The 71,545-nt window shown below is 47.0% G+C and overlaps 4 protein-coding genes across 5 annotated transcripts in view; 2 read left to right on the top strand and 2 right to left on the bottom strand.

The window, feature by feature from the left end:
- Nucleotides 1–821, bottom strand: part of LOC144110408 (uncharacterized) — a 26,979-nt gene extending 26,158 nt beyond the window's left edge. Inside the window, exon 1 of the mRNA XM_077643265.1 lies at nt 708–821. The gene's annotated coding sequence lies outside the window, so the exon portion shown is untranslated. The remainder of the gene's footprint in view (nt 1–707) is intronic.
- Nucleotides 822–12,161: 11,340 nt separating this feature from the next.
- Nucleotides 12,162–25,545, top strand: LOC144109614 (uncharacterized). Its single transcript, XM_077642433.1, has 8 exons — nt 12,162–12,294; nt 13,752–13,855; nt 15,227–15,247; nt 15,355–15,381; nt 16,412–16,432; nt 18,001–18,141; nt 21,732–21,934; nt 25,513–25,545. The coding sequence occupies exons 1-8, from the start codon at nt 12,209–12,211 to the stop codon at nt 25,543–25,545; spliced, it is 636 nt and encodes a 211-aa protein (XP_077498559.1). The 5' UTR covers nt 12,162–12,208.
- A 625-nt stretch (nt 25,546–26,170) lies between these two features.
- Nucleotides 26,171–33,393, top strand: LOC144110333 (uncharacterized). 2 transcript variants are annotated; one of them, XM_077643184.1, is made up of 5 exons: nt 26,171–26,245; nt 28,711–28,798; nt 29,642–29,797; nt 32,083–32,193; nt 33,123–33,393. In XM_077643184.1, the coding sequence occupies exons 1-5, from the start codon at nt 26,241–26,243 to the stop codon at nt 33,264–33,266; spliced, it is 504 nt and encodes a 167-aa protein (XP_077499310.1). In that variant the 5' UTR covers nt 26,171–26,240; the 3' UTR covers nt 33,267–33,393. The 2 variants fall into 2 exon arrangements, with proteins under 2 accessions (XP_077499310.1, XP_077499309.1); XM_077643183.1 differs by having other exon boundaries at nt 29,639–29,797.
- An 18,009-nt stretch (nt 33,394–51,402) lies between these two features.
- LOC144109613 (uncharacterized) lies at nt 51,403–57,382 on the bottom strand. The gene is made up of 4 exons (XM_077642432.1): nt 57,377–57,382; nt 56,860–57,000; nt 52,101–52,310; nt 51,403–51,435 (listed from the first exon to the last, which is right to left on the bottom strand). The coding sequence occupies exons 1-4, from the start codon at nt 57,380–57,382 to the stop codon at nt 51,403–51,405; spliced, it is 390 nt and encodes a 129-aa protein (XP_077498558.1).
- Nucleotides 57,383–71,545: the final 14,163 nt, after the last annotated feature.

Raw genomic sequence — 71,545 nt, 5'->3', positions numbered from 1 at the left:
GAAGACCGCGCCAGTGACACGGATCACGTGGCTGTCTAGTCAACGGATTTGAAAGCAGCTCTCCGATAGATGTCACACTCATTCGAGAGTCTGCCATGCGACTATGGCACAGGCACTGAGGAAATAAATCCAACACTAGCGGTCTGTCTGAGTGCTTGATATTCGTCGCAAAATCGCACCAAGTTGCTCCAAACCTCAAAACTGCCTGGCTTCATCCCTACAGGTATCACGGCTTCGGCGATCACTGCCTGCGAAGAAATCACAGGGAGTGGTTCTACGATGAGTGTGAGGAGAGGAGGGCCAGATGGCATCATCATTGCAGGTACAGTCTGTCCAGGAGGACTGCTGACAGTTTGTGTTTTAACATCGCCGACAGCCAGGGAACAGCCCTGTATGTCTAATGACCTACATATGATACCACGACGGTTCCACAGAACAGGATGGTAACAACGCTGTATTTATTCACCGTGTATTTTCCAAGCTTCCTCACTCGTTGTCTCAGCAGGAGTTGACTTTCAAAAGGGCGTTCAGGAACTACATTGCGCACCAACTCCTCAAGTTCCCGGATGTCCGTAGCGCAGAGATGGTTTGCAAGAAGATTTGAAAAAGTTCGAAGGGCGAAAGTGCCATCGAGTGCCATCCCACTCAAAAAGGCCTTTGAGAGTCCCTGGTATATATGCCGATTAAGGACGGTAATTAACCCTTACCGTCTCGCTCTCCAGGTCCCTCGTATGCACGCTGAGCGGTGTGTCGTAGGGATGCTCGCAGGAGGACAGGGAGCCGCTGTGCTGCTGGCCACGCGCCTCTTGAGCCGCCTGCCGCTTTCTCTCTGCCTGCGAGTCGCAGACCTGTCAGTTGATTTCAACGTAGAAGGGCGCGCCTGTGTCACTTTTGACTTTAAGGGGTGAGTGGAAACGGAGGAGGGTTGGAGCTCGGCGGTGCACGTGTATAGATTCATGAAAAGCTAAATAAGTCGATACAAGTCGATAGGTGTTCAAGTGTAGGAAGCAGCGCAAAAGACAACGGCATGACACGACAGCACAGGTGGTTAACTAACAACTGAGGTTTATTGTCGGACAATAATGGTCTAAGGTCACAAAAAAAAGAAACAAAACTACCAGTCGGGCTACTACCAGCTGATAAAGAGCATGAAGGGCAACTTTAACGTGTCAGATGGCGTATGAAAACGAAGTTCGAAACTGTGAGTGAATAGGGAACTGACATTCACAGTTAAAAAGAGAGAGAGAAACACGAAACAATGGTACATCATGTTGTACATTAAGGGTGACGGAAGGGAATGAAAGACCGAAGAGTCAACATGGATGAAAGTGATCATCCATGTAAGCAAGTTCCTCCTTGCGCAGTGGGATCGACGGGGTGCTGACAACAAGCCCGCCAAAAAGCCCTATTGTATTCAACAGTGATACCTGATCTCGCGTGGTAGACGGGCTGCACAATTTTTTTGTAGCGATAGCTACATTACGGTAGCATTTCGAACCTTCATCGTGGCGGCGCCGCCACCCCATGGCTGCGCCGCCATGCTGCCACGTGGTTGGTCACGTGGTGCGGAGCAGCTGCCGGCGGCGCGGCTGATCACGTGGTTAGTCACCTGGTTGGTTACGTGACCAGCCACGTGGTGCGGAGCAGCTGCTGCTGCCGGCGGTGCGAAATCGAGCTGCCACAGCTGTGCGCATCCGCCGTGACAAGTGGGACGGAGATGAAGGAGGAACATCCAGCGAAACGGAGCGGCGAAAGGATGACTTTGCAATTCAACTGAGCAAGTTCCATTCGGCCAGCTGTAGCTATCGCGTCACTCCAGGTTTAACCAGAGCTAAACCACCGGCAATTTTTTTTCTTTCCCCCTCTACAGCATGTGGCACCCTGAAGTCTTCAGATCGCAGGGCAAATTTTGCGACGAGGAAGCAGCTTTGGTCCACATAGTGTGGATATGCCCGACTATGTACGATAGCTGGCGCACTTTATAATTCTGGGAGGCTTTGCTCTGCAGCCCAGACCCTAACGTCCAGCAGGACATCATCAGTCAAGCCCTTGCTGCTGCTGTGTCCCAAGGGATTCCGGCCGACGCCTAGGGGCGACGGGGGAGATGGACTTCTCTCCTGGTGTTCATTGACAGGTGTTTCATTAAAATTGTATCTCTCTCTCTCTCTCTCGCCGTGAGGTCGCTCTTGGCGGGGCTACTGGAGGACGTAGGTTTCTGGCCACTCACCTTGGAGCCAGTATGGTTGCCAGCATCTCCGCCTTCTCCGCCTGGGTGCTCTTCAGGGGGAGCGCTGGGTGCACCGCGCTGCAAATGTATTATGGGAGAAGTGTTTCATCCTGGACTTCGAGAGGATTGCAGCTGCGGTGCATTCGGGATCTTTCCACTCTGTCAGAAGTACACACGCAAACCCCGCTCGCGAAATTTACGATAGGATTAAATCACTCTCCAAGATGGCAGTCTGCGAGGATGCGCAAAGTTTTTGGATATCTGGCCTTAATCTAAGGGAATGTGAACTCAGAAAAAAGTTTCTTAGTCAGCCTAATAGTTTGTGGAGCAACAAAGTGATGGTTCTCAGTGATGATAAATATGTAAAAAAATCAATAAGCTATAGTGATACGTAGCAGTGTGTCCAATTGTAGGAGTACTGTAATAATTATGAGAAAGTTGCAGATGACGCGGCAGATCAATATCCAGTACTTACAATGGGCTTGATATTTTCTGCCGCACCGAGTAAGCGTCCATTTGTGTGCATAAAACGCCTGAACTACTATGCTGCTACTCTCCCCACGTCCTACGGTACAGCTGACGCCTGGTTCAGCCGAGGGCAAAGCAGCAATGGAGGCAGGCGTTTTCGTCTCACAAGTAGACATTATTAAATGCAGATAGGAATGAGTGCTCGGCACATACCAGAATGTTCAGCCATCCACCAATGAGCTGCGGCTGTTGGTTCTCGCCCGCTTCGTCTTCGTCTCTCTCGACCTCGGGTGTGGCAGGGGACGACCTCTTCGATTTCTTCGGTGGCGATTCTGAAGGGCTGCCTTTCTTTGTCGAGTCAAGTCCAGTAGGTTTAGATTTGCCGAGTGAAGGACCCTTCTTGAGGGCCGGCTCTTTTTTGGCACCGTCCGTGACTTTGCCGGCGGATTTCGCTGGGCTGCCTGACACAGAGGCTTTCTTGTCTTCTTGTCGGGGGTCTGGTGTTCCGTCGGCAGCCGGTGAAGCAGCACCCCGCGCGTCATGGTATGAGTTAATGCTCTTCTGGCGGTCGCCTCCTTTTTCAAGCTGCCGTTTCATTTTGGGGCTCAGAGGGGTCTTGTCGGTCTTTTTCGATCCTGGCTTAGCCGGGCTCTGTCGATCACCCCGTTCTTCATCCGCGCCTTCACCTGAGGTCTTCCTCCAGTTGTTCGATCGATCCACGCGGCGCGGGGAAGTGGTCTCGTCGTTATCGCGTCGCGAGTGGTCGGCGCTTCCTGCCTCGCTGCCCGACCGAGACTGTTCCCGTTCTCTCTTACGGTCGTAGACCCGCGGCTTGGGAGAACGCTCCGGCGTTAGGACTAGGCGACTTGTGCTGGCGCCGGGATCTTCTTCCCAGCCACGCCTCTCCCTCTTCGTCATGGCACCAGATGTTCCTCCTCAAGGCCTTGCGTCGAGTGGCCGTTAACGTCTGAGTAGAGAAAGGCTTCGGAAGAAATGTAGCACGAGATCGGACAGTGCGGCCAGCCTATCGAGAAAACAACTTCTTCTGAATCTTCCTCGAGCTAGGTTTTGTGCTTCATCTTCCTATCCCTTCGTGCTCAAATAGCTTGCGTGCTTATGATGCGCCAGTAAATACATTATTTTATACCAGAAGACGACAAAGCGGGCAGTGGCGCTTAGCGCATAATTCCCGCTTTTACATTCCATTAATGTTAAATAATTTATATGGCATTCATAACCAAAGCTAGGCCAATCCACGATTGTAGGTACGTGTCATGTCTCAAAAGGCGAACGACGACTGGGACGGAGTCCTCGCGCTAGGCACGCTGGCCACCGAACCATGCGTCATCGTATGACGCATCCCGTTGCCAAGAGTAACCGAGCATCAGGTTTTTGCTTCTCAAGCGTAAAATGTAACCTTTACCGCACCCTTAAAGACCTAAATGTGTCAGAACGCGGGACAAGGGCTCGCCTTACTTTACACAGATTCGAAACTTAAGAGCTGCAATAAGTGCTTCGTGACGCGACTAAGAAACCACCGTTTCCCGGTTACTTTTGGCAAAGACATTACGTTTGTTCTAAGGCGTGCCACTACGCTATCTTTTGGTGAAGGCGCTGCCGTTCATTTTCATGCCAACTCTTTAGCTTGGCTACCTTCCGTCCGCTTTTGACGTAAGCCAAGAGTTCCTGGATCTCGCCACTCGGTTTCACCGCAGATCGACCTGAGCCGGCCAGAGCCGGCGATCCGCCCCAACCCTAACGCTCGACACGGCGAGGCAAAGACCCCGCCCCTACGAAGCACACTTCCGCGCTTGCCGTTTTTTGCGTGCATATTCCTTAGCCTTCGGTTCGTGACAAATGCTAAGGAGAGGCTGAGGCTGGTGGGGTTAGCCTTCCGGATTCTGCCGGCAATTAGTCCACCGTATAGCGACACTTAAATGCTGAATGTAGACCACGAAGCAGCCACATACCTTACATCTGGCTGATCTGCATGGCTGAAAGCACAATCACTTAAAACAGTCAATACTAAGCTCCTGCTGTCACCATATGGAGTCCAAAACCGAATGCTAATCAAACTCCAGGGTCGAGAATTAACCAGATCATCTCATTCATTGTGATGGCCGGGTTGTTCTGTTCTATCCTTTTTTTTCGACATGCGCTAAACGCATCACTCAGGTCATCAGCCTTTTATCGGGAGTATCACGATATCCTCGAGTAATATTATGGATCAGAAGACAATGAAGCAGGTAGAGGCTCACAACAGAGCGGTCACTTAGGCCAGCTGGACATTAAGTCATTTGTCGTGTCGGTCGATTCTATGGCTTGCCTGCGTGCGAGAATACCCTTTGATAAACTCAATAAAGCGAGACTCAAGGCAGGGAGGAAAGCGGCCGCTGCGCTGGGGAGTCATTCCTCGCGTCGCTTGCTTGTGCGGCGAATGAGCACAGCGGGCTCTGCGTGCCCTTCGCAGTAGTTGAAAACCAGTTCTCTTTGGTGAGAGAACACTACTTAACGATACGTAACCGGATTACCAAGTTTGTGTAAAGGTTGAGCTCATTTGTTATATTTATCTTGTTCCTTAGTTTCAAGCAACCGCCGTCGGCGACCGCAGCGCCACCTGACACCTACCTAGGATGGCAGGTGTCAAAGTGGAGAAAGGAACTCCTCCTCTCCTCTTTTAGTGGAGAAATGGGAGAGGGAAAGTGCGAGACGGCAGAGGAAGAGAGCGCGGGAGGCGACAGGTTGGGCTATTGGCTTCAGCGTCCGCCTAGGCTTTGGAAGGGCCCTTAGAAAAATTTCTTTAGGCAGTCTATACACTGTCCGTAGACTTCTGTCGATAAACTCTATAGATTCTCTATATACAAACCCTAGAAAGCTGTCTATAGGCAATACAAATTCTATAGACAGCCTACAGACAATCTATAGATTTATGCCCATACACTTTTAGTAGTCTTTCGTTATAGACAGTCTATAGAATATGAATAGAAAAAAATAAATATCTATAGGGAGGCAACAGAGTGTATAATGAGTCTATAGACTCTCTACAGACCATTTTTGTAAGGGGGGGGGGGGGTTCCATACTAGAGCCGGAGAAGAATAGGTGCGAACGTCCCCCATGCAATAAGTGCATATATTCGCGTTGCGTCATTTTTCTTTGTCGCCATATTAACGCGATAGCGTTAGAGGCCCCGTTACGAAGAAAATCCGGCGTCGGCATTGTGGGCAATGAACAGGTTGCCCCTGGCACCTACCCCCGGGAGGAGCAAACTAGGAGGGCAACCTAGGTCACGTGACCTTGTCAGGTCACCAGAAACAACTGCCCAGTTGACTGTGAGAAAACTAAACACACTGGTAGGTGTCAGCTAAATTAATGATTGATCGCAAGAGGTTGCTTGCGAAGAAAAACTTGGACGAACAAGACCCACCGGGGGCGCAGGGCACCATTGCGCAATTCCCCATATAGGGGCATTAACTCACTAACGCTATCGCGCCATATCCTTAAAGGCGGGACTTAAGTGTCCACTCCATTTTTTTCTTTTTGATTTTTCATGCGACCCCATTCAGCGGACACATTGTCGGTAGCGTTGATGCTCTTTCGTGCACAAATTGTTTTTTCTTCTTCCCGATAAACGCTTAGTTGTGAGTAAGCGCTGGTGTTTTTTTTTTTTGTTTTTGCTCAGTTGTGCTCTTCAACTAACACTGTTATCAAATCTCAGTACTCCTGCACTAAAGGGAAAATGTAGATGTTGCGACAAAGGCAAGGAAGAAGGGAATTGTGGGCACATGACTTCGATGACGAGTTAGGAGCGCACCAAGAAGACGACGAGGTCCGAAGCCCGGCGGCCAGATTCAGCTCGAGAGCCGAATACGACTCTCAATGCGCCAGAGAGAAGTTTCGGCCTTGGTGACGCTTGACGTTGCGAAGGCCTATGACAGCGTGGAGCACACAGTCCTCATTAACAAGCTTGCTCAACTACAACCACCGCATTACCTCTACGCCTGGATTTGTGAATTTCTAAAAGATAGATTATCTTCTGTACAGACGGATCTTTTTGTTCTAATACCTATGGTCAATCAAGAGGTGTGCCGCAAGGCTTTGTTCTTTCTCCGCTGCTTTTCAACATATTAGTTCGGGACATCCCCATTCATCCTAACGTTACAGTTTATGTATACGCAGATGATATCGCTTTTTTCGCATCAGCAAATGATATTCATGTGCTCTACGGGTATTTGCAGGCATATCTGAATGCTCTTGAAGTCTGGTTGGACCAAATCAATTTATCACTTAATGTCAGCAAATGCGGCGTGCTGGTATTTCCACCCGACGCTCCTATGTACATCTCGCTAGCCTACCGCTCCACTCCAATTCCGCAGGTGGAGTCGGTTAAATACCTAGGTGTTACTTATGACCAAAATTTGGACTGGCGACACCATATTAAGAATAATGTTATTAAAGGGGAACGTGCACTGGGCCGTTTGACCCGAGTTGGCAATAAAAAGTTTGGCATGCGTCGTGACACGCTACTGTTGCTCTATAAGGCTTATATGAGACCGATTCTGGAATTTGGTTGCCCCTTGTTCTCTGGTAGCGCGAACTACAAGCTGCAGCCATTAGCCTTACTGGAAAGACGTGCCCTACGGCTATGCCTCGGGCTCCCAAAATCAGCTTCCAACGCTGTCCTTTATCTGGAAGCGCGTATCCCCAACCTCTATTCCCGCTTCCAACTTCTAACAGTGCGTACTTTCCTCAAGTCTTTTGACCCGGCCCCAGGCGTGTAGTATTCCAATTTTTGTATCCCAACCACACCTTTTTTTGACTAATCACTGGCCACGTTATCAGCTTCCGCAAGTTAGGTTCACGCAGAATCTGTTAGCTCCGCTTCAGGTTGATCTGATCTCCTTGCAACGAGTTGCTGACACGCAGGCTGATCCCGTCTTCTATTACGACTTTATTTTCCCGTCCCATGCGAAGCATATGCCCGCACATACCCTAAATGGTCTTCTTTCTGAACACCTACAGAATTTTCCACATCATACTGTTCTCTCCACTGATGCCTCCGGCAGCTGTGAGAAGGCGGCGATTGGCATATATTCGCAGGATCTAGATTGGAGCTACTCCGTTCGTATCCCTGATTATACTCCTATATTCTTCGCAGAGTTTTTGGCCATTGGTTTGGCTCTTCTCAAAATTCCCAGACATGTAGCACGGGTTCTTATTCTCACAGACTGCCTTTCAGTTATTGTCTCTCTCCAAAATTCGGAAAAATCTTTCTTGACTCGTTCACTTAGGTTTTTTGTTCCGAGCACAGTGCGCGAGATCCGTTTGGTCTGGGTACCTGGGCATTCAGGCGTCTATTTTAACGAGGTGGCTGATTTATTGGCAAGGTCAGCTCTCAGCGCACCTGTAATATATCCCGTCCCTCACCTCATTCTGTTAGCAGCTTCACGTTTCCAGCGGTTCCAACATATTTCAGCCACTTTGAGTGATCCGTTGCTGAATACCGTGGACTTTCAACACCTAAAGTACCCATGGAATATCCGGTGGTGTAAGTCAAGGCTTTGTGAAGTGTCCATGACGCTCCTGCGATGTAGAATTCCTCACTTAAACTTGTACTTATGCAGGTGCGGGTTCGCTGCGACAAACCTTTGTGTATCATGTGGGCAAGTTGAATCAATCGATCATTTTCTCCTCTCTTGCCGGCGGTTCGCGGTTCAGAGAAAGCAATATCTGGAGGTTCCTCTTTCGAGACTAGGACTGCCTCTGTCTCTTACAGTTCTTCTATCGTTCGGTGCGAGTGCCAAGGGATTCCCGTTAAGCAGTGTATGCGGCTACCTTCACGATTACATAAGTGCAACTAATCGATTATCTTGTTAGCTATACACAAAATTCTTTCGCATGTCCAAAAAAGGCTAGATTGATTCTATTCCGGATGACTCACACCTCTTGAATTCATTTTATTTTTCCCAATTTTTTTTATCTTGATTCAGTCTTCTGACGTTTCCTTCCCCGCGCAAATGCTTCATTGGCATTCTACCCTATACCTTGGCCAATCCCCCCCACGTGGGTATGTGCCATATTACTTGAGGAGAAGAAGAAGAAGAAGAAGAAGAAGAAGATTCATCTTCAAGGGCGTCGCCAACGCTGTCCCAGCTCAAACATCAGAGCCACCTCCGTGGTAAGAGCCAGTTCTGTAGTTTTCCGACGCCGCTCACTAGCTGGTTTGAAAAAGCGGCACTCGGGTTGTGAGCGGCGCATGTGCTGATTTAAACTGAAACCTGCTCATTTAATCGTTCCACCTGTGAGTTAAGCTAGTTGCAGTGGCCAGTGCATCGCCCCTGCAGGCTCCATTCAATTCCTCCTATAGCTGCAGTCGCACAAAAAAGGGACAGAGCGGTTTTCTGGGCTTTCCCATCAGCGCGCTTTAAATCTGACGTTTGTGCTCTTGTGTCCTGACCATTTATACGTTGACAGCACCTGTAAAGGTTTGCTATAGCGGTCACGCATTCGGTGTTAGCGGGCTAGCGATGCTCAGTGGGTGCGGCAAGGAAAGAGTTAACATTGTGGACGCAAACTGAACATTGCAACATTCCTCGCATGCAATGCGCAGTGGCCGAGGAATATGAACGAAACATAATGCGCTGGGATCTAAAAATTCATACGTAGAAACACGCGACACACGCGATGGGCTGCTCATAAAAACACAAAAGCCTGTTTTCAAATAGATAACAAAGTTTCTTCCCGGTAACTATGGTATGGGTAGAGTTAGCGTGTCTTCTTATTTACTTGTTTTGCAAGCATGCGTGTAGCTACAATGTGTGGTGGGGCCCGAAGTGAGGTTACAGAGGCGAGGCTCCGGGTTGAATGGTAGACGCGAGACCAAAGAGCCTTTATTAGACGAGGATGCGGGATTCGCTATGCATATATATATATATATATATATATATATATATATATATATATATATATATATATATATATATATATATATATATATATATATATATATATATATATATATATATATATACACTTCAGTCACGTGACACTATTAATCCAATTACATAGTACACATCGGCACAGACAGGTCACAAGAGAATCCACTAAAACGGAAACCAAAACGAAATGGCACATAGGACTCAATGCCCTGATGTGCTTACATAACTACTTCATAACAAACAAATGACTCGCAAACTTACAACACTGATCCTGAAAGTATTAGTAGGTTAAAATGCGGACGCATAAGCAGCAAGTAGAAATTTCACAAGTAAAGTAGAGACTCGCCATTTTTACAGTCAATTTTTAGGATGCTTTTCAGACAAATTTGAAAGATAAAAAAAATTCTCCGCCGCTGGATAATTATGTGCCCCGCATGCAGTTCAAAGTCACAAGAATTAAACTGCAAGTGAATTGACTTCGTGAAGTAGTTGCGCAGTTGTAAAAGGCACCGTTCACCCCCCCCCCCCTCCCCCCAGGTCCTAGAGCCTAACGTTCGCGCTAGCGCCGAAAGAGCCCTCTACTCTGCTTGCTTTTGCGCGATGTCTAAAAGCGTACAATAAGCACCGTACTGAAGAAACGCTTCGTTATATGGAGTTGTCGTTGTAGACCTCTATAAATTTGCATGCAGAACACGTTTATTCAGGTTAGTGCTTCAAAATAAGCAGAGCTCTGGGTGAAGTTCGCGTTTACGCAGCTAGGGAACGATTGTCGAGACGCCTGGTAAATGTGCTCAATGTGTACAAGAAGAGCTCATGAACATTAACACTATGCATGAGACCCTGGAACAGAGCCTGCAAAATATTATCAATTTTTAAAGACCTTGAGTTTTAAACTCCCAGGTCAATTGGTCTCCGGGTAGTGGCGGTTTTTGGAAGTAGTTTTTTAAGGTGTTAACGTCACAAGCACCGGTGACGCCATGGCAAGCGACAGATGGCGCAGCCCTGCCATTCCCTGCAAGCATGACGTCACGGCTATATTTCTGGTTGGGGAACAGTCGTCCTGGGGCCGTCGGGCGCTGCCGGATGGCCACAGCCGGAACCAAAGGCGAAAGGGGCGGCCAGCGTGCGCTGCCCATGCGTCAGCCCATGCTTCGGACGAGTCCTGTGATCCCGCTGTCGAATCACTGCTACCATGGCCGGCATTAAGCAGAGGGCTTCTGCACAGGGAATACTGGTAGGGTTCGAAACCCATCACAGGGGTCACTTGGAAAAATGGTTCCTTGAGATCCAGGTCCATGATCCACGTGGATCGAGAGTTCTGAAAAGTACACATGTCCTTGAGCCGACGGGCGGGTAAGGGGTGCGGCCACCAGATATAAACAAACCGGGTGTCGATGCATAACGAGCTCACGGGCATGGCGCAGTCTCAAAACCTCTCATTTTTTAATTTCTTTTGTAGCGATAGCTACATTACGGTAGCATTTAGAGCCTTCAGCGCGGCGGCGCAGCCACCCCGTGGCTGCGCCACCACGCTGTCACGTGGTTGGTCACGTGGTGCGGAGCAGCTGCCGACGCCGTGGCTGATCACGTGGTTCATCCCGTGGTTGGTCACGTGACCAAGTTCCACTCAGCCATCTGTAGCTATCGCGTCACACCAGGTTTAACCAGAGGTAAACCATGGCCAATCTTTTTTTTTGGGGGGGGGGAGGCAGCTTAATGTATGAAATAAGGGGCGGGAAGAAGAGGACCGTCATCGCCAGTATTTCGCTGTTCAAGAATCTAGCTTAAGAGATCTGGTGGGATTATAAGTGAAGGATTACCTATCGGTCATCTGGTTTAATTTTCCCGGTGAATACCGTTTCATAGCCCCTTTTATTGGCAGAAGCAGGAGTATGCCATCTATATCGCATCGTGCACCTGTACGGGTGAAAAAAGAATCTGTAACAAGCTTGTGTCAGCTCTTCGGCACAGCTTAAACCTCACGTAGAAAGATCCCTGCGGAAATGGCCCAAGATGCTGAAGCAAGCCTTCTGTGACGAGCCTTGGTCTTTTAAAAGAAGAGATCTTGCCTGGACAGCTTTCTTCAGCGAGCAGTGGCGCATATTGTTTTGATGCGAACCGCTGCTCCAAATCGCAAGGCAACTACAGTCACCGCACTGCTTCCAATGGTAGGGATGTCCAGTAAACTCGTTGACATGCTTTACGGGGGTCTTTGGCAGCCGTTTGAGCACTTCATCACATAGCAGTTGTTCTTTGACCTTGTTTGGAACTCAGGTTAGGCAGGAGTCTCGATTGGTAGCGATTATCATTCACCGCGCCCAACTGTTCGTAAACACCAGATAGTGGGCGTCGAAAACCACATAGAATTTCGCGTCACGGATGACAGGTAGCGAAACCTTCATAATGATCGGGGCGAATGGGCCTCAAGCAGGCAGCGCCAGTCATCACTCCAAACGCTCTCAAAGACTATTTAGTGGACCTAACGACGACACTGTGCCTTCTTTTCTTTTCTTTGCGTCTCTGCAGCGTCATTAGTCCTGTGTCTGCCTGGTTGAAGAAATCCTCAGAGGCACCAAGATGGCGGAGTTGTCAATGATGCGCTCCAGCATGATGCGGTCCGGCATGCGGTCAGGGATATCCAGGATCGCCATCCAGCAGCCACGGTGTGTGATCCCAATTTCTATCGTGCTCTTGATGTCGTGGAAATTTACGGACTTCACGCGACGTCATGTACATTGTATGGAAATCGCACAGAAATTACGTGGAATGCTTATGGACTCCTTACAGACAAGCTGCCGCGGTGGCTGAGTGGTTATGGCGCTCGGCTGCTGACCCGAAAGACGCGGGTTCGATCCCGGCCGCGGCGGTCGAATTTCGATGGAGGCGAAATTTTAGAGGCCCGTGTACTGTGCGATGTCAGAGCACGTTATAGAACCCCAGGTGGTCGAAATTCCCGGAGCCCTTCACTACGGCGTCTCTCATGGCCTGAGTCGCTTTGGGACGTTAAACACCCATAAACCAAACTTCTTACAGAGAAAGTATGGATTTCTGCATAATTTGCCATACCTTACGCACCCCATGTTTCCATAATTCCATACGAGCGGCTCATATAAAACGTTTCAGTACGGAATTGTTGGTTTTCAAAATGTCATGGGACCTTAGTTGTAGGATAATACCACACAAATGTACCAGAAGTCGTCTCTGTAAGAACTTGTGGCTAAAAGCGACCCAAAGTTCTGTGTCTGCAGGACAGGCAATAAGAAGCAGTCTTTGCGTTGCGCTCAGCGCCACTCGCCATAACGGTACAACTATTGACCAAAAGTGCTAGCGCGAAGAATCATCGCCTTTGCGTTAGTTGCAACACCAGTAAGACAGAGAGATGGTTGCGGTATCATTTAAACGAGGCAGCGACGCTGGGAAACGTGTTTGTGCAAAACATGCACTGTGTCTTTCAGCAATATCTTTATAAATTTGTCTGATAGTGAACTCGTTGGCTATTTAAATCTACTTCAGGACAAAGGCGTTTGCGGAAATAATGCCGAATGACCGTCTTTATCAGGCCACGGCAACCTACTAGGTAGAAATTAGAGAGTTTTAGCATACCGGAGACGTAAATCGGTTTTACTTAAGGGATCTGCGCATGCGCTGTGGCAAATGTGTGGCCGGGTAGGACTACTGCGCATGCGTAGTAGGGGTCCGGTAAACCGGTATACGTATCCTCTAGTACTTCACGAAGCATTCACTAAGTAGCTGATCTTCCGCTACGCTGGCAGTTTGTTTTCTTATTTTAAGCGTGGTTCGTCACAGAGGGAGGAAGTTATTCCTCCCGCTAATTACTTGTTGTGGGGAACCCTTAATTTTAATTTAATGTATAACACAAATGCCTGCAAAATAATTGTTAAAAAGCACAATTTTACACATGCGACACTTTACCGGCAAAGGTTTTTCTGGCGTGCCCTGCATGAGTTTCGCAGCGTCACCTATAAGTCAGATTTTTTTTTTTCAAATTTCATATGAGGGTTTAGCGTGCACAAAGCTATGAATTAAGATGTTGTTTCTGGTGCTGAACGGTGCACTAACTAAAAGCACGTATTCACGTCAACCTATTTACTCCTCCCAGATCTGCCGGCACCGTCTGCATGCAGTACATCGTCGTGCTTCTCGTCATCTTCATGACCATGTTCATAGTCGGCATCGGGGTCTATTTTGCCTTCATCAAAAAAGGTGAGTGGTTGAGATATGTCCCAGCAGGCACAGGCTTACTACTTCAATGTCTTTATCCGGCATTCCCGTGCACATTAGGTGTGTCTTCAAGCTTTCAAATTTTTCCTTCGATTAGTTCCAAACCATAGCTTCTTGTTAGTATGTGCTTGCTTTGCCTATTTGATGTCTGCGCGAATTGCCTCCGTATTTTCCGCTTTTAAACTAGTGTAGTCCGCAACCTTGCTTCTATGTAACCAATACTACACTTGAGCACACAATAGAAGGAAATAGCGGGTTCGTTATGAAGTACAGGGGTGGTCAAAAGTTCCGAGGCCACAGGGTGTGTTTTTCCTCGGTATATTCAGGTACTTAAGATGGCGATAAAGTTATCAAGGTTCTCAGAGATGAGAATGATACTTCTACCTTCTAAAGATATTTTGAACTTCGCGGGTATCGTAATACCTAACTATACTGTTCAAAAGCAGACTCTGTGGCCTGGAAACTTTTGAGCAACACTGTAAATAAAGGAAGCCAACAGTCACTGAAACCAAACAGCATAGCGAATGTTTCTTTTTTTTCTTAATTTGTGGTGTTAATAAATGGGCGATGAGTAATGTAGTTTCTTATCGCTTAAGAATAATTTATTAGAAGGCAGGAGAAAAATACAACCACATGCCACCGGTGGGGTCCGAACCCACGACCTCCGAATTTCACGTCCGGTGCTCTACCAAATGAGCGACTGCGACGGCTGTCCCATCTGATTTTGGTGCCTTAAAAAGAACCTTAAACAGAACCTCGAAAGTCTTCACTAGCTCCGTACTGATCCGTAACGGCGGACGTAGTACGTCCAGTATTGCCGAGAGTGACACGTAACAACGTGGCCGAAAGGTGAGGGCAGAAGAAACGGCGGCGTGTGGTTCAGTTACACTACAGATAAATACCCTCGCAATCGGAATATTAGACACCCGCTACCGTAGCTTAGTCTCTAGAGCACCGGATGCAAAATCTGAGGTGATAGGTTCACATCCCACTGGCGGCATGTGGTTTTGCTTTGTTCTGCTTTCTAATAAATTATCTGTAAGCGATAAAAGAATTCCATTATTAATAACCCATTGATTAACATAACAAAATTAAGACAACGAAAAAAAACATCGTCTAAAGTTTTTGGTTTCTAAAGTTCATGGGCCTAACCCACGCTGTTAGGCAGGATAGTCTATAACCTCCCGCACAAAGGAGGTACGGTTGCGCGGTCGATTTTCTAGAAATTCGTGAAATTCTGGTTATCGGTGCACATATTGCTCTGTGAGGAAGCTTTCATTGAAAGTGCGCACGTGCGATCACTTTTCGTGTCATTAATCTGAACTCATTTATTCTTTTTCTCCTTCTGCGCAGACAAGGCGCCTGTGGAAGAAGGTATGGTACATTATTCACTACGTCATTATTACCGCTCACCGTTTCCGTTATTGCACTATGAGAAATAATGTTACAGCTATCGATTTTTTGGATTTTACATTCCTTAGAGGAGGAAGTCATTTCGTCCCAGAAATGTAAGTACATATGGCAATATTCTTGTGTGAAGGAGTCACAGCTGTTTTGCCAGAAACTGGAGTGGATCCTCGTGGTAAACCTAGGACATATATCTAAACACTGGACGGAAGAGGATTACTTAAGGTTGATGAAATCTAAGGTTCGACGAAATCTCGTCTGGTCGGGTGAATACATTGGCGAAAATAACGAAGCGCCGACCAAAAGGTGTTGTCAAGATGGAAGGACGTTTCGACTTCCACACGGAAGTCTTGTTCACTGGCTGATTATGGACTCGGGAGGATTTTGTTACGAGCAAAGAGACCAACAGAAACGTCTATAAACTGATTTTCTATCTTCGCTGAAAACAAGAATCCTTTGATGGTACATATTTTCAGCGCTTAGGCGGCAACTGGGAGCGGCTACAACGAACAACATAATGATTTTTCCAAAGGAGCAAAATATCTGCCATCACTTTCTCCGATGTTTTAATGCCAGCCGGTGGATACGATGCCTGCAGGCATCGCTTCGTTTTACAACCTGCCGGGGAAAGTTGGGTGGGCGGATGAGATTAAGAAGGTTGCGAGCGTACAGTGGTCGCAGCTGGCAAAGAACAGGGTTAATTCGAGAGACATGGGAGGGGCCTTTGCCCTGCAGTGGGCGTAGTCAGGCTGATGATGATAATGAAGAAGCGTTTAACAAGGCTGCTTGTATTTTGCCCTTGTCAAAGGGAATCTTTCGGTTTTCTTAAACGTTTCATGAAGTGAATGAATTCCGCTCTTTACACTACCTCGCTCATTCGCAATAAGCAGATCTTCGAAGTAATGAGTGAAAGAATTTTGACAGGCCGAACAGAAAGTGGTAAGGAAGACTGAAACTGGCCTCTGTGAACGAAGGCTGCGCTTGTGGGTGCTCGGGAAATCTTTAGCGCGATGCCATTGTGTATGCATTCCAGGATAGGGAGTCGCATTGGGAATTTTTCGATGCACTGAAAAACCAGCGTTGCGGGAGGTTTTGTGGGACATCTCAGTGAACGCATTTTTCTTCCCGCAGGCAATGAAGTGACCTTCCTGCGTAAGTGTCCTAACAGCAGCCATGCTACGGTGCTCTGTGTATCTCCGAGCAAAGTTAACTGATTGTGAGAGACTTTGCAACATGCTCCCTCTTGATAACTGCGCAGTAAAAAGTTTCTCCTTTTCTCCTCTGCTGCGCAATCCAGATGGCGCGGCATGAATTTCTACAAGTGCGCTCTTATAAGGCACTCGCAAGCAAGCAGCGTCTTTGCGCTGGTAAATGCGCGAGAGTGTGCGAAATAGCTTAATTTCGACACAGCATTACGGGTCGAGAATATCATGCGGAAACGTCAACAAAGCTAGCTGCTCCGAGGTTAGCCAAGCCTGCATTGTGGGGGAGAGGGTATGGGCAATGGAAGGACTGAATTGCAGTGATCTATAAGAACAGGGAGTGCTCCAGATTAGCATAGGTTTCGGGGCAATTTGGGCACGCAGGAGAGGTTCGTAGACGGTAGAAGAAAGAATGGGCAGGGGTGTGGAGTGCATTTAAATGGACGAGCTGGCGAATTCTTAGATACGTGGTGGTGAGATATTTACCAGGAAGAGAAAGGATCTCTTATGACGCACCGAGGTTTAACCTTATCCACAGCGGCTTCATTCAGATGTAGGCTAATTGCTAAACGCCCATGTACTGTGGGACGCCAGTTCATGGCAAAGGAATTCAGGTTGTCGCGTTAATCCGGAAGCCTCCCCAACGGCGCCTCTTTCTACCAGCTTCCTTTCACTTCTTTCTTCGCATTTGCCTTCGCGGCGCGGTTTAGGTGTCCACCGGAAGTGACGCGCAGTGCGATATCAGTTCAATTCAGAAGTGTCTAGGATTTGTCCTTATATAAGTGGCATCGCATTCAATTGGGAAACCATGACCCAGAAACTGCAATAGAGTATCAGTTTCTCGTTTTAGAATATGAAATATTCCAGTTTTTCTCGTGAATGCTATAGTTTAGTTTAGTTTATAGGGGTTTAACGTCCCAAAGCAACTCAGGCTATGAGAGACGCCGTAGTGAAGGGCTCCGGAAATTTCGACCACCTGGGGTTCTTTAACGTGCACTGACATCGCACAGTACACGGGCCTCTAGAATTTTGCCTCCATCGAAATTCGACCGCCGCGGCCGGGATCGAACCCGCGTCTTTCGGGCCGGCAGCCGAGCGCCATAACCACTCAGCCACAGCGGCGGCTCGTGAATGCTATAGTAATGAAATGTGCGATATTGAGCGCCATCTTGTATAAGGAAAAGAAAGGTGATTTGTCATGTGGTTGCAGATGGGAGCTTTCTGATTGCAGAACAAGAAATTGAGAGCTGGTTTCTGCACTTCAATGACGTTGCAGCTGTAAGAAGCTTCATAGCGCTACCTACCGTGATGCTCTACTAACCGGCTGTGCGAATGGACAGAAAACTGTGCTGTCCACCCCATGTTTAACCCGTATCCCTGAAATTCTCTCATTGGATGACTGAGCCTGGGCGCTTTACATTGAAAATATACCCTCGGATATGTCTCAAATTGCTTTTCTTTCCCTGCCCAGTTCTCGCTCTAACTTTAAAAGCAGAAAATGAGCAATTATCATTACAGCCAACAAAGAAGAGCCGCCGCTGATCTGCTCCCTGGACGGACGCTACTGGGTCCGCTCTGTGGAGCAGCTCTGCTCTCACCTCGTCTTCCTCTCGGCTTCGGTGGACATGGCTAAGAAAAAAGCCACCCCTGCAAGCGGAAGTAAGAGAGCGTCATTTCATTTTCCTCGAAATTAGTAGGAATAACTAGAGTTACTCGTGTTTTGAGGTTTTGTTCCGACAGAGAGCATGTATTTCTGCAGCCACGTTTCGACACAGGCAGCTGCGTTTCCTCAGTATTCTCCTGTTCAGCATGAGGTCGTGGTGGATGTGACGGGGGTGACAGAGGTGAAAACCTCATGTGAAAAAATATTTGGTGGGCACTTAGTCTGATGACGTGTGCGATGCGATAGCACAGAGCCACTTCGCTCTTGAGCGGAATACACTTCCGGACTGGTGACATTTGTTGCCGTTTAGTTGATGTCACTTCCGGTATGCTGACGTCACTTTCAGTTTAGTTGCTGTCAGCTGCGATCTTGTGACGTCGCTCACGGTCTATGTCAAGAGTCATTACTGGCCATACAGCGCCACTAGGCACTTGAGCGGAATACACTACCGGACAGGGGACGTTTGTTGCCGTTTAGTTGATGTCACTTTAGGTATGCTGACGTCACTTCCAGTTTAGTTGCCGTCAGCTGCGATCTTGTGACGTCGCTCACGGTTTGTCATGAGTCATTACTGGCCATATTACTCATACACACAAAGACAGCTGCCACGCACAGCATCAGTCACTTCCAGCCTGGCGATATGACTTCCAGACTTTGTCATGATTCATAAGTAATGACTGCTCATATGACTCCACATACACAGTTGCCCCACACAGCATCGAGGCACTTCGATATACCTATACGCCACTGTATACTGCCCAGCCTGCGGTGTAACATAATGGCGTTACGCAAAATGGTCCGGAGGGCTCTTGATGTGTGATGACGCTTTACACTTCACCTGACCTTATTATTAAGCAATCAAAAGTAATGTACAGTACTCACGGATTGAAATGGGACATTCGGAGCGCGTGGCCGTCGCTTCATGGAGCGCCGCCCGTAGACGCTCATGGAACCAAGGTGGTGCATTGTGGTATGGCGTGAGAGGGAGAACATCTACAAAGCAGAATTGTTCCTTCCAGTAGCCAATGAGCCGGCCTGTGGTTTACCACATGCCTGCGTGGCACTGCAAGGCTAGCGCTCCGAATGTCCTATTTCAATCCGTGAGTACTGTACATTAGTCAAGGCAGCACACAACAGTTTATGCTAAGCAGCGATCCGCTGGAATTGACTAGGGAATACATGTCTCACGGGAAAGTTGTGAGCACAGCTCCTGAGCACGAGCGGCCAGCAGCTCGGGGAATAGAAATGAGGTGGAAGGAATCACTCAGGCACTGCCAAGTCATGAAAAGCAGCTTAGCGGGATCCCTAAACAGCACAGTGTACAACAGTCGCACCTTCCGTACACTCACCAGTGGGGCGGAAGCCTGAGTGATAAAATAACAAAGCTTGAAATAAAATTTAGGACTACGCGCCAAGCTTCGGAAATGAAAGTGGTAGTGATGCAACGAGCGTCTGTCCACGGCCGGCCCTGCAATGCCTGCCTGCCAACTCTTAGTGCAAGATCTTAACAATTTCTGGAAGGCAATGCACAAGGTACTTCCGGTCCGCGGCAGCGCAGGTTGGCACGAGGTTTGCTTTCATCTCTCGTTCCATCTCTCTATCACCCTCTCGCTCCTATAGTGCTCCTCTTCGCTCTCCTTTCCGGCACTCCCTATTCTGCAACTCTCTTTGTCATCCCTCCCCGCGTAGCTCGCGCTAATGCCCTCCATAAGTATTATGGGCAAGCCCACGATGCCGTTTGGGTAGATTCCGCATGTACAGCGCATGAAGCGGTAGCAGTTGCCCACAATCCAACCCTACCTCACCCCCTAACTCACCGTCTTCCCTCGGGCTCTACGCCTGAGGAGGCAGAGGAGACCGCCATCGCCCTAGCCCTTGCACATTCGGACGCCCAATACATCTTCAGCGACTCCAAAACGGCTCTGTCCAACTTTGCCAGGGGCAGGATTCACGCCCCTGCCTGGCAATTGTTGAACACCCCTACCCAAAATTTACCGCGCAGGGTAGAGCTTCAGTGGGTGCCGTCTCACTCTGGGAACCCTGGAGACAAGACTGCCGATAAATTGGCCCGAGGTCTGATTTGCCGGGCTCAGGAGAGTCTCGATCCAGGATTCTCGAGGGAGCGGGCGCACACCTTTGCGGAGCTCACGCAAATACCCCGTTTGGACCGTCGGACTTACCCTCCTCCCCACCCCTCTCTTACGCACTCCCAACCGATCCTCTTCAGACGCCTCCACACCCGCTCTCTGTCATCCCCTCAGCTTTTATCCCACAATTGCGGCACATCCCCTGCATGCTCCCTATGTGGTGACCCCCACGCCACACTCTCCCCATATCCTTTTCGGCTGCCCTGCTGACCCTCCACCGCGGGGACAGCACGCCATCTCGAGCTGGGAGGACTGGGAGGTCCTGCTTATGTCTGCAGACCCGACATCGCAGCCTGCTGCAGTGACTATGGCTGCCGACGTCATGTCCTGGCATGACCTACTTGATGCAGTGCGGGACCGCGCAGTGGCCCAGGGACCCAGCTGGGTCTAAAACTCACTTGCTGAATAAAGTTTTTCTGTCTGTCTGTCTCTTTGTCACTCTGTAGGGCAGCTTGGGCGGGATTCTCGACTTCTTGAAGTTTCCCCCAGAGTGGCAACGTTGGTTTTATGCTTTATGGTTTTATAGGGTTTTACGTTCCAAAGCAACTCAGATATGCGGGACGCCGGGCTCCGGAAATTTCGACCACCTGGGGTTCTTTAACGTGCACTGACATCGCACAATACACAGGCCTCTAGCATTTCGCCTCCATCGAAATTTGACTGGGATCGAACCCGCGTCTTTCGGGTCAGCAGCCGAGTGCCATAACCACTGAGCAACAGCGGCGGCGGATTTAATACAGTCAAAGAAAGTGGTGTCAGTCATGTTGCGAAACCTTGGTTGGCTCCGCAGTGCTATGCTTCTCAAACGCGCTCTTCGGCTTTTGTCCTGAAAGGTTAGTGAATATTTCGCTACCCCGTTTTGAGTTTGTTTCGCAGCCTCGCTATTTGGCTCCCAAGCGAATTCGAGCGCTGTATGAAGTCAGAACAAGTCATCTTTATTTCAACATCGCAGAGATGTAAGGGGCGCATCCATAAAGGAATTACCAACGCGAACTTATCGCACATTTCCAATAAAAGCTCTCTCTCTCACTGTGTTCTCCAGTTTCCAGCATGCATCAGTGAAAATGCGCGTGAGTGGAATTTGCATCACTGCCTTCTATCCAGGAACTAATAAGTATTTCTGCGTAACGCTACCAGTTTGTAACGAATGGTTCTTGAGAGGACAGAGATATATGAACGACTGAAGCAAACGCGAGTTATTCTAGCAGTAACCAATGTCATCTAATTATAAATTTAGGGAGTCAATGGCTAGTGAACACGGCGTTCCCGATGGGACATTATAACGAATTTGGAAATACTCCTCTGTAGTGACGAAAATTTAGACAATAGCTTATGTGGAATCATGCAAAGCGTAGTAAAATGAAAACAAAGTGTTCCGAAAAAGTTTATTCAACGCACAAAGTTGAGCATTAAAATTACGCGTGCTCTCAATTTTCCAGCCGACCAGGTGTTCAAGAGGTTCAGGGGCCTAAGTAGACAGGCGGGCACAATCAAGAAGCTCGTGAGTTTCCCCCTGGCCGAGATCAACCAGATGGTCATGGCCGACGTAGATGCGAGCTTCAGCTCTATCCGCGACGGCTGGCTGGACGGCATCGACATACGATACATCCGTGGGGACGAACAGTCTCTTGACCTCTTCCAGGTACGAGTCAGAGGTGAATCGAATGAAGGGGTCAGAGGTAGCAGTGAGGTCATCCTTCCTCACCTTTCCTAGAAATAGGTTCTATTGTCCATTTTAAGACTGCAAACCAGGGGAAAGGTTGTAGTTGGTGCGAGGAGATGTTTAAAAGAAATTGGAGAGGACACCTAAGCTCCGGCTTAAGGGTATGACGCGATAGGGTAGCGAGTTGGGCTTTCCATTCTGAGCAGTACTACGACAACTTTTAACGATCGTGTTTTTTCATTATTTCCATTGTTTCACATTATTAATTGATCAATTACACACTCTAATTTTTTTAATGAGCATAACGAAGCATTGGCTTTTTATTCTGAGCATTTAGACACCTTTGAAACCCCATGTTTAAAATTTTGTATTTCTTGAAATAATTAATTACAATGATTTCATAAACTCGTCGTCGCCTATCACACAACGATGAATCATCAATCACTAAAACAACAAATTACCATGATGCGATTTTTTTTTACACCTTTCGACCGAACGAGCTGTAGGAGCTATCGCGTAAAAAGAGATCGACACGAGACCAATGTCTCTTTTCTTAGGCTGTTTTTGCGTACTGCGAGCGCGCTGGATTCTAGACAAGGTGTTCCAGTCCTGATGCGGTAATTTTACGGAGAATGCATTTAATGGCTGATCCCGAGGTTTTATGCCCACAGTATTCTGACCGAAAATTGTGCAAATTCGTCCGAATTTACACAATTTTCGTCCTCTTTAAGAAGAGAAAAAAATTACTGCGGAAGTCCGAACAGAACTCGCCATCTTATCCCAGTCATCGCTATCTAATGATACAATTCTTATATTCCCAGGTAATACCGAAACATTACAACAATGATAAACTTTGGTTTTGGTGAAGCGATATTTGAATGTTATTAATGCTGTTCTTTACTAACTTTCCTTTAATGCTACAATTAAACTTAGTAATTAAATTTTCCTAACAATTAGTGAACCTTTAAACAATATTAGAGTATTTCATGGCCAGCGCCGCAGCTATAGTCACATGCATCCAGAAACACCGCCGTAAACAGTGGCGTTCGTGGATAGTAATGTCCTCACTCTGAGTCTTGAGACAGATGCCGGAATTTTCGCATTTTAATGCGAATACTGCTTACGCAGTAGAATAACATGTTGCACAGTACGCATGAAGTAATAAATGACCTACCTATAAATGACAAGTAGACTGCATGGCAAAGTTACAGGGCATACTTTTGCCCATTGTTTCGTTTTGCTGTTGCGGAAAATTTTTAACCTTGGCTGAATCAGGGATGCAGGCGACCTTTTATATCCGGTTCCGCTATTGGTGACATTTAATTTTTGTATTGAAAATGTGCTAAAACGGCCATTGAGGGTACTGCACGGTGAGGGCCCTTACAAAAAATGGTCTATAGACAGTCTATAGACTTCTTATAGACTCTACTGCCTTCCTATAGATATTTCATTTGGCCTATTCATAGTCTATAGACGGTCTACTAAAAGTGTATGGCCATAAATCTATAGATCGACTATAGGCTGTATGCAGGATTTCTTTCGCCTATAGACTGCTCTCTAGGGTTTGTCTATAGAGAGTCCATAGAATTTATAAACAGAAGTCTATGGACAGTCTATAGAGTGTCTAAATAAACTTTTGTAACACTGAAAAGTAGGAACATAATACATAACATAACCACAAAAAATTAGGGGCGACCTTTCGGACTGGTGCCAAATAAACGCAATAACATTCTTCTTTAACTCGCCAATTATAATTATATTTCAACTCTGAGCACATTGTCTTTCACTGCCACAATCTACTCCACTTCTAATTCTATTCCAATTTTGACTACGCCACTAAGCGAAAATTTGTAATATTGTTAGATGGCGACGAGTCCTCATACCCCTACCCTCGCTTTGTCACAGCGGTTAAGCGATCCGCCACTGCACTGGCAGGTGGCTGTTTCAAACACAACCACCGGTGTGGCTTGTGAGACCCAGGTCGCTATCCGCGAGCTCCCGCAAGCCTCATTTTTGCACAGATAGTTCTTCGATCGGCTGTATGTTTTTTGCACGTAGGTGTACTGTTGTTTGAGTCATTTTCATTTTTCCGAGTCATTCATCGTCCGACGTATCCCGCTTTTCCCCTAGAAGTGGAGAGGGGAATTGTGGGACGGTGGACATGTGGTGGGCGGTGAGACGCCAATCCCCCTAAACGCGACTTAGCAGGCGCAGGCTTCACATAGACGCGGACGCCGCCGGACAGTCTTCGCCTTCATGGCCTTCTTAATGCTGCCACACTAAAATGCTAGAACCAGAGTACTTCAGCGACACTTATAGAGTCAGCTTGATATTCCCCCCCTCCCCTCACTCCTCCTCCATTGCGAATACTCCACTAGAACGTCTTCAGTATGAATAATTGATGGCGTTATAATAGTGATGAAGGTGACCAGCGTCATTATTAACGCGACAGAGTTCAGGTTCCCGTTCAGCAGAAAAACCGGAGTCGTCGGCGGCGTTTTGAGCGAAAAATCCTCAGAACATAGGGAAAATTGCACAATTTTACCCCATCCTTCCCCGTCACTGAACATGGAACGAACACACGTCCTTACCCAATTCCAAACCGACACTCTCCTCACCCCACTAATGGTCTACAACTTCGGATGGCGGGGCACAGCTCACTGTCCCAACTGTCCAAAGGTGAAGGCAGACACAGAACACGTTATCTACGCATGTAAGACTGTCATTACATCTCCTCATTTCCCTTACCTTCATTCCCCTCCTTCCTGGAGTGATTGGCTTCACTCGGGATTGGCAAATTATTAGTGGGCCTTATAGTGCTGGCCTTTCCTCCTGCTCCTCCTCCTCCTCCTCCTCCTGAGAAGGAACCTATACTCCGTTTCAAACATCATGTGCAAGGCTGTCAAAGCTAGCGCTCTTGTTTACGCTGCCTGCGTCCGCGACGAAAAAGTAGTGCGCTATTAGTGATAAGCGAAACATAGTGAATAATTTGCTTGTAGGCTTACCACGTGACACATTTGATATGATCTTGATTAAATGCACTGTTATTGCTGATAACATGCTCTCGCGTTCTTGTGTCATAGACCACTCGGGCACAGAGCAAGCGCGGAGTAATACGGCGTCCTTTATTTTCCCGTCCGGACTACTTCCGTATACCTTTCACAGCGTTGCACCTGATGTATGAAACAGAGTATAGATGGGCCACCTAGGTCATGTGACCTTGTGGCGTCATCACAGCCTGCCCACCAGATTTTGGGCGAACTGGCTACCGTGGCAGTTGGCAATTAAAATAATAAGTGGATGCGAAAGGTATCTCCGGAAGAACAAGCTGGTTCGCACAAGACGCACCGGTGGCAGCACCTGCCATCGCAAGGCCCTGGCGCATCGCTTAACCAACCGCTGCCCCTTTGCGCCAGAAGTGGTATGAGGGAACCCCAAGGATCTCTGAATGTAATGTTGAAAATCACGAATTCCGCTATATAGGCACTAACCCGTTAAAGGTATCACGTCATACCCTTAACGCCGAGCTTAAGTGTCCCTCCCATTTTTTTTTACAGGAACCTTTCTCTGGGGATGCTCCACAGTTATAAGAGTTCCTTAATTCTCAGCTGGACTGTGAGATGCTTACAGGGTCGATATGCACATATGGCTGCTTCTTGTACTGCAGTCCCTTGCGCACCATAAATTGGAATTATAAGCAAGCTAGTGCGACCCGCCGCGGTGGCTCAGTGGTTAGGGCGCTCGACTACTGATCCGGAGTTCCCGGGTTCGAGCCCGACCGCGGCGGCTGCATTTTTATGGAGGAAAAACGCTAAGGCGCCAGTGTGCTGTGCGATGTCGGTGCACGTTAAAGATACCCAGGTGGTCGAAATAATTCCGGAGCCCTCCACTACAGCACCTATTTCTTCCTTTCTTCTTTAACTCCATCCTTTATCTCTTCTCTTACTTCGCGGTTCAGGTGTCCAACGATATACGATATGAGACAGATACTAGGCCATTTCCTTTCCCCAAAAAACGAGTTCTTCTTCTTCTTCTTCTTCTTCTTCTTCTTCTTCTTCTTCTTCTTCTTATTATTATTATTATTATTATTATTATTATTATTATTATTAAGCAAGCTAGTGCACGATGGAGAACCCCTCTCTAGACACATGTGTTTGAACGGGACGAGCTGAATGGGCGTGCTTACTGCTTCGCTTCTCTCATTTTTACCCAGGAGCTGCGGACGCTAGCCGACAGCAAGCATTACATCATTCACGGCGTTTTTGACAGCGTGAAAATAGACATCATGAAGTAAGCTGCACTGTTTCTCTCCTTAGTTTGAAACTGGCTGTTCAGTCTCACTGTATAATGCCCATTGAATACCCTACGTTGCACGATATGAGATATTATTTTGGCCGGTTAGCACATATAAAATGGCGCGGCCAGAAGGTACGATAGTTAACCAGGTAAACAGCTGTTCTCTTTTGCTTTAACGCGTTAGAAATCAATCATGAAAAGCAAGCAAGTTGACGTATGTATAGATTGATAGCAAAGGCATCTTTTCTGAGCTGCGTAGTTGGTGGCGCCATATATTTCCAGCAATTTGTTTTCTGTTCCTCGAAAACCCGCTTGCAGAAATAATCGGCGAATAGTTTTCGCCTCTAGCTCATACAAATGTTAAAGTGCTGTTTTTACATGTACACCGATTGCTTTGTCCGTATTTTTAGCCCACTAAAGAATACTTCTTATCGTGGCCGCTTTCACCTTTCTGGGGCCCCTGAATAGTTTCGGGCCCCTGTTTACACCTCGAATATTTATCGGCAGATTTCTTGTTGCATCCGCATTTTTAAGATATCTTTCCCGCGGTTTTCTTGAGCCCCCAGCGTTATTCGTACGTTCCTGCTGCATACCTGCTTCCCTAACGACTGTGATGTTTTGTCCTGCTTCCCCCCCACCCCTCCCCATCCTTCCCCGTGGCATTTAGTATTCCAGAGTCGTAGCATTCCAGTCTCGAGCAACCGGTAATAAAGAATTAGTGGCGACACCACGATTGTGAAATTTTATCAGCCAGTCTACTTGGAATATAGCTTGCGTTTCACGATACTAGCCGCGAGCTACGAAGTTAGTTAATCATTGAAATCGTATTTCGAAGTGCCACATGTTAAGAGCGAAGCTTACTCATTTGCAGCAGAAGACCTGTGCCCCATTATTGAAATGAATCAATTTTCTTCAATTTGTCAACGAAAACCTAATAAAATCACTGGATGCAAATTTGCTGGAAAGTAAAGATTTATTTACATGGCTCACGCCACCGAACTAAAGCAACATAACTTCCTTGCCATGTCTAGTTTCCAATTTAAAGCACTCTAAGACAGTTCTAGTGCCCAGCTCGATTCTTGAATGCTCGAGTCTTGTTTGCTCATTCCATAGACGGAAACATTCAATGATGGTTTTTCAATATGCCGTGGTGTTTCCTAAGCTTATGATGCCAAATTATAAAATTACATTCCCAAACATTGTCATAACTAAAGCGCATTTGATAGACCTGAGAAGGACACATACAACAGAGCGCTCCGCTTCGCATTCGGGAGGTTGCCGGGTTCTATTCCTAGTACCGCCGACTATCGACAGGTTTTCTTATGAGTACAAGGGACTCGGGGAGCACGGAAGAACGCTGCGTTCTGGCACAGGGAGCAACTTGGCCATACATGTGAAAGAGTGCCAAAACTGCTCAGCTTTGCTTAACAGCACTACCATTATCGGCCACGGAAAGTCCAGGTGCGAACTGTTAGAAGCGTTTTTAATCAAAAAGAGCGAACGTGTTTGCATAAGACCCGCCGCGGTGGCTCAGTGGTTAGGGCGCTCGACTACTGAGCCGGAGTTCCCGGGCTCGAACCCGACCGCGGCGGCTGCGTTTTTATGGAGGAAAAACGCTAAGGCGCCCGGGTGCTGTGCGATGTCAGTGCACGTTAAAGATCCCCAGGTGGTCGAAATTATTCCGAAGCCCTCCACTACGGCACCTCTTTCTTCCTTTATTCTTTCAATCCCTCCCTTATCCCTTCCCGTACGGCGCGGTTCAGGTGTCCAACAATATATGAGACAGATACTGTGCCATTTCCTTTCCCCCAAAACCAATTATTATTATTATTATTATTATTATTATTATTATTATTATTATTATTATTATTATTATTATTATTATTATTATTATTATTGCATAAGCGACCCGTCTGTTATCACTCACAAAGAGTGGCACTGTGTTGTAATAACGTCCGGAGTTTGATGAATGTGGCAGTATGTCGACTTGCGCAAGTGTGGCTTTAAATACGTGGTAGAACCAATAATACATCAGTTGTAAGTCCAGCGACAGTCTGTGTGTGTCTTCTCCTGGTCCTGCGTCTTATTTCGCCGTTTTCTTTTCTCTTGAACATGTATCAACTCACCCAGCAATTCACACTGCTGAACAACATTTCGCCCACCCTTGCGCTCGGCTTTTCGGGGGTTAAATTCTAAGGAAAAGGGTCTTGTACAACAACCACAAGACGCACAACACACCGCAATGTTGTGTCTCTTCGTCTCTGACCTGTCAAGTGCGTTGTTGTTATGGAGGTCGAAAAGAAATTTACGCAATATTGTTTTAACAAACAATGCCTTTTCTCATTGATCAAGAACTGACGTACATTCAAAAGTTCTACGTCGAAACCGAACTGTAGAGGTCTCATATGTTTATAATCAGCTTAGCACAAACCGTCCCAATTCCTTTGTCTCTCAAACAGGCACTTTCATCTGGCGTCGCTCCGAGTCTACACTGTTCAGGCGCAGGCCCCTTTCAAAGCAGAGCTTGTCCAACCAACAATAGCCATTGTGAGTACACGCGTGCACCTGCAGGTTATTCGCAGAATTCCCACCTGCCGCTTACCGTTGAGAAAATGAAGAAATTACAGCAGATGAATATATTATCTAGCGAATCAATAGATCTTCCCGGGAACAACTAGCGCCATTTTAATTTCACACTATGAGATTCAAGCAAATAGTACTGCTCAGCCTGCCTATGTTCCAGTGGATTCTTGTAGGCGCCTCCCTTGCAAAGATTTGTTTAGACAGTGTATACACTCTCCACAGACAAAATTTTGTCTATAAAGTCTATAGATTTTATATGGACAAATGCTTGAGAATAGTCTATGAGCAATACAAATCCTATAGACAAGTCTATAGACAACGTATGGATTTATGGCCATACACTTTTAGTAGACATTTGTCTGTAGACATCTATACACTATGAATGACTATGAATTGACAAAAAGAAATATCTTTAGGAAGGCAGTAGAGTCTATAATAAGTCTATATAGTATCTATAGACTTTTTTAAAGGGCTGGACATGGATGCAGTGGCCGCATAGCTCAGATTCCCGGACATAACGCACTCGAAGGAGCCCCATGTGGCGTAAAAGCATGTGTTTTGCGGCGTAATGATGATCAAAAGTTCGCACGCATGAATCTAAAGATAACAGCAGCTTGTGCAGGTATTGCGTTCCATTATTTTTTGAAGGAGGAAATGTGCGATGTGGAAGACGTAACGCAAGCGCCGTTCAAGCATCTCAGTGCCTGTAGTTTCTGAATGTCGTCTCACTCCATAGTTCATTGCTTCCCCCACTGTAACTTAACAACTTCCACACTATACCGCGGCGCCATTTGGCCTGCGTAGCAGACCCGCGTGGGAGAGTACGCAGCGGCGGTAGCCGGCGCCGGCCTGTCGCCCTCTGGGAACCACTGCATCGCCTTCAGCCTGGCCGCCGTCAAGTACAGCGGGTCCAATGACATTGGAGATGCCGCTAACGCCGTCGAAAAGGTCATGTACTGCTCGGTACGCATGTCTCTCTGCTCTGCGAGGCTCAGCATTCAACGCTCGCGAAAACTGCGAACGCAAAGGAAATGCCACCCGCCGCGGTGGCTCAGTGATTAGGGCGCTCCACTACTGATCCGGAGTTCCCGGGTTCGAACCCGACCGCGGCGGCTGCGTTTTTATGGAGGAAAAACGCTAAGGCGCCCGTGTGCTGTGCGATGTCAGTGCACGTTAAAGATCCCCAGGTGGTCGAAATTATTCCGGAGCCCTCCACTACGGCACCTCTCCTTCCTTTCTTCTTTCACTCCCTCCTTCATCCCTTCCCTTACGGCGCGGTTCAGGTGTCCAACGATATACGAGACCGATACTGTGCCATTTTCCTTCCCCCCAAACCAATTATTATAAAGGAAATGCCGTCTGTAGACAGAGAGAGGACGAACTGGACTGAATGAAGCGATAATTAACTTCATTCAATGAATAGATGAAGGAATTTCAGCGAAGGCACTGAATTTAGTCTCTCAACACAAATACTGAACAACTCCATTTTTTCTGTCAAGTTGGTACAAAAACAATTTCCTGCTTCGCCTGCCTAAGCCCCAGCTGGCATTTGAGTACACGATGAATCCTTGTTCCGTACCTCCTCACAATGTGTCTATTATGAGGCGCCGTCCATCATCATAATTTAGCATCAAATTTATAATTTTCTTACTATATTTTACTATTTAACCCCAGTAGTAGCGTCACTGAGAATAAAACTCTCTTGCACAACTACAAGCACTCAAAATTAATACTCGTTTGTATTAACAGTCAGGTGCTCTCGATCACACATTAACAAATAAAAATTACGGCCATAAACGTTGAATAAATAACGAACAAGCACATAAAATTTCGTATTAAAATTTTAAACAATAAATTTTCAACGTCATGGCCAACCCTAATGGCAGATATATCATTAGAAAGAAATCAAAGTAGGCGCACAAACGTACGCCATACGCAAGCGAATGTACCCCGCTCACAATGAAACTTCAGTGCCCTCACTAACCGCGGCTGTTACACAAAGGAGTATGTAAAAATTCTTTTCCTTTGAAAGACAAGATTTTTTTGATCATCGTTACAGTCATGAACTGCATCCAAACGTTCCTTTCCAGTAATTTTAGGTTTGGTTTGGTTTTATGAAGGTTAAACGTCCCAAAGCGACTCAGGTTATGAGGGACGCCGTAGTGGAGGGCTCCGGAAATTTCGACCACCTGGGGTTCTTTAACGTGCACTGATATCGCACAGTACCCCGCGTCTTTCGGGCCAGCAGCCAAGCGCCATAACCACTCAGCCACCGCGGTGGCTCCTTTCCGGTAATTTTAGGTTTCTATGCTACGACACGGACCTAATGCTACTGCCGAGCCCTGTCAGTTCTTGAGACATTTTCCAATGGCGGGTTTTGAGGTGTAGTGTAGGGAAGTGTTTTTGATTGACTGATTAGCGCTAGGGTAATGAAGGGAAGTAATTGCATTCATCTGCGCAATAGAGGCATGTAGGCTAAACTCAGTAGCTATTCGGTGCACTATTCTTGCTATTACTGCGCACGTCAAGACAGTGAATACGGACATAACAGGCACGATAAGTGAAACACTGGGCGTTGCAGATGCACGTTTTTTCTTATTCATGTGGTGGCGAACAACGTCTCTCGACATCTTGTAAAGAAAAAAGGGCAGTTCAGCTGATGGCATAAACACGGCCAAAACGATGTAAATTACAATTCACACTACTACAAAGAAGCCATGACTAAGGACGAAAAACATAAGTGTCAAAAAATCAGCTTGAAAAGGCCTTTACTTACTGCTGTTCGATCTCTTAAAGCCCACAAAACACAAGAATTATTTTACTCTCTCTCAACTTTTCTTTCACTAGAACTTCCTAAGACAGTTACAAGAACAGAGGTGACCGATGCACAATAAGAGAACTTTACACTTCCCTAGATTTCAAACACATGACCTTCTCTAAAATAACATATCACGTGTTTCTTCGAAAGCAGACGAACTTTTGGCAGAAGGCTGGCCGTCGGGGCGTGCGTGAAAGAAATGCTTCGAGGCTTACGTGGGTAAAAACAAGGCGGAAGCAAGAAAGGCACAAGCAACGTAATTGTATTCCATGTTCACGTGACCAATTCGGCAACATGAGCATTACTACATGTATGTAGCGTTCACGTTGTCCGCGATTTTATTTTGTCCATAGCTTGTTCATTCAAAAACGGTGCCTCAAGAACGTTAACATATGAGTAGAGTTTTTATACCTTCAACTCCTTTTTCCAGGATGAGTACAAAAGAAAGAGCGGAACCAAGGCTGCCACGGATCTGTCGCATTTTGTACGGAACACAGACGCCCTGTTTGTCTTCGATACTCCTGAAGGATTTGAGGAAAAGGTAAACTCGGAAAAGAGCGTGAGCTTCTTTACAAAGTCTGCTACAAATGCTCTGCGGGAACAATAACTACCAGCAGCGACATTGAAAATACGTAGACAAACATCGAAAGTTTAGCCCAAAGCCTTAGAGAGTCGAGGAACTTGTGCTCCACAGCATGCGGTGGTAGACGACAAAATGTTGTCTCGTGTCTGGTTTTCTCATAAACGCAACCTATTTTGTGATATCAATGAATGCTAATATAGTTTATTGGGCTTAGCGTCCCGAATCGACTCAGGTTTTAAGGGACGCCGTAGTGAAGAGCTCCGGAAATTTCGACCACCTGGGGCCCGGAGGAAGACTATATAGGAGTGGAAACTCCCCCGTCTGCGGCGACCAAAAAAGGTCACAAGCCCGCGGCGCCACTATCCTGCTGGCGGCGCCTGGCGGCCTGGTAAGAAACTACTGAAATACTACGTCACGGAGTGCCCGCTGAAGCAAACACCCGTTTCGTCTGCTTTGAGCGCGCGCCGCCGGAGAGCGGAGCCGAAGCCGCCTGACCGGGCGCTGCATTTTTTATTTTTTTTTCCTTCTGCTTCTACGAGGCGCCGCAAGGGGCCGCCACTGCATGCGCCCCCGTCGGCGCATACAACTGTGAATCTGGTCGCCTGCGCTCGCTCTCGCAGACGAGAGTTTCACTTCCTGTATAGTCTTGCTCCGTGACCTGGGGTTCTTTAACGTGCACTGACATCGCACAGTACACGGACATAATATATATATATATATATATATATATATATATATATATATATATATATATATATATATATATATATATATATATATATCAGTTGGTTCCAAACGTGTAAAACACCAGTGTGAAGCAAAATGTAGGTTTTTAAAGTTTATTGTTCATATTAGCATTGTACTGACTATACTGTATTGCTTCGCAGGTCAAGAAGATCAGTGCGCTTCCCGGCGCTTGCGTCCTGTTGGACGACGTCTACTACGACAACCACAAGTGCGAGTGTGTCGACAAGAACTTGAAGATGCTGCGTACTGCACGCGTGGTTCTATGGCGCACTCTAAAGGGCTGAATTTCTAGGCCATTCCTGGCGCCAGATATATTTCCGTCAGTTTTTATATTTAATGAAAAACGATAAACATATTTAAACGCAGACTTGTTTACTGCCTTTACTGCAGTATGTCGTAGGTAATGGCGCGTTTGGAGTAAATATACTACAGTACCAATCCTGTCGAAGTCGCCAAAATAAAAGAAATATGGTATCTTTTGAAAAAAAAGAGACCTCGTCCCAGTGGCCAGGCATGTACATCCTTTGAAAGTGCCCGCCAGTATTGTGGGACTCAAGCCTGGAGTCTCCTGACGAGGCGCACACCATATACAATAAAGCAATGCGACACCGATTTATGTAACATTTCGCAGAAAATACAAGGCGTGCTGGTCCAGACTGTGAAGAAAAGTTGTAAAGTGAAAAGTGTTCAATCCTTGGGCGGCCACTGAAAGCGACGTCGCACTCGCGAAAAGTATCGCTTAGCATGGTTCTTGAGCGTTCCCGGGGAAATCCGCGCGGAGATGCCTAAAGCGAAGACCTGGCTACGCCTTTTGCAGACGGGGTCCGTATACTCAACGGAGCCCCGGCCAAGGACTAAGCTCGTTTAGGATCGCCTCGTGCATGGCCAACGCTAACTTGCGTTTTGCTAATTGACGATGCCCATCACTTACCTGCCTAGCCACACCCTAAAAGCACCAGTGTTGGGAGCTCCTCTAACTTATCACCATCGTCAAGCTGCCCTGTGGCGCATGCCCCCCACCCCAAAAACATTCTTGCTTGCTTTTCATCAAATTAAAAATGTCTTTTCACACCACAGAAGTTTGTCGGCCCGAGAAAGAGCTGATGGAAATCGCGTGATGTGCCCCGGCCACATCTTGAGAAGGTGTACAGAAAGAAACGAGAGTACACGGGGCCATACATGTAGTAAAAATAATGGCAATAATTTCATCCAGCATGTCCACTACACGAACAAGACATACGTATTCGTACATGCACCTGCAATATTCTATCCTCGCGTCGTCTTAAAGCAATCCACTACGAATTGCTGGGAAACGTTTTTAATTATATTTCAGCAGATGAGGCGTGCGAAATGTAGTTAGTGTGAGAGGGAGGAACAAACCACTTGGTGTTTTACGAAGAGTGTTTTCTTGTTGCAGGAATTTTCGGTACAACTTCCTAAAATCACATTTGTATAAATAATGAACCGACACAATGAGGCGTTGGGAAACTAAATGACATCTAAGCGAGCGGAAATGTACGACAGCTATAGAGCAGACAGCGTTTTAATTAAAACATGCAGATTCTTTGAACATTTGTTCTATGCATCTATACAAAAAATTCAGAGACGCCGAACTTCATTGTGTGTTGGCATTGCGATGGCATTAGGAGCTGTTGATGCCTTTAGCAGAAGTGACGTCACTTCCAGTCCGATGACGTCACTTCTCTTCTGCCAGTGTGGAACGCTCCCTCTGGTGGCGTCACTTCCCCCCAGCCAAAGGGCATACGTTCCAGTCTGGTGACGTGACTTCCGTTCAGCCAATGGGCGAATTTTATGACCCACAGGCACTTTGTGCCTAAAGGGCTTCAAGTTCTGTCGCATAAAAGGTCATTGCATATTTTGAGCTCGGTTGAGGCAAGGTCCAGCCTACTAGTCATTGCGGGTGGTGGCTGCATCGAGAGTGCGGCTTCATATTAGACGTTTTTAGCATACCGGAGACGTACCAGCCGAGACGTATACCGGTTTACCGGACCCCTCTTGCGCATGCGCAGAGGCATTGTTGCGGTGAGGGGGAGCCACTGCGCGTGCGCAGAAGGGGTTCGGTAAACCGGTATACGTCTCCGCTAGTACGTCTCCGGTATGCTAAAAACGTCTATAGTGTCCTGTCTGAAGAGTGGACGTGACGCTAGTGGACGGAAAAAAAATGTACTTCGGTGCTGTCACACTTCGGCCGCAAATCGCAAATAGAAATAAAGGAATGATGAGTTTTATTTCCCCCAAATGCAGAATATTTCATGCACATCGCATAAGTCCCGCACTAAAAATGTTCAGATTTAGCTCACAGCTTTTTGGCAATGCCTTCGATCGTTGACAGCGGCCGCGGCGTGAACGTACTGTTGTGTGGCATAGTATGTATAGCAGTCTCGCAATGCGCTACGCATTTCATCAACGACCTGCAAACTTTTTGAAGTCTTGGTAGTGATACAATAAAATACAATATGGTATGGTATGGTATGATATGGTATTGAATGAAATGATATGGTACAGTATGGTATGGTATGGTCTAGCATGGCACACTATAGTATGGCATGGTATGTTATGGTATTGTACGACAAGTTTTTTATCACCCCGAAACTGCATGTGGGCTTATGAGCGCACAGTGGCGGGCTCCGGAAAGATTTCGGAGCCTAGATGTTCAACAACGTGCACCTGGCATTGTGGCGAGCATGGCTATTTTCTCTGTACCTACATTCAAACGTGGCCACCGCAGTAGGGATTGTTTCCGGAGACCTCTGATCCTCAGTAACGTATAACTTTGGGCCATTTACCATTTATACATCGCGAAACAGTGCAGAGTAAGAAGGAACGAGACGAAGAAAAGCGCTTCGTCTCGTGGCGATCGCTCTTTTTCGTCCCCTTCATTCCTTTCGTGTTCTGTCTTTTTTGTGATCTCTGTTTGATGATGCACAAATACCAACTGGCCCGACATTCTATCCAGAGGTCTCTGCGCTCTTGTTCATCCCGTCCGTGAAGAAGTAATCTTGTTCATCCGGTCTTTCTTTCTTCTGTTCCGTCTTTCTGTGCGCGGTGTTTCACTAGGTACCGGTGGGTCAGCAGCCAAATGTCGTTCCTTCTCGAATTCAAAGATGATTGGGAAATTCAGCCGCCCTGGTACGTTAGTTTCTCCACAAGCCAGCTTTCGCTTCCGCTTGCCATACAAGAGTGCTGACGGAAGCAGCATAACAGCAGGGAGAGATCTTAATTCTGAGAACAACAGCGCTCGCAGACAGCGGACGAGAACAAGGAGGACACACAACTGTGTCTCCTCCTTGTTCTCGTTCGTTGTCTCAGCGCTCTGTTTTTATCAGAATGTGTACCTCAACCAACTCGCCCAGCAACACACCTGGCTAGAGATCTTAATAAAAAAAACGTATACACTGAAAAAATTCATGAACCAGAATCGAAATTTACCAAATAGGTTCGCAATATAAATGCAAGCCCTTTGTTAGGCTCTTTGGAAGGACACCGAAATTATAAGACGAATAATAAGAGTAAATAAAAGTTTCAGACGTTAGCTAATAACTGCTGGTATGCACGGTCTTGTCACACCTCTCTGAAATAGGCGGCGTAGTTAGTGGCGGCCTAACGGCAAAAGTTTGGGTTCGGGATGAACTGATGACGAGGTACCCGCCGTCTTCGTTGATTCCTCCACGGAAAGCGGAAAAGGCCGCTCGTAGAAGCGGAGCGACTGCCACACAGGGGCCACCCGAATTTCCAACCCCGCTCTGCTTAACGTATTAGCGTCAGGGGCAAACGCAGCTGCCTGCATGGCGTCCGTACTTCTGAGTATGGCAAAGAGAAGGTCCGAGCAGTCGTCGCGGTGCAGCCCTTGGGCAGCCTTTGCTGACCTGCTCATCTGCTCCGCAATGTCGAATTCCGGGCTAGTGTCATGCGAAACCTGGGAAGCTGGGTGCAGCGACATCGACGGAGCATGGCTTGGTCCCCTGGAACTGTGGGTACCGAAAGCTGGCCGGGACGCGGCTGCCTGGATGGCGTCGGAGCTTCCGCGAGCACAGATGCTGACACCTGCGCTTTTGTAGCCTTCGTCAGCACCGTGGTTAATTAGCGCCGGGTGGTTCCTTGTTTATTCGTTGATAAACAGACTTTGAATCGGCAAATGCGCACGAGGACCGGCTGTTGGACACCTTTGGCCCTACTTGTAACGGGATACCGTCGCCCACTGAGCTCGCGATCGGCGCCGGGATCCTCTTGTCACTCGAACGTCATGGTTCTAGATTTGGTCCTGGTCTCGCTTTCCTGCACCCGGTGACAGAAAATGACAGCTGTGCAGTGTATCGTCCAGAAGGAATACAACGTCACTATTAAAACGACTACAACCTCTTGAGATTAAACGGAGGGTGGAGGAGGGGGAATAAAAAGAGGTTTGAAATTGTAGGCAAATGGTTGGGCGTGCGAGCCACGTCAAGCCGACCGCCCAACACTATGATGCCGATCGCCCATCACCTCCCCCATCACTCCTCCTCCGGTTATTAAAAGCCTCCGTTTTATTAAAACTTCCTGTAGGCAGCTAAGTGGAGGCTGCGTGCCTCTCGTGAGCGTTGCGGGGCCGATCGCCTCCACAAGTGTGGTCTTCAGCCGCCGGCTAATAGCAGGGCTATCGGCTTCGTTTGAGGCACACGTGGTCTGGAGACTTTTGTCCGCGACTGTACTCTGAACACGAAACTTGAGTAAATTAAAAACGAGTAAATAAAAAAGGGAAGCCAAGGTTGTGCTTTCATTGATAGATGTTGCTGCGTTCGAAAATATGAAATCGTTTGAAAGGCAACGCAAGCACTGATATAGCAAATCATGGCGCTTTCATGATGCCTGAAGCGCTCTCCTTTTAGCAGTCGCTAAAGATAATAAAACAGTGAAATATAGGCTGATATTTATAAGGAAGTTATGTTTGCGATATTGACTCAGAATTTTACAGCACGGAAGGCTTGACTCACGAGCCTTGGGCTAATATCTGCCAACGAAGGAATTTTCAACACACAGGACACCTGGGCGCCTGCTAAGCTGAATGCACTTAAGATGGCGCTGAAGGTGTAGTGGAAATGCAGCCTAAATGTAGAACTGTGCATGATGTTCTCTGGGAGCCATGAAAACATTCACACAATATCGGCGGCGGCTGTATGTGATACTGAATGTGACGAGGCCGGACCGCTTTCCTGAGCGAACTATATTAGCGAAGCTCTCTTTTGTCAGGCTGCTAAAAAAGAAACTACAGAGGATTAGCAACCACTGGTTTATAAGGACGGGGGGACTCTATGCCTGTCAGAAAGCTACCGTGACGTATGTTGTGACGTATATTCGGCAGGTTGATGGAACGTGGATGGCACGTGAATACCCATGCATAAACAATGCACAGGTTTGCAGAAGTAGTTAAAAACGTGCTGAAGACATCTTGTGGCTAAAATTATGAGATATGAAAAGACTCGGCTGTCTAGACGCATAAGTGGGCGCAATGTTAGCAAACAACCATTATTTCTTGAGCGTTAACAGCTCAGAAGGCGGATAATTTTGCCTTGTGTAATACTCAGTGTTGTTCTTGCAATCACAATCCAGAAGCGTAGACTTAGTTCTGCATACGTACAGTCTAATACGGTTTGAAGGTGATCGTTTCGGGCCTAAACTGCTCGGATTAAACTTCTCTAACACGAATTAATTCTGCAAGAAAGCTGCCACGAATACATAAGCTCAGCCAGCTGAACGATTCCACTATTCTGCTCCGTCATGTCTGTCTCGGATTAAGTGACCGTTAAGCTATTAAAAATTTGTTGGTCCGTTTTAGCCAGAACGAATGTGATGACCTTCAAACCACGCTCCACTTAACAAACTCTTCCGACATCGAAGCCAATCAGAGATTCCACATGATTGATTCATTGGCCTAGCACACTTATGTTGTTCATGTCGTTTTGGCAAAAAGCCGGAATAAAAGCGATTCAAATTTACGGAATATTAGAAGCGGTTGTTTGAACTGGGTGAGCAGCACTTATGGTGTCCGTTGCCCTTTCGCTGGACGAAGCTGACCTTTGTCCATCTTTGTGACCGTCGGGATGACTGTGCAAGAACGACCACGACGGGGTTGACACGCCGCTGACATACATCGGTGCATCGAAGACCTCGTCGACGGCGGACTTCGAGAGGAAGCCCAGGTACCCGACGAAGCAGACCACCAGAATGAGAACCTGGAGAAAAATTTGCGCGAAATCACGACTTGCTCGCTCGCAGTTACCCGCCGCGGTGGCTCAGTGGTTAGGGCGCTCGGCTACTGATCCGGAGTTCCCGGGTTCGAACCCGACCGCGGCGGCAGCGTTTTTATGGAGGAAAAACGCTAAGGCGCCCGTGTGCTGTGCGATGTCAGTGCACGTTAAAGATCCCCAGGTGGTCGACATTATCCCGGAGCCCTCTACTGCGGCACCTCTGTTTTCCTTTCTTCTTTCACTCCCTCCTTTATCCCATACCTTAAGGCGCGGTTCAGGTGTCCGACGATATATGGGAGAGGTGCTGCGCCATTTCCTTTCCCCAAAAACCAATTATTGTTATTAATTATTACTCGCTCGCAGTTTTAAAAGTAGAATATAGCTACACCACACTGCGATATAGACAAAGGCCTTTTTTATTACAGGCGCAGCCGTCACAAAAATTTCTTTACACAGTCTATAGACTTTTTATAGACTTTTGTCGACAAAGTCTACAGACTTTCTAAAGACAAACCCTAGAGTACAGTCTATAGGTAATACAAATCCTAGTCAGGGTATAGACAATCTTTAGATTTATGGCCTTACACTTTTAGTAGACTTTTGTCTATAGACAGCCTATGGACTATCAATGTACAAAAAGTAATATCTATAGGAAGGCAACAGAGGCTATAAGAAGTCTATAGACCAGTTTTGTAAGAGAGATATTCAGCTTGAAGATGTCTAACACGAGTAGCTGGTGTAATGAATATAGATAGCGTGGATTTATTTTGTTACCGTATTCTTGGAGATTGTTTCATGCTGTTTTGCAAATCGCGAGTTCGTTTATAGGGCATAGTAGAATTAACATTTTTTAATCAACGCAGAAATTAATACGCAGGTCCACGCACTTATTTGAGGAGTGAAAATTCAGAATAAGAAGGGCAATGATTTTTTTAATGCATCAACTCTATCAACTATTCCCATCAGCTATGGTAGGAGGCGAAAGTAGCCGGAAACTGGGCTCTACCCAGGAGGCAAGAGGAAAGGGAACTCACCCTTAACAACGCGACTGCCGTGAAGGCTACAAATGACGTCCATAAAAAGTCGTCCTGGCTCTGCAACGAAATGTCAAACAGATTTCTTGAGCACGGTACTTCGCATCCGCTCGTGATACTTGCATGCGAAAGCTGGGGGGAAAAATTGACAGCATGCTTAATGCACACAGTGTATCACGCATAAGTGCCGCAAGTGTCGGTTAGGAGAATACTAACCGCCCTCGATTGCCACTTCGTGACTAATGTATGTCAAAGTGATTTGAATGAGAGTATGAAAAGTAAAAGTTTCCAGCGAGCACTAACCGCATGCTACGAATGTCGATTACACAGGAATATCCCCTTGCTAACTCGGACGCCAATTTCAGCAGTTCGAACACCTAAATATTCAGAAAGAGCGCATTTATTAACTGAAAGTAACTTATGAACGCATTTTTTTTTTCATGTATCGTAAGATTTCATTATAACAATATATGCGCAGATCTCCCCTTGGCAAGCTTGCATATTTTTTATGTTAACGATTTTCCTATCCTCAAAAACGTTCCCCATTCATTTTCCATGGTAGTCTTTACTCGACGCGATCGATGGACCATTTTAAAGATTTTTGCTACACTTCAGAATAATGAACCATTATCTTTAATATATCCATAACAGTACCTTACAGTATTCCACAGCTGCCTTACAACTAGAATTTATGTCCCAGAATCATGGACATGGTTGCGTTATCTTAAAGGGGAAAGGTATACAACGAAGCCCGTGATCATGTCGTAAGAAACCATTACAGGTCTAAAAAGTTTTTTTCAGTGAGGTTAGCTATATCATTTCAAGTGGTACAGATAAACGAGTAATGTACAGCTTGTCAATTTCCTAACGGGACTTTAATTCACGCCAGAGCGGTTTAGCGGGTGGTTCAGTGCCTCTTCACATGTCTCAGATATAAACGTAATTAGGAGAAACTTTCGATATCGCAGTGATGAAACAGGGAGTGACGTTTACACCGCAAGGTGAGTTAAACTCAGTGCTTCTCGCTCCCAGAAACGAGCTTTATGCAACGAAGTACATAAATGGCTAAATAAAAAGCAATACAAAATACATATACCTGCATAGCAGCCGGGCTGCTGCTGTTAGCTCCGCGAGTGTCGTTTTCAAGCTGTTGCAGCCTGAAGGGGTCACCTGAACCTAGTAGAGAAATAGAAAATCAAAAGGTGTGACAAAGACGTCTCTCCAGGAATCGGTGATCGGAAAGTGAAATGCTACCGCGCAGGGAACTATAACAAGTTATTAATTATTCGAATGGTTTAAATTTTCGATTACATTTACGAGCCTTATTATTTACCTACATCGATGCTTAAATTCATTGCTCGCGCTTGGAGCTTAAATATTTTAGAGAAGGTAACAGGTTACATGAGATATACACATTTCAAGAAATGTTTATTTTCTGAGTTCACTAGAAAGTGGCAGCTTTATTACCAGCAGCCTTTTTTTTAGATATTGGCGGCCTTCAATGATATCGGAGGTGACTCGCATCAGAAAAAAATTACAGTATTCCTGCGCAATATAAAGGTAAGTTGTATTTGACGTACGATATTTTGGCCTAGTGAAGAAAGACCGTAGTTACGCAAAACCGGTATTACCAAATAGTACTTTACCAGGAATTACGAATTAAGCGTAGCGGGGTGTTTTTCAGTTGGAAAAGCGGCTCCTCTCCTCAGAGCATCTTACGCTGAAATGGTTTAATGATTCCCTCTTTAGAGTAAGATTAAAGTGTATATAGTGATTTGTTTTATGATCATAAAGCCTAACTACACCAACTGCAGGACAAAGGCCTCTCCCATGTCTCTTCAGTTAACCCTATCCTCTGCGTCGGCTGCCACCTTATCCACGCAAACTTCCTCACCTCAGCCGCCTACTTGAACTTCTAATGCCCCCACTACATTTGTTTTCTTGAAATTTGGTCCGCTACCGTTAACCGTCACCAATTGTATTCGCATTGCACGGTTTGCGCGTGCTCATTTCTTAATATTTTTGGCTACGATGTCATTAGCTCGCGTTTGTTCACCTACCCACTCTGCTCTTTTCCGGTCACCTGACGTCACACCTATCATTTTCCTCTGCACAGGTTAGTGTGCTCTCCTCAATGAATATCAAGGCACTTCGTTGGCCTGTTTGCTGTGCATGTTAAGATACAGCCGTTACATACTTCCTGTTTGAGAGATATTGGTAAACTGACATTGATGATTTGCGAGTGCGTGCCAAATGCACTTCAATCTCGTGGTCCGGATCAGCGTTTACTAACTGCCGTAAGTAGACGCGTTCGTTCACCACCTCCAATGTTTCGCTGCCTATGTAAGCTATTTTTCGAACAACCGTTTATTAACGCGACAGAGTTAAGGCTCCCGTTTTGTAGGAAATCCGGTGTCGTCGGCGCAGGTGTTGAGCGAAAAATCTCCTGAGACAACTCAGTGTGCCACATAAGCCACGGGACTAACTGTGGCCTTACCACAATCTGCCCATTGTGAGCATTGTGAGAAAACTGACCGCCGTGGAATGGCAGTTAGATTACTGACTGGTCGTTCAGGATGAGCAACCTGGGTCGCACAAGGCCCACCGCTGGGAGCACCTGCCATCGCAGGGCAGTGGCGCATCACTTAACCGCCGTACCACTGCGCAATCTGCGTCGACCACTGCGTTGTCTGATCGACCTGAAGGTTTAGCTAGGCCGTCCATTCTGGTGCGGGCTGGTGCGTCAGCGAAAGCGTAAACATATATTGCTGATCAGCCCACCAACAGCCCAGTCGCCGCGCCTGGCCGATGTCGCTCGTCGCCGCACTTACAAATATTTCTTTAGACAATATACTTTAGTCTATGAAGTCTAAAGGCTTTCTACAGACAAATCCTATAGACCAGTCTCTAGACAGTATATAGATTTATAGCCATACCCTTTTAGCAGACTTGTGTGTCTAAACAAATGTCTGCTGAGTCTAATAGACACAGGTCTATAGACTGTCTATAGAGGATCTACAGACTTATGTCCATACATTTCCTTTAGATTTCTGTTTATAGGTAGTATACAGACCAATGTCCACTGAAAGTCTGGTAGACACAGGTTTATTGACAGACTACATATGATCTATAGACATATGTTTATACACTTCCTGTGCATTTGTCGAAGGGCAGTCTATAGATATTCACCAACCGCCCAGTCGCCGCGCCTGGCCGATGTCGCTCGTCGCCGCACTTACAAATATTTCTTTAGACAATATACTTTAGTCTATGAAGTCTAAAGGCTTTCTACAGACAAATCCTATAGACCAGTCTCTAGACAGTATATAGATTTATAGCCATACCCTTTTAGCAGACTTGTGTGTCTAAACAAATGTCTGCTGAGTCTAATAGACACAGGTCTATAGACTGTCTATAGAGGATCTACAGACTTATGTCCATACATTTCCTTTAGATTTCTGTTTATAGGTAGTATACAGACAAATGTCCACTGAAAGTCTGGTAGACACAGGTTTATTGACAGACTACATATGATCTATAGACATATGTTTATACACTTCCTGTGCATTTGTCGAAGGGCAGTCTATAGATATTCACCAACCGCCCAGTCGCCGCGCCTGGCCGATGTCGCTCGTCGCCGCACTTACAAATATTTCTTTAGACAATATACTTTAGTCTATGAAGTCTAAAGGCTTTCTACAGACAAATCCTATAGACCAGTCTCTAGACAGTATATAGATTTATAGCCATACCCTTTTAGCAGACTTGTGTGTCTAAACAAATGTCTGCTGAGTCTAATAGACACAGGTCTATAGACTGTCTATAGAGGATCTACAGACTTATGTCCATACATTTCCTTTAGATTTCTGTTTATAGGTAGTATACAGACAAATGTCCACTGAAAGTCTGGTAGACACAGGTTTATTGACAGACTACATATGATCTATAGACATATGTTTATACACTTCCTGTGCATTTGTCGAAGGGCAGTCTATAGATATTCACCAACCGCCCAGTCGCCGCGCCTGGCCGATGTCGCTCGTCGCCGCACTTACAAATATTTATTTAGACAATATACTTTAGTCTATGAAGTCTAAAGGCTTTCTACAGACAAATCCTATAGACCAGTCTCTAGACAGTATATAGATTTATAGCCATACCCTTTTAGCAGACTTGTGTGTCTAAACAAATGTCTGCCGAGTCTAATAGACACAGGTCTATAGACTGTCTATAGAGGATCTACAGACTTATGTCCATACATTTCCTTTAGATTTCTGTTTATAGGTAGTATACAGACAAATGTCCACTGAAAGTCTGGTAGACACAGGTTTATTGACAGACTACAGATGATCTATAGACATATGTTTATACACTTCCTGTGCATTTGTCGAAGGGCAGTCTATAGATATTCACCAACCGCCCAGTCGCCGCGCCTGGCCGATGTCGCTCGTCGCCGCACTTACAAATATTTCTTTAGACAATATACTTTAGTCTATGAAGTCTAAAGGCTTTCTACAGACAAATCCTATAGACCAGTCTCTAGACAGTATATAGATTTATGGCCATACCCTTTTAGCAGACTTGTGTGTCTAAACAAATGTCTGCCGAGTCTAATAGACACAGCTCTATAGACAGTCTATAGAGGATCTACAGACTTATGTCCATACATTTCCTATAGACATTGCATAACTATATGGCCTAGCAATGCTATTGATCTTTGTCTACAGACAGTGCATAGACTTCTGTCAACTAAAACTTAATTAGATTGTTGTCTATAGACTGTATATATACAGTCTACAACCATTAAAAAGGTCACCACGAGGTCTTCACAGATAACATCACGATCAATATACTTACAAATTTAGTTTATTTCCAAGCTATTCAGGCTGGGAATATGCAATACATGCATCATAAGAATGCAGCACATTATACAAATAAATGCTGAAAGTAATGGTCCGAATAGTTTCCTCAGAAGCGTTCTTGCGATCTGTTGTCTGCAGTCAGTCATCCGGGCATGTTGACCTGTACAGCGCAAAGGAAAAAAAATCATATGAGGGGAACTGAAAAAAAAAGTCACTCCATCTCTACACAATGCTTTACAACGCAAGACATACCCTGACTATCCTATTCTAAAAGGTAATCTTGACCTTTTGGTTGGGTTTTATCGGGTTCAAATACCCAAGGCGACTCAGGCTTCGAGAGACGCTGTAGTGAAAGGCTGCGGATAATTTCAACCACCTGCGGTTTTTTTACTGTGCACTGACATAGCATAGTACACAGGCCTATAGCATTTCACCTCTATCAAAATATGACCGCTGACTCCGGGATCGAACCTGCACCTATCAGGTCACCAGACGAACACGATGATCACCGAGCCGTCACGCCGGCTTCATCGGTTCAGTAAACTCGCACGACAAATCTTAAGCGGTTTTCATAAAACATGGTAACTAATGGTGAATTCCAATCGCAGGCCCGTAGCGGTCTGCACGCTCTGTGGCAGAGCGCCTGAATCCGGCGCAGAGCGCGTGACCTGAAATTGCGATTGGAGTACACTTGCTCTAGCCAGAGCATGCAGGCCAGAGCTTGTAGGGCGCCGCTATCGCCGCTGAATAAGAACGTCACGCAAACTTCCGGTCTGATCCGCCAATTTCGGCGGAGCAGTCCCGACTGCTCCACGGAGCAATCTCGGCTCGGCGACCGCTCCCTGTCTACGATTGGAAGACGCGATCCGTGCCTCAGATCTGCGTTTGGAATACAGTTGCTACGAAAAGAGCAGAAATCGTTGCTCCAGAAGTGCTCCGACTCTGCGATTGGAAGTCACTATAAGACCGATAAACTCTGGAGCACCCTACGTCGGCACTGAATACCCACTGCCGCTACTGATCTCTGTACGGCATTCTTTTAAGAGCATAAGCTCGGCGTCAAATTTTCCGAGTCCGAGGAATTCATGATGGTGGCCCCCACAGTAAATCGATATAGCAACTCAATTGGTGATTGACTGGCGGCGTCATTAGTATATCGAATTGGTGATTGATTGGTGACGTCGCTGATTTTGTGGCGTCATAACGAACTATTCACGTAACTGTTCAATCGCTTAGAACTCAGTAATTATTGAGGTCATCACAAAACGAATTAGATATTTATAATCCTTTAGATGACATAAGACACCAAAATTAACTAATGAAGTTAATATTAGGTATGGTGAGGCTTATATTTATTGCTTATAATTAAGTAACCGATAGCATCATGATCTCACTGATGTCATATTCCTAACGGGCTCGATGAGTAGAACACGTTAGGCACCATTATCGCTTAATTAGGTTAATACTTAGTTATGATTAGGCTGAACATGGTGGCCGTGAAGTCAGCACTGGACAGCTCACAGTTCCATACCTCATGGCGAACGGGCACCTACCGCCTTGAGGTAAAGGAAAATGGCCCTCCGAAGAGTCGAAAAACTTTCTCGGCCAAAATTGGTCAAAAATATCCGACCTCAAGGCGGTAGGCGCCCGCTCGCCGTGAGGCATGGAAAAGTAGCCTAATAACGTGGTAGTACAACGCATGCATGATAGATGGCGCTACCAAACAGCTAATGCTAGTTACTTCACCGTCTTCCAGACGGTGGCGGTAATTTTTTTACACTAATTCAAAACAGATGACCCCGAAGAATTGTGCCACATATCAAGATTGACTCGTTACGAGCTGTTGAGAATACCACTTCGATAAAATGTACATTCAGTGCTCCTTACACAGGGATACCAGCAGAATATTATGTCAGCATTTATTCTTATACCCGCTATTGAAGAAGCGCTTCGAAGCACCACCCTGCATGAAGCCTGGTACGTTCGCCGATACTCAAGCGGGCACAAGCCATGCAAAACCTACCAGACAGACCAGCTCACCGTTATGCGCCCATAACTTGCACCACCAAGACGGAACAGCATACTCAAGCATCAGCGCGCGCTCTTAGAAACAAGCGGGTAGCAGCGCTTTATGTCGCGCTCATTATCCTCATTATCCTCAAAAACAGCTCATAATAGCTGCCGCTGCGCCGTTTCAAAAACAGGTGTAAAACTTGAGACAACATGCGCATTACTGTCACTATGAAATGCCGTCTAAAATTCACTCAGTTTTATTCCGTAAAGTGCAGCCCGAACAGAGTAAAAAGTAGGTTCTTGCATACAGGTACCCTAACCTACCATTGCTATAAAAATCAACGAAAGCAACGAAGGTTCTCAAAGCAGGAACTATTTCAATGAAAGAACGTCTTCATCAGAAGGCACAGTCACAACACTGCGCGAGCTGAATTGCATACGCTTGGGCAAAGAAGCGTCTAATTACGTTAACGTTTTCGCATTGTAGTAGTCTGAGATCAGAAAAGCACACACTGCCTCTCGCACAAATGATATTGGAGAAATTTGTGCACGCGTGAGCGGGGTTCATGAACGAGCCTTTCGGAACAAAATGTAAGCCATACCTTGTCGAGGCGACCTTTACTCAGCTTTCAAAATGTAGTGCCCGCTGGCGAACGGCGGCGGACAACGGCTGGGATAACAAGGACGGGCGAATCCATATGTGTGGAACGAAAGGGGAGACGGGATGCAGCTCGTAGGTTCTTTGTGCTGTTTGTAAACGCTGTCCATTCGTGCCGGCATCGACGTTTATTCGGCCATCACACTACAAGCATTCCTCCAGCGCCGCGCTTGAGTACAACTTTGACAAACGTCCCGTGCTTCAGTCTACAGAGTTACAAAACATCTTTGGTGAAACGTCGCCGTCCCCGACGCGCACCGAGCGAGCGTCTGCACTTAACACGCAATGCACACCTTTCAATGAACAGCACTTCACGGTCCGGACAGGAGATGACAGAAACATTAAAAAATAAATGTGACGCACCTCAGAATGTGAGTGTGCGTTTTCCGGAGGTGCCAAGTAAATCGAGCTGACACGGCGCTAACTAATCCACAGTTCTATTTCGGCCGTCGTTCAGCGGCTAAGCGATATTTCTGGCCGCGCATCTACATTGCAACACGAAAAAGCCAGCAGAGAGCTCGCGAGGAGCGGCTTATCGTCACGGGTTTCACACCGACTGCCTTTTCGCGCGTTTGGAGACAGCGGCACAGACATGAGCGGCATTATTCGAGAACCCGATGGCTTCCGCTGCTTGTAGCGCAGCTTACAAACGGGAATAAGTTTGTCGCTGAGCACATAATCTGTTCATTACACACTGCTCTGCTTAGAGACCAAATGAATAAAAAGTAATCGTGCATAGTTACCGCAAGTGGGCGATAAAGTTGGATTTCGATGAAAGCGCAAGCCACGATAGAACACGCCGACGAAGCCGACACATCCGCGCACACAGTTGTTCGCAGCGCGAATGATCTTCCGCCGTCTCGCGGAAAAATGGACAAAATGTGAAGCAGAAACCCATTTCACGGGCGTATCTCTACCGCTCGCACTCTTGCCGTGCGTAGCTTGATCTTGTATCCAAGACCACAGAGGAAAATTGGTTTACGAGCTTAAATTCTCCGCTCGCTCTTTAAAAACCTTTATCGCCACAGAACACCGTCCCATTTATCGTCGCAGAACGACGTAATCGTGCGGACAAGTTTTAGGGACACGAAACACGGGACATAGCCTAGTAATGCTTTCGCATTAGAACCGCAGCGGTGGCCTGTTGGATTGTGCATCCGCCTCGCATGCGGGAGGTGCGGGGTTCGATCCCCAGCACCGCCGGGTACCCACCGGTGATGCAATGGGTACAAGCTTTCCCCTGAACTGGTGCTCGGTTAATCAGGGGTGAAGTGATTGGAAAATGGGACTTTGACCCCCACCTTGAGAAATACAATATACCTTGTGCCATGGCATCTCTCGCCATAAACGCTCTTGTGCCATGAAAATTCATAATCATCATGTTTCGCATCAATAAATTCTTCAGGTTTTTTTTTTTTGGGGGGGGGGGAGCAAAAATATGTACCTACATCTGTAATCGTCACCCTCTCAACACGTCTACTTTAGAACGTTCTAATTCTGCTCCCTTGAAGTACTGAAAAGGTAATAGTTGCATTGGCTGTAGTTCATTTTTTTACGTTCGCCAAACTGCCGTCATCCCGTTCACAGCGAGAGCTATCATCCTCGAGTTTCTCCTGTCGGAATCAATATAACGGCGGCTGCGTTGGGGCTAATCGACTCGCATAAGGGCCGCTATAGTGGCTGGTTTTTCTTTAAGGACTGATTTTTCTTTCTTTTAACTACGAAGTTTCTGAGAAAGTTGTGTAGCTTTCCTCTGTAGCCGAATGGTGCGTTCGGGTGGATGCCAATGAATAATTACTCCCTTATTGCAAATCCACTCCACCTTGGTGGATTACCCTAAAACATTTGACCAACTCCGAGCTAATAAGTAGTGACGCCCTAAAAAAATTAGTAGGTATTTGGGCGCGCGGCTAGGAAATGATGAAATTTATATTGACATTTCTACAGCTCTTGCGGTATTTATAGATTTATCATAAAACACAATGCTTGCAACGGCAACGGCATGTCGTCTGCTCTCTTTGGTAGATGGAATTCAAACCGGAGCGACCGGTTTTAATGAATAAAAGAAGACTCATACCTACTATGCAGAAAGTGCAGGCTTCACAGGAGGAGGCAAGCGATATTAACCGATTTATGAATGTTTATTCGAAAAGCGAGATCATTCATCAAATGACCTGCAGCCTGCCACATACTTGTGGACCCTTGCTGTGTCTTTACTGTGCTGTGGGGGCCTCTCTGCAGAGATCTGTCCCAATTTAGACTATTATTAAAGCGAAAAGCTTCACTACGCTAGGTAAAGCAGTCGTCGCGTCGGCCGGAGAAGGACCTTGAACGACCTTCAGCCCAACCACGTTAGCCATGTATGACCATATGTGGTACAGTTATGGTGCCGAAACCTTGACCCCTGACCTTCACACATGATCTATAGTTGACCTTTGACATCTGACCTTGACTTGACCTCTGACCTTTGGCATTGGGTGACCTTCGGGTTGACCTCTGACCTTAAGAACATCCGATGGGGTGATGTGAAGCCACGTGATGACATCTGATGGGGGCATCGTAAGACAATGTGATACCTCGTCATATAGTCACGTGGTCGTGTGGGTATATATAGAACGGCTGTCGCGAGCGTGTAGCGGAGCTGCCATGGCCGAGCCTCAAACGCCTAGCAAGCGTACTTGCTTTTCGCTGAATTCCAGGTTTAGCCAAGTTAAACCGCTGCCAATTTTTCCGCTAACTGTGTCTATTTAAAATTCCCTATTTTATTTAGGCACATGCAGGCAGCCTGTCATCGCAGGCACGTAGTGAATGCATCGGAAGTGTTGAACGCTTTCATCTCGCACCACTAGATGCTAGACGCCCTGCCGACGATAGCTTGACCACACACGCTCCCATGTTTATACACTCACTCGTGTCTTGGTCCAGTCTAGCGTCGCTATACAAGACGTGCATGGTGAAAAAGTTAGTTCCAAGCGATGAAGGGCCTTAGCACCAGTCGCAGTGGCTGGAGAGAGCATGGCACAGCAGTTTGCTCTGTGTCCGAGAATGCTAACGGCAACAAATCCTCGTCTCCGCAAGTCCTCCCTTAGAAGAATTTCTTAAGACAGTCTATAGACTCTACATAGGCTTCAGGCTATAAAGTCTATAGACTCTCCATAGACAAACCCTAGAGAACAGTCTATAGAAAATACAAATAAACAATAATAAATATCTATAGGAAGGCAATATAGTCTATAGACTGTCTATAGACTACGCTTGTACGCTGCTATGAAGTCTATAGACTGTCTATATACCATATTTGTAAGGGCTTCTACAATTGAAAATAAGGCGCTGTTACAAACCTCCACTAGCACAGGTGAATGGAGATTTTATTTTGTTTATACTGTGTTATCTTCTTCAAAACCATGCTATATAATTTTTCGGGTTTCCCTGAAACAACTGCTTTTTTTTTATTAAAGCATCCTTGGTGCCGGGTTGAATCGCGGATCCTGTAGAACTTCTTATAGAGCACTGAGATCGATTTAAATCTCTGGCAGGAAAGACCGCACCTTCTTACCCTTCAGAGATAAAGTGTGTACTGGCAGGCTAATGGGGCTGTCTCACAACTCTCACTTGTGTAGCTGATTGGCTGCAAAAACTATCTGCACAGCATGCATAAAAGTGCTAGGCCCCCTTATGATGCACTTTCCCTCTATTTCCTGTATCAACCACTGAGCACGGAAGTTCTCATTTCGGGAAGCTACTGAGTGATTTTATAATAGGTTTAATATTTCGTTGGTAAATCGATGCCGTTTTTTTCCACAACCTTTCTTTAACTGCGTCTTAGTCGATGATGGACCACTAAACTGCTCAATAGGACTTGAACAACAGCCCTACTATTCTTAGGCTCGTTCAAGTTCTCCTGCCAAAGAACAGAGGCACGTAATACCGGGTATCTTATCGTTGCGTCAGTACTGATATCCTTGCTTTCAAGTCGAGTGTGCTGCAAGAAAATGTTTTCAGGTGATTTATTCTACGACAAAAAGGCTTAGGGAATCATCGCGAATTTATTCTTAAATGCCCTTTCAAGGTATCCTCGTGGGATTAATTGTGATATTTAAAGATCATTTAACGCGAAAGCCCTAAGGCTTCCGCCGTCCGTGCGAGAAAACGCGGATTGGTCGAAAAGGTAGTGACACAAAATGTTGAGCGGCGGATATGAAAAGTAACTTGATGGCAACATCGCATAAATTGTGACTACAAGGTGGCAACAACACCGTAACGTCATTATGGCATGTAAGAAGGCAAAGTAAGTGCGAGGCGTCACAGCGTCCCCCGGGTTACTCTCCTCCGACGCGTTGTTGTCGGGCCCCGCGTGTGGGTAGATGCGTCCCTTGTAGCCCATCAGAATGAAGACGAGGGGCAGCACCACCACGATGGAGAACACGATGCCGCCCAGCCACACGTTGGAGCAGGTGCACCACCACCACCAGCCCTCGGCCTCTTCCACGTCAGAGCCGCCGTCTTCCTGCACAAGCTGCAAGACACGCAGTGTTAATATGACAAGAGATGGCATTAGGATGCTTGTCTGAGATAAAAGAAAGTTTATTAAAGTTAAAGCAGGGGAAACGCGCTAAAAGAGACACGGACGAGGAGGGAACAAGGACGGGCGCATACTCGCCACTAACTTTATTCAGAAAAAAAAAACACGTATTTATACCTTTATGAATGCCAAATCGTTGCCTAAAGCGCACGTGCCAGCAATCATTTTTCTTTTTTATACAATTGGACCCTTTCCCATTCTTCATCGAAAGCTGGTGTTTCCCAGTCATGGGCCAAACGGGTCGACTGGGAGAACAACTTTCGATGAAGAATGGTAAAGGCTCCAATTTGCCCTTACAATGGGGTGCATGCACTTTGGCTACGCCTGGCAAGACATGCCGGCGTTTGTTGGCTAGAACTGAAATGTTGAGGCGCAGCCGTGACCAGATGGAGCGGGAGCTGGCAGAGGCTTTTTTTTTATTGACGGTTGAGGGGATAACTGCGTAAGCAAAATGTCAATAAAATTGTATAAAAAAGAAAAAAGGTTGCTGGCATGTGCGCTTTAGGCAATGACTTGGCATTCATAAAGGTATATACATGCATTTCTTCTTAATAAATTCAGTCACGAGTATGCGCCGGCCTTCTCGTCCTTGTCTTTTTTAGCGCATTTCCCTTGCTTAAGTATGTACGACCGACTCGCACAACAACGTGCACTCATAAATCTTCCACTGCGTATTGGCGCATAAAATACTATATTTTGGCGGCATGACCGGGTAAAAACAATACTCAATTTTGTACCAACGATAAAGGATTTCTTGCAGGTCTTTAGGGATAAAACCAGGTCGCCCTTAGGCTTAATGACGTGATATCGTCTCGATGCCCCAGTACTGCCTTTGCCGAAAGTGAGTCACTCCTTGCGGTGGAGCAACTCTCTTTGTTGAGACCGGCCATGCAACGCTCGAATAAAGTTTGGTACAAAATATCCGACGTTTGTTGTTATCACAAAGCTTCAGATTATTATTGGATTTTAGTACATACTCGTTGCTGCTTTTTGAATTATGATACATAGCGGGAAATTCTAAGAAAAAATTACAAGCGAAAATGGATAAAATGGTAGAATACAAATATAGAAAACACCTAGGTAGAGGAATATATAACTTATATTATTGCCGTATTGAACTGTGAGCTGTAGGGTTAGACGTCGATAAGCCGCACAAGAATTGATTCCACGCAAACAGGTCTAGAAGATTTCCTGTATTGCCCTTTTCACATTGTATTGATCGCACTACGCAGCACGCAGCGCAAGCGCTTGCGTTCTTTGGTTGACATTTGTTATTGGCTCTTGACAATCTGCTCGTTCTGATTATATGAGTAGCCTAGCACGAACCCTGTCTGGTGAAAACTCTGGCCACTGGCCTTTCACATTATTAATGGCGCTGGTGTAATTCACGCAGACGCGTTGTACACATTTATTATCTTTTCGTGTTACAATTTCATATGCTTTCGATGAAGAAACAGAGCAAACTACGCGGGACACTCAAAGAGAAGGAGGACACCACGCGCGCTGACAGGCAACTCAAGATTTAATGAATACGCGGAGGAATACATGCGCAGAAACAACCGGTGACAACGGATATCGCGATGGCGACAAGTTGAAACGCCTGGAATAAAAATCATTCTACTTAAGTGTAGAGGGTAGCCGGTTATCGAGGTTGCAGAATTCTTTATCTGATAGGGCCGCTGAAGGCTGACGTATCGCTTAGTGTTTTTTATAATAAAAAGGCTTCCATTGTCTCACAGTTTACCTGTTCCTCATGAGGAAATAGAATAGTATTGCCCGGAAAGTGCCGGGCACATTGTGGCAGTGCACTAAAAGACGGTCAAGAGAAGCACTGTCGTGTAAATTTGCACACTCAAAATGCCGCACGTTCACAAACCAGCCAAGCTGCCCAACGTATAAATTGCCGCAAGATATCGGCCCTTAACAACGCCCTTTCTATATCTGATTAAATGCGACACGTGCTTTGTTGTGCTGCCCTCCCGTTCGTGTAGCCACTAGCCACTCAAGTTCTCTCGAGCTCGGAGCAAAATGCAGCGAGCTTCAATGTAGCCCAAAAAGTTAACCCTAACGTCGCGTTTCTTGGCCCAGCTCTTCAAACCACGGGAAAGCCTGTGAACACAGTGCATGAAAGCCTGCCTACGATACTGACTACCATCCCGAATCCGCCTGTTGGCCACCGATTTTGCCTACCAGAGGCCTTTCTCACTTGCGCTGGAAATGATGCGTTCAGAGAGACTGCGGTTTGTTTAACGTTGGCGACCTCCTATACGCTTAACATTCTGCAGTGAGGTGGTGACAGGCAGTAGAAGTCATAGCCCTGACTCACTAAACCGCTACGCCCTTTTAATCGGTTTAGGATGGCTTGACTCGTAGCCTTGAAGCGGAATTAACAGTGCAATGGTGGAGCAGCCAGAAAAGATGGTGCGACATTGCCCTCCGAGAAATGGCGAGAAAACGCAGTTCATTGTCAATATGAATCTCTGTTGATAATTTTAAACCATGAGTGCACTACTTAAAACCTTGAGGACAGCCGCAATATTATTCGAAGGGTTAGAACATTCCACCAAGATCAGATAATCGTGGACGTACCTGAACGCCCTCAGCAATAGTCCTCCACAGCATCCCGGAACCTTCCTATCGATACCACTCAAGATGTTGCTAAGCAAAGATGGAACCCTCGACCCAATACACACTCCAGCTTTATGTTACACCCGAAGATCATGGACATTGGGTAACAAGGGATATTTCTGAAAACGGTACAACAGACACACCACATCTGCTCATAAAGCCAAATGGCTGTTGCTGGGTGTCTGGACTCTCATATGGCTACCCTGAAAGTGACAAAGCTTTTTTTGTGCCCGAATCGAAGGATTTGTTGATGCGATAATGAGTGGAAATCCAGGAAGGTACAGTTTTGTTAGCATTGATGCTGAGGATACGTTTTCCTGGCTGCCACATGACATCATGGTGTGAGGCAAACGTGTGCACCAAATATGGTATTAATCATATAGGCTTAATGAGCAGATGTTTTGTTTCCGGTTAACCATTTTGCCCAGCCTTGTCTTTTTCTCCTGAAGTACACGGTAATCGGGTGTAACGGTGCTTTCTTAGCACAGAAACGTTAGTGTGTACATTCGGTCGTGGGTTGCACGCGTGCTCAGCAATATCTTTAGTGACATCGATAGGAAGGTGGCATGGTGATCAGCAGGATTGTTTCTAAGGGCGTTCACATTCACTGACGATTATCTGATATTGGTGGTAGGTTCTAACCGCTCATATAAGTTTGCGGCTGTCCAAAATTTTGAGGGAGTGCTCCCGTGGTTTAAAAATCACGACAGATGTCCCTGTAGGCAATAAGCTGCGTTTTGTTGACGTGCCACGCCACTGTTGGCTACGTCTGACCACCTTTGCTGGCTGCATCGCCTAACAAAGTCATGCGGGGGCTTTGAGTCAGGCTATTCCAAACCGATTAAAGACGACAAAGTGGTTTTGTGCTTTAAGACTGCCACTTTCCTAGTTTCTGCTATGATGGTTCATGGTTTATGGGGGTTTAATGTCCCAGAGTGACTCAGGCTATGAGGGACGCCGTGGTGAAGGGCTCCGAAAATTTAGGCCACCTTAGGTTCTTTAACGTGCACTGACATCGCAGAGTAAACGGGCCTCTTGAATTTTGCCTCCATCGAAATTATAGAGGCCCGTGTACTGTGCGACGTCAGCGCACGTTTCTTCTCCGGCCGCAGGTACCGCCGTAAAACTCTCTCTCTCCGGCATGATCACGAAGACCGCGCCAATGGCACGGATCACGTCACTGTCTAGCCAACGGATTAGAAAGCAGCTCTCCGATAGATGTCACACTCATTCGAGAGTCTGCCATGCGACTGTGGCACAGGCACTGAAGAAATAAATCCAGCAATAGCGGTCTGTCTGGGTATTTGATATTAGTCGCAATATTCGAACCAGGTTGCTCCAAAGCTCTAAACTGCCCCGTTTCATCCCTACAGGTATTACGGCTTCGGCGATTACTTCATGCGAAGAAATCGCAAGGAATGGTTCTAGGATGAGTGTGAGGAGAGGAGGGCCAGATGGCATCACCATCGCCGCGACATTTTGTCCAGGAGGACTGCTGACAGTTTGCGTTTTAACATCGCCGACAGCCAGGAAGCCTTGTATATTTAATGACCGACATTTGATACCACGACGGTTCCACAGAACAGGATGGTAACAACGCTGTATTTATTCACCGTGTATTTTCCAAGCTTCCCCACGCATTGTTATCAGCAGGAGTTGACTTTCAAAAGGGCGTTCAGGAACTACATTGCGCACCAACTCCTCAAGTTCCCGGATGTCCGTAGCGCAGAGATGATTTACAAGAAGATTTGACAATTTTCGAAGGGCGAAAATGTCATCGAATGCCATCCCACTCAAAAAGGCCTTTGAGAGTCCCTGATAGACATGCCGATTAAGGGCGGTAATTAGCCCTTACCGTCTCGCTCTCCAGGTCCCTCGTATGCACGCTGAGCGGTGTGTCGTAGGGATGCTCGTAGTAGGACTGGGAGCCGCTGTGCTGCTGGCCACGCGCCTCTTGAGCCGCCTGCCGCTTTCTCTCTGCCTGCGAGTCGCAGACCTGTCAGTTGATTTCAACGTAGGAGGGCGCGCCTGTGTCACTTTTGGCTTTAAGGGGTGAGTGGAAACGGAGGAGGGTTGGAGCTCGGCGGTGCATGTGTATAGATTCATGAAAATCTAAATAAGTCGATCCAAGTCGATAGGTGCTCAAGTGTAGGAAGCAGCGCAAAAGACAACGACGTGACACGACAGCACAGGCGGTGAACTAACAGCTGAGGTTTATTGTCAGACAAGAATGGTTTAAGGTCACACAAAACAGAAACAAAACCGCGCCAGTCGGGTTACTATCAGCTGATAAAGAGCATGAAGGGCCACTTTAACGTGTCAGATGGCGTATGAAAACGAAGTTCGAAACTGTGAGTGAATAGAGAACTGACATTCATAGCCAAAAAGAAAGAGAGAAACAAGAAGCAATGGTACATCATGTTGTACAGTAAGGGTGACGGAAGGGAATGAAAGATCGAAGTGACAACATGGACGAAAGTGGTCATCCAGGTAATCAAGTTCCTCCTTGTGCAGTGGGATCGACGGGGTGCTGACAACTAGCCCGCCAAAAAGCCCTATTTTATTCAACAGTGATACCTGATCTCGTGTGGTGGACGGGCTGCACAATTTTTTTGTAGCGATACCTACATAATGGTAGCATTTAGAGCCTTCAGCGTGGCGGTGCCGCCACCACAGCTGCCGGCGGCGCGGCGCACCGGCGAAACCGAGCTGCCACAGGTTTGCGCATGCGCCGTGTCAAGTGGGACGAAGATGAAGAAGGCACGCCCAGCGAAACGAGGCGGCGAAAGACTGACTTTGCAGTTACTAGGCAAGTTCCACTCGGTCATCTGTAGCTATCGCGTCACTCCAGGTTTAACCAGAGCTAAACCACCGCCAATTTTTTTTTCTTTCCCACTCTACAGCATGTGGCACCCTGAAGTCTTCAGATCACAGGGCAAATTAAGCGACGAGGAAGCAGCTTTGGTCCACATGGTGTGGACATGTCCCACTAGGTATGATAGCTCGCGCAGTCAAGAATCCTGGGAGGCTTTGCCCTGCAGCCCAGACCCTAACATCCAGCAGGACATCATCAGTCAAGCCCTTGCTGCTGCTGTGTCCCAAGGGATTCCGGCCGACGACTAGGGGCGACAGGGGAGATGTACTTTCTCTCCTGGCGTTCATTGACTGGTGTTTCATTAAAGTTGTTTCCCTCTCTCTCTCTCGACCTGTGGTCGCCCTTGGCAGGGCTACCGGACGACGTAGGATTCTGGCCACTCACCTTGGAGCCAGTATGGTTGCCCGAATCTCCGCCTTCTCCACCCGGGTGCTTTCCAGAGGGAGCGCTGGGTGCACCGCGCTGCAAATGCATTCTGGGTGAAGAATTTCATTGCGGACTTTGCGAGGATTGCAGCTGCGCTGTATTTTAAGGATCTTTCCACTCCGCCACAAGTACACACGCAAACCCCACTCGCGAAAATGACGATAGCATGAAATCTTTCGCCAAGATGGCAGTGCTTAGGCCTTGGAGGTAGCGCAGCAGCGTTTTTGGAAATCTGGCCTTAATCAGTGCGAATGTGAACTGAGAAAAAGTTTCTTAGTCGGCCTAACAGTTTGTGGAGCAACCAAGCGATTGGAAAATGGTTGTCAGTGATCATAAATATGTAAAAAATCAATAAGCTATAGTGATACATAGCAGTGAGTCCAATTGTAGGAGTGCTGTAATGTTTATGAGAAAGTTGTAGATGACGTGGCAGATCAATAATCAGGACCGCCATGGCCTTGATATTTTCTGCCGCACCGAGTAAGCGTCCTAATATGTGCATAAAAAGCTTGAATTACTATGCTGCTATTCACCCCACGTCCTTCGGCAAAGCTGACGCCTGGCACAGCCGACGGCAGAAGCAGCAATGGAGGCAGGCGTTTCCGTCCCACAAGTAGACGGTATTAAATGCAGGTAAGAATGAATGCTGGGCACATACCAGAATGTTCAGCCATCCACCAATGAGCTGCGGCTGTTGGTTCTCGCCCGCTTCGTCTTCGTCCCTCTCGACCTTGGGTGTAGCAGGGGACGACCTCTTCGATTGCTTCGGCGGCGATTCTGTAGGGCTGCCTTTCTTTCTCGAGTCAAGTCCAGTAGGTTTAGATTTGCCGAGTGAAGGACCCTTTCTGAGGGCCGGCTCTTTTTTGGCACCGTCCGTGACTTTGCCGGCGGATTTCGCTGGGCTGCCTGACGCAGAGGCTTTCTTGTCTTCTTGTCGGGGGTCTGGTGTTCCGTCGGCAGCCGGTGAAGCAGCACCCCGCGCGTCGTGGTATGAGTTAATGCTCTTCTGGCGGTCGCCTCCTTTTTCAAGCTGCCGTTTCATTTTGGGTCTCAGAGGAGTCTTGTCGGTCTTTTTCGATCCTGGCTTAGCCGGGCTCTGTCGATCACCCCGTTCTTCATCCGCGCCTTCATCTGAGGTCTTCTTCCAGTTGTTCGATCGATCCGCGCGGCGCCGGGAAGTGGTCTCGTCGTTCTCGCGTCGCGAGCGGTCGGCGCTTGCTGCCTCGCTGCCCGACCGAGACTGTTCCCGTTCTCTCTTACGGTCGTAGACCCGCGGCTTGGGAGAACACTCTGGCGTTAGGACTAGGCGACTTGTGCTGGCGCCGGGATCTTCCTCCCAGCCAACCCTCTCCCTCTTTGTCATGGTACCAGGGGTTCCTCCTCAAGGCCTCGCGTCGAGTGATCGTTAACGCTTGAGTAGAAAACGGCTCCGGAAGAAATTTAGCACGAGAGCGGAAAGTACGGCCAGCATATCGAGAAAACAACTTCTTCTGTATCTTCCTCGAGCTAGGTTTTGCGCTTCATCTTCCTATATCTTCGTGCTCAAATAGCCTGCGTGCTTATGACGTGCCAGTGAATACATTATTTTCTACCAGAAGACGGCCAAGCGGGCAGTGGCGCTTTGCGCATAGATGATATCTGTACTTGGGCATCAGGGGGGAGAGGTCCTCAAGTTCGTGCAAGGCTTCAAAAGGCGGCATCGATATTGACATCTTATCTTTGCTTGCACAGCGTGAACATTTCGGCCGAAAAGTGTTAACTTGCGGCGTTCACACGCAAAATAATGTCACGTTACACAATTCGCATCAATAGCGAAGCCATTCCCTTTGAGAGAAGCCAGCGCGTCCTTGGTGTTGTCATCGACATGAACCTCTCCTGGAGTCCACATATCTACGACATGAGAAAGACACTAATTGCGATTGTCCACGTCCTCTACTTCCTCGGGGGAAAGTCCTGGGGTGCATCAGTGCGCTCGATGCTACGACTGCACCGTTCCCTATTTCTGGGCTACATGCGGCACAGTCTTCCGATATTCAGTTCCATTAGAAAGACAAATATCAAGACTCTTCAAAGTGTGCAAGCGCAAGCACTCCGTATCTGCCTTGGACTGCCTAAATGTGCATCAACAGCAGCAAGTGTTCTTGTTGTTCGGGAACATCCTGTTACTACATACATTGTGGTTGACACCATGAGAACACATATTCGGCACCTCACACGGGTTCCCTCTCATCACCTCGCAACACTTCCAATAATTAGGCCGCGTACTGCATTCGCCAAAGTCATTGAAGCCCATCGCGCATATCTTCCATCGGAGTTCACCCCGGCGTCAAGACCGTTCTCACCCTTATGGAGTCTTCATGAACCTCGGGTTCACCTCTATATTCCTGGAACTACGAAGAAAGCTGGTGTATCACTGCCCGCTCTCAAACAACTGATATTGAATCACCTGCATTCTTACCACAGTCACCGCATACATGTTTACACACATGGATCCGTTCACTCGACCAGTTCTGCGGGGTCGGTGGTGATACCGGCCAGATCCGTCTTCATGAAAGTGAAGACGACCTATCCAACATCTTCAGCTGGTGCGGAACTCGCAGCCTTACGGGCTGCGGTAGAGTTCATCAGTCAAGAACCTCCACATGACTGGACGGTTTTCACCGACTCTAAAGCAGCCCTTCAAGCCGTGCAAGCTGCGTTACGTCGCGGGTTTCAGGAACAACTTGTTGCTGAGATCCGTCTACTGTATCACGGCACCGTATCCAAAGGACATGACATCAATTTTCAATGGCTGTCAGGACACTGTGGTTATAACGGTAATCACCAGGCCGATGCGGCTGCGCGCTCTGCTCACAACGACGGACTTCCAGTGAGGATCCCAATATCAAGACCTGACGCTGCGTGTGGGCTTCGCCCTTTGGCGCTGGAGCTCACACTTTCAGCGTGGAACACGGGAGAGTTTTGTAACCTCCACCTCAAGGCACTGTACATCGCGAAGCAACATTGTTATGCCGTTTAAGGATCGGTGTTGCTTTTACCAACCAATATGCTTTCCGGATGGGGATGGCCGACAGCCCTGCCTGTGAAAGCTGTGGTTGTGCGGAGACCATCGCTCATCTTCTCTGTGAGTGCCCTGCATTTGCGAGTGTAAAGCATACACTGTGTTGTGCACTGGACCACCTCGATCCTCGCCCATTAACAGAGCAAGAGATCCTCGGTCCGTGGCCACAGCAGTCGACTGCCCTCAAGGCATACAAGGCACTCTTTGCCTACTTGAGAGCGACTGGATTGAGTGACAAATTGTCACAGCGTTGTACGTGCGCGTGTTATGCCTTTTTCCCCTTCTCTCTTCCTCGTTTTAGTCCCCTAATTCCTCTCTCCCAGTGCAGGGTAGCCAACCGGAACTCCTTTCTGGTTAACATTCCTGCCTTTCCCTAGTCCTCTTTATCTCTATCACCATTTGGCTTTCCTGTCTCACATGATTCTCAGAGTTGTTTTGAACTGAAAAACTTCTTAATCGCTTTTTGTTTTGCTTTTCGTTTGTTTTCTGACGTCCAGCAGCCGACCTCAACCTCACAATTTGAGGTTGAGGTGAGGTTGAGTGAGGTCAGCAGTGGCCTCGGGAAAAGTGAGGTGAGGGCGTCTAAGTTGACCTCAACTTAAACTGATGAGGTTGAGTGAGGCCCGAAAATTCTTTTTGAGGTCTGGGTGAGGTCCAGATTTTTGAGGTCAAATGCCCACCTCTGGTGCGATGTCAGTGCATGTTAAAGATCCACAGATGGTCGAAATTATTCCGGAGCCCTCCACTATGACACCCCTTTGTTCCTTTCTTTTTTCACACCAACCTTCCTCCTTTCCCCTAGAGCGCTGTTCGGGTGTCGACCGATATGTGAGACAGCCATTTCCTTTCCTCAAAAACTAATTTCATTCCATTGTTACAACAGAAATTTATTCTCATTAACGACGGATGACACTCGTTACCAGTCATTTTCTATAGCTGTCGCGCGAAGTGAAATGAGTGTGTGCTTAATTCACGTAAGCTAAGAAAGGACGTAGACGACCGGACAAAGGCTGAACTTCCAACTTTAATAACAGCACATGAAATCAGGCGTCACATTTGCCAAAGCTGCTAACTCTCTGGTTATTTGTGTACCTAGTAAGTTAAGATACCCTGGATACGGCAGTAGCGAAGCACTTGTGCAATGCTCTAGATGTAAAATGTTGCGTCACTAGCAAAAATAAAGTCCTCGTCAGACCTGCCGTATACTTTATCCGTGGAAAGTGGTGAAAATATTAGCTTAGGAGTTGACGATTTAAGGGCAATAGCGCAGCAAGTGCAGTTCGTGGTGTGCACAGTACCGGTGTGCAAGGACAGAACTGAGATGTTGACAAGGACGCGGTGAATGTTAATCGGGAGATAAAGAAGCTAAGCCTTGAGAAATGTTTTGAAGTGGCAGACATAAACAGGGAAGTGCATGGAGCAGGCGTTGGCAGAGGGTTTACAGGAGAAGGCAACCATTTTGCTGGAAGGGTAGAAGGAGAGATCGGCTGGCGCCTGGTAAGCCGGGCAGTAGCTTTTTCCAGGGGGTCAACGGCGGCTGTGGGCGTAGGGTTAGAAAGAAGCGAAGGAGAAAGCATAATAATGGAGGCTGAGCCCAACGAAATGGCCGCTAGGAGGTCGAGGAAGAAAACTACCAAAAACAAATTTAATACCAGGATCAGTTACATAAACATGCAACGGGGTAGAAATAAACGCAATGGTTAGAAATAGAACCACCGTTGACGGACGATGAAATAGTGCGTGTACACTCTGTGCAAGACAGATAAGGGATCTAGATGAACCAGAGTTTACTGATGGCTACGTCTGGGAAGGGAGCAACAAAACAACAACGGAGATGAAGTGGGGAGGGGTAGGCATGCTAGCTGATACATCGATGTTGGCAAAGAATAAAGTCAACTTACAAAGAACATGTCTGGGTATTAGGAACGATTGCCGGTAAAATGACATGGCTAGGGGTAGTGTATTTAGGGAGACGGGACTAATGCGGGCAAGAAGACGATTTAGTTATCTCAGAGCCGATATGAAGCAGTTTGGAGACTGCCGATATTATTCTGCTGAGTGACATGAATGGCCACATTGAGAATCTCTGCGGATACAGAGATTGTAACGAGAAGTTAATGCTAGACTTCTGTGAGCGGCACAGCCTAGTTGCTTCAAATAGATAATCTAAATGTGAGGGATACATCACGTAGGAATTCCGTAACCGGGAGAGGACCATTGACTACTGCCTAATGTCGCAGGAAATCCATAGCAAACTCGCAAAAATGGAAATAGACGAACGGGGGGAGTACAGTTTGGGACTTGATCATAGCCGTATTAGTTTGCAACAAACACCACTTTTTCTTCCCAAGGTGCTCGGTTCGCATATGCATGCACAATGCTCAAAACATTCAAACGGCTCACATTGGAATGAGTGGCGTACTTTAGGCTTGCTCAAATTTTGGATAACGTACAGTGGGAGAATGCTTCCGGGGGCCTTAACCACCGCTTGTGGCTTGTCCCGCTACGACGCTTCGGTGCGAAAGCACGACTCCAGACATACCAGTCCCGAGCAAGAACCTATTCTTGTGCCTTGTCTTGCGTTCCGAACTAGCCAACCCTGAACAAGAATCTTGTCTTCTCTTGTGCTCCGAACTAATCCGGGCTACTCGGGTAAGCTCAGGTTAGTTGGGAGGAGCGTCGGGCAAGCCACAGCCAATAGGAGCAATCTCGAGAACATCTCATGGATGTCTGCACTGGGCTTGTCTCGATTTTTGAACGTCCCCTGGATGTCAGAATATCCTGTTTAGACGCTCGTGGTACGTCCTCATGGACACCAATTCTTTGCGCAGGACCATCCGACGGATGCCCGTAGTAGGTGCCGTGAATTTTGGCGGATGTCCTTCGGAGATTTGAACATCCATCTTCGGACATTAGCCAGATGCCCGTCGGACATCTGTGGTCCAATGGGTCGGGTAAGTTCGGAGGAGCGTCGTGCCAGGTGTAGCCACTGGGAGGAGGGCGTCAGCACAACCTGCCCACCGTGTAGTGAGCAAACTGAGCAGCTTGGCAGGAGGCAGTTAAAATAATGATTGGTTCGCGAGTGGTTGCTCGGGAAGAGCAGCAGGAGTCGCACAGTCCCTACCGGTGGCTGTAATAGAAACGGCCATGCCTGCCAGTGGAGTGGCGCATCCCTTAACCGCTGCGCCACTACGCTGGTTGCGGTATGAGGACTGGCCGCAATCTATGAATGCTATAGAGAATGACCAATTCTGCACATATGGGCGCTAACCAAACAAAGCTATCGCGTCCCTTAAGGCGGTGCTTAAGTATCCCCTCCAATTGATGAACGAAGACATGCTCTCGCACGTCGACTTGGTTTAACTGCGTTAAACCCCCTACTAATTTTTACTTTTTGGGGTAAGTTCTTCAACGAATCATTCCAAAGACTCCCGCCCAGTGTTTCCGCGTAGACAGAAACGTGCTTTAAAATGTACTTGTATTGCTCTGACTATCGGTCCTGTCAAGACCAAACCAGGAGCGGCGTAAACAACAATCGGAGCATAGTAAACAAAACACAAGCAATGGATGCAGCAAGCACTCATATGCGCTGTTGGCAACGTCTTCATTTCCAAGTGACATCATGGTGACGCATATGTGTTAGCTCGTAACCAGCAGCACGTAGAAGAGAAGTTGCATCCGTAAAATGTCTTAATTCTCCACCAAGCGATCCTTATCGAATGGTGCCACAGGGTTTTATCACTTATAATTTCTAACGGCGTCATTCAATGCATGAATGATTTTTTTTTGTGTTTATCACGCGTGGATTAGGCTAAGCACGACGACGATCCTACGCAACCTAAAGCTTGCATATGCGCTCGGGACTCATTGGCGAACCCCTTGAGCAGTTGAAAGCCCTCGCGAAGGTCCGGAGGTTCCTGAGTAGTCCATTGACGAGCGTCGGAGCAGGCGAGCGCAGCCCGTTGACAGTGCGCTGCTGTAGGTAAGCCTCGTCGTAGGCCTCGCACCGGTCCATGGCGAACCCGTAGAACAGCAGCTGGTCTGTGCCGTACGTCACGTTTGCACCCGAACTAACTACACCCATATGAAACCTGCGGATGAAGAAGGGCGACCAAGGGTACGTCCATGCACTTATTTAGCATCTCTTCGTCAATAACATCTTGGCAATAGAATTCGACGCAAGCGGTAAAAAGAGCGCAGTCATGCACGCTGGAGTGACTACAAATTTGAAAATTAATTTAATGCAGTCGAGCTCTGTTACACTGAACCGAGGTATTTTGAAATATTTGCGGTACCAAACAGACTATCCTCTTGAAAATCTTGCGCAAAAGTATAAGAAAGTAGCTTAGCATATCGAGCTCCAACTTAGTAGTTCCCAGGAAGGAAAACAGTAGAGCCGAAAAAACACACAGAGCAGAAGAACGACGTAGGACCAGCGCTAACTTCATCTGACTTTATTCCTTGAAAGGGAGCAAATATACAGAAAATCTATGCATGCGCAAAGAGAAATCTCACGTGCGATCAACAGGTTAGTAGGTTAGTAGGTTGTTCGATATATCCAACGGCATGCATCGCCCCACCAAGTGGCGGTTCTCCAAAGCGCGGAGGTGGTCGTGTCCACTGCGTTGGGCATTCGCCGGCAGGTCTAGCGCTGTGAAACCACGTGACGATGTACCGTGGGTTGTGCTTGAGGGTGGCCTACGGTCTCGTGCACTCATTTTCTATGTCACACCAGTGTCATGCGATGAAGCCAATCTAACTATACTACTGAAGCCTAGCGGTGGCCTTTACTCCTTTCGAGGGCCTTGCGGAAAACCACTCTATACCATGTTTTAATAACATTATAATATTTAGAGACTACTGGCGACACGATTTGACACCTTATTAATAAACAGTGGCTGTTTCCAAAGCACCGTTCGCTGCGGCTTCGATCCGAAGAGAGTTAAGCCTAACGATGACTAAAGAGGGAAGGTGGGCTCAGCCAGCAGGCTGCGCCAGACAAACGTCACTAGCGTGGGAGCAATGTATTCTTGCTTGGGTGCTACAGATAAGGTTATTCACTGCAATTTTTTATACACGGAAGTACGCGATAGATCGAACAATATGGCTGGCCTTGACTGCAGTTGGCTAAAGTTTGTGATTTATCCAAGGACACCGAACAAGACAACGCAAAAGTGTGAGAATGAGCAGCTGCTGCATTTTCCTGTCTGTGCAGAACGAGATAACGAGCCATGGATTCATCCAGAAGGACATGCGATGCCGTGCAGGGCATTAGTAGCGTCTATTCCGTGTTCATGCGTCAGGCGAAAGCGGAGAACTGCACCTACAAAGGCATCGTTCTCATCCCTTCTCTCTTTGTCTTCTCTACACCGATGACGTCAACCGACGAGCGTAAAGTTACACAAAGAACATTCGCATACTATGCGAATGTTCTTTGTGTAACTTCACTTTGTGTAACTTCCTGAACACTGGAACAACGCTGACGGCAATGCAGAGTGGCGTGCTCCGCAACGCTGGGACGCGGTCTCTTGTGAGGTACCCCCACGTGCAACCGAATCACCATAATTTTTTCCAGAGTATCCTCTACACACAAGCGGATAAGGAAGTGTACGTCTGCGGCTGCCTAATGTGGCCAGCGCAAGAATCACTTTTGTGGTGCTCTTTGCATCTCCCTTTAGAGCGTCTTTGCTATAGGCGACAAATTCAACCTCTCTGTTGATTGCGTAGCCGATTTCGGGGTTATCGCGAACTAGCAGCCGAACAAAAAGGAAAAAAAAATTGGAGCGGTCTTATCAGCTCCGTCTTAGAGTATGACGTACGCGATAGCGTTATGAGATAATTCCCAAATATGCAGAAGGCCATTCTTTACTTTACATTCATAGATCCCTGGGAGTCCTCATACCCCTCCTGGGGTCACGTGACCCAGGTGGCCCGCTTGCCTCCTAGGTTGCTCTCTGGGCATCACCTGCCAGAATCAAGCTCGTGATTTTTCGCTCACGACGCCGACATCTGATTTTCTGGACAACGGGACCTCTAACGCAGCCGTGTTAATAAGTTGAAGAGTAACTTGTCAGGACAGTTTTTTTCCGCAACCGTGGAAAAATACATGTTTTCGATTCCTTCAAGCAGCACCTTGTGCGTCTTGCAGGTCCCAGGTGGCAGCTGAGAGGCTTGAAAAGGTCGCCGATTAGCGAACTATAAATGTTGGTGTTCGCTGCCATGACAGCATCGGTTCCATGAACGGCGGCAAGTGGAAGATATATGCAGTACTCTGACCATACGCACCGGCGGCTCCCACGCGCCACCTGGTGACGGAACACGTGCAGGGCGACACGTAGGGCCAATAGGTCGAGCATGTCCTCGCGGGCGGCGGCATCGCTTGAAGGACGCGCGCTATGATGCTGCCGACGCAGACAATCACTCAGCAGGTCCAGCCGCAGCCGCAAGGAGGCTCTGCGATTATGGGCGGCTGTTCGGCCGAGCCGAGACGCGAGAAGCCGAGCCAAGTCGACGCCTAGGGAGGGCACGTGGTGAATGAAGAAAGCGGGGCCGTCGATCCTGCAAAAGAAGCCAGAAATATACGCCTTTGTCTGGGTCTCCGCCAATTCGGGCCATCCTGGAAACGAGGCGGCGAACCAATTTGCCCGAGGATTCTTAATTAACCGGGAGGTGCGCCAACCTAGCCTCAGGTCGGCCAGGGAGCGAGTGACGACCTACGAAGAAATTGCTACCCACTTCAAGAAAGAAAGAAAGACAAATCTTCCCAGAAACACATAGATCTCTAAGTAAAACACAAGTCAGTTGGCGGCAGCTCCAAACAGACACTTTCCTTAATCCGTACATGTACTCCGTATGGTTCCCGGAGCAGTCCAGCCCCGTCAGAATTCTCCCGGCGGGCACCAAAAGGCATGACACACCACACATCCGATACTCATGTAATTGAGACAAGCCATCACAGAGTCTGCAGCTCTGTACCCAATCGCAGTGGGAGGCCGCGCTGCTCAGCTTGGACCCGGAGGTTCAACTCCAACCCACGGAGCGGGCCGAAGAGTTCGCCGAACAACACCGTCGGTCGGCCACTTGGAGCCTTGGAGAAGAGGAGCTCCCCGCGGGGAGGGGAACGTCACCCCAGCCCGCGCCTAAGACCTCTTCTTTAATAAAGCTTACCTCCTCCTCCTATACGCCTTTGTGTGTGGCGTCACCTTTCTGACCACTTTCCAGATCATTTATGGAGAATGAAGTAAACATTTCGCGTGTATCAAAACTACTGTGTTCTAATGACAATAGAAGCCGCTGTTATGAGCCAGAAATGTCCAAAAGTTTAAAAACAGGTGTGGACGCTTGCGCTTGCTTTCAGAAACAAACCGTGACTGCGTCAAGACCGTTTTCCGAAGCTGATCTCCGGGGACATGCTTCACTACCATTGACATTCAAGCAACGATAACGGAGTCCTTTTCGGTCTTGACACTTGACGCACCGAGAACGGCAAATTATTTTTCCACTTTTGAGTACTACTATCGCATTAATCTACGTGTCCTTTCTGCCGAAGAATTATAATCAAAGCGACAAACAGCTTACGTGTCCCCTACAGCTGCGAAGATAATGTTTCCTGATGGACCTATATATGTGTGAGAGACACCGAGATCCGAAACGTGCCAAATTCATGCCAGTAATATCTCCGCACTTTTTCGGTGATGCTGTTAAACAGTCATACAGTGCGTGAAGGTGGCTTATCAGGGGATCTTGAATGTTAGGCTTTCTACTGCGGCTGGTTCGTCCTTTTTGTTGCCATGCAATGGCGTTCAGTCATTCCTAAATCTAGCACAGAAAGAAAGGCCTTTAGGTTTGCAATTGAGTTTTATCATTCGAAAAGAAAATAACCATTCGTTTCATCTCTCAAATGAGCACTTTTTGGGCTCACCATTAACGTGATACCGTGAAATGGACTTTCGGAAATAGCGAAAAAGATAGAAGAAACGAAGCAAGGTGTGATAGTCGACTACGTGGTTGCCATCTTCCATTTCGCTGTCACTTCAAGCATCTGTGGCAACATGACATGTCCGGGCTTAGCTATTGCGATTTATGAAGGATACAACGTTCGCGAAATTTTCGAGCCTCTTTCTTTATGGGCTCATCTAACTGAATCGCTCATAACATGAATAAGCTGCAGCTATAGTTGTTCTGACCGGGAGGTAAACACTAAAAAAAAACATTGCATATAAAAAAGTGTGTCCATGTTATTTAGCCTCGATGTTCTCTTGAATTTCAGGGGCGGGTCGAAGGGGAGGTTTCAAGACGAGGTCATTCTCCCTTATCTGCAGGTTATCTGCAGGTTCAGATTTCATTCATTCATTCATTCATTACTTCATTCATTCATTCAATTTCGACAGAATCAGGTAAGGTGTACGTGCATATATACATTCAACATTTCTATCCTGTCTGCAGAGCCGAGGCAGAAGGCATTAGGCATTGCTCCCGCTGACCAGCAGTTCCTAAACGCAGCTGAAATCCTATACGATCAAGGCTAACAATTATTGAGAAGGTTCCGCTTGATAATAACGGGATAGCGTTAGAGTTGTCACAACAAAGCCCCGCCGCTGACCGAGGCTAACTTCCCTGATTGATCGAGGGAGGTCACCTCATCTTGTGACGTCGACACGACCTGCCCACTGTGGCAGGTGGGGATTATATTTATTGGTTGAGAGAGCTCAGGTGACCTTGTAACGTCATCACAACGTGCCCACCCTAGCAGGTGGCAACCAGCCTACCAGATTAAAAGGTCACTTGATCTTGTGACATCATGTACCGGTTAAGCTGCGCGACAGAAGTGAACCTTTTAAGAGCTGTCGAGTGCCTCAGGAGCAACCCCAAAACGCATAAACAAATTGGAGAGTACACTTAAGCTCCGCCTAAAGGGTATGACAATAGCGTAGCGGGTTAGGCTTTCCATTCTGAGCAGTCTGACACCTTTGAACACATTTTTCATTTTTATCAATTGTGTCCATAATTAATCTATCAATTTCACACTCTGAATTTTCTTGTTTAGCATCCCCAAACATTGGCTTGTCATTCTGAGCATTTTGACGCCTTTGAAACCCCTTTTTTCCCTTTTTTTATTTCTCATTATTCAGTAAATCAATTACAATGATTTCTTTAACTCTTCATCGCCTATCACACACCAATCAATCATCAATCCCTAGAACCACAAATTACCATCGTACGGTTGTTTTTTTTACGCAGCCACCAATTATTTCTGACACCCGGTGCCGACTACGCCGACGGCTTTACGACCAAACGAGCTGTACACGCTATCCCGTCCAATGTAGCAACACTGGGGACCTGTAATGCTATCGCCTTTCACTCTGAACCTGTGTTAAGCGTCCCACCAAGTTTATTTTTCACTTGAGTTGTTAGCGCTTTGGGCACTCAGTGCAGGAACACCTAAAAGGCATCTAGATTATCTCATTTCGCCACGCTTCTTCTGTTCATAACAACGTCTTATCGAGAGTGTCATTACAATATGTTGTTATGGCACTTTGCTTTCCCTGGTTAAACAAAGTATTATCACGTTCTCTTCCATGAATATTCTTCTTCGTCCTTTTATCCTTCAGCTTCTTTTTCTTTCTGAAGGTTGACTATACACTTGAATTGTTTTTTTCAACCCAAAACAATTTTGTATTGTTTTGCTCTCAATTTACTTTAGGATCGAAGCCCAGACGCTGCGTGGGGATTTGCTCTACCCTCTCCTTGTCTGCATACCAGAACAAAAAATATTCTTTATGGCATAGAATATTCGCTAGTGGGAGTTATTCATTGAGCACCCCGCCCTAGCTTCGAAGAGTTGATGGATATCTTGATGAATTTGAACAAAATTTCAATTTATTTTCTTCCTTCTCACCTCGGAGATCTCTTGAGTCACTCGATCAATCATTTTCGTGCCACATTCTTATTATTCTCTTCTGTTCTGAATTTGGCTCCGCCAATTCCAAGGTCATCTTGCTATCTTGTCTTTCCGCTTACAGTATGTGTGAACCCGATCGTGGGTCACTGCATTTTCTTTCTCCACGCAGTATGAACTGCACAGCGGAGTAAGCACTCAGAACCGCGTTGTATCTTGCTTTTCCTCCGTCTTTGCCAATCACTCTTCGTAATGAACCTCGCTGTACAAACAACCCGGTG

This window comes from Amblyomma americanum, chromosome 11, assembly GCF_052857255.1.
Source record: "Amblyomma americanum isolate KBUSLIRL-KWMA chromosome 11, ASM5285725v1, whole genome shotgun sequence".
NCBI classification, from domain to species: domain Eukaryota; kingdom Metazoa; phylum Arthropoda; class Arachnida; order Ixodida; family Ixodidae; genus Amblyomma; species Amblyomma americanum.
Note: the sequence above shows the minus strand (reverse complement) of the source record. Positions and strands in the feature narration are given on the sequence as shown.

Bases quoted from the DNA above. Each gene is read 5' to 3' on its own strand.
- LOC144109614 (XM_077642433.1), top strand. From the start codon at position 12,209: ATGGCGGAGTTGTCAATGATGCGCTCCAGCATGATGCGGTCCGGCATG. The intron at 13,856-15,226 runs GTGAGTGGTTGA...CCTTCTGCGCAG, and splicing joins TTTTGCCTTCATCAAAAAAG to ACAAGGCGCCTGTGGAAGAA. The intron at 15,382-16,411 runs GTAAGTACATAT...TTCTTCCCGCAG, and splicing joins AGTCATTTCGTCCCAGAAAT to GCAATGAAGTGACCTTCCTG.
- LOC144110333 (XM_077643183.1), top strand. The intron at 28,799-29,638 runs GTGAGTACACGC...TGGCCTGCGTAG, and splicing joins TCCAACCAACAATAGCCATT to CAGACCCGCGTGGGAGAGTA. The intron at 32,194-33,122 runs GTAAACTCGGAA...ATTGCTTCGCAG, and splicing joins CTGAAGGATTTGAGGAAAAG to GTCAAGAAGATCAGTGCGCT.
- LOC144109613 (XM_077642432.1), bottom strand. The intron at 52,311-56,859 runs GTAAGGGCTAAT...CGTGTCTTGCAG, and splicing joins GGGACCTGGAGAGCGAGACG to CTTGTGCAGGAAGACGGCGG. The intron at 51,436-52,100 runs GTGACGCCTCGC...CATGCTGTGCAG, and splicing joins AGAGTAACCCGGGGGACGCT to ATAGTTTTTGCAGCCAATCA.